At 44.1% G+C, this 72089-nt stretch overlaps 1 long non-coding RNA gene across 1 annotated transcript; it reads right to left on the bottom strand.

Moving 5' to 3' along the window:
* Nucleotides 1–45962: 45962 nt before the first annotated feature.
* On the bottom strand, nucleotides 45963–48654 carry LOC123385514. The gene is made up of 2 exons (XR_006598198.1): nucleotides 48596–48654; nucleotides 45963–47109 (listed from the first exon to the last, which is right to left on the bottom strand). It is a non-coding gene; the product is annotated as an uncharacterized LOC123385514 (long non-coding RNA).
* Nucleotides 48655–72089: the final 23435 nt, after the last annotated feature.

Genomic DNA, 72089 nt, shown 5'->3' on the forward strand with positions numbered 1-72089 from the left:
CCAAGCAGTTGACAAAACGTTCCTGGAATTTCTACACTCAAGTACAGGAAACAAGAGGCCAAGTATCACTCGGGTTATTATCTAAGCGATTCTCCTGTGCTTTTCACATGAACTCACTGCTTCCAGTGAAGCGACACCCACGTGCTTTGGGGGTGGACCCGGCTTCACTCGACTCTCTGAGGCTCTCCCACGAGGACTCTAAGGAAGAGTCTCCTGATTCTCAGGAAAGAACATTCTAGAGTTACGTGGTGGTGACGCTGGCACCGAATGGTACGCATTGGAAGGGCAACTTTGCGATACATGAACCACATCTCCGTTCTAAAAGGACGTTCAACTGAACTGCTCTCACGACGTGCAAAAAACGTCCTTTTGAAAAATTCTTAAATAAACTGAAATATATTTTTATATATTTTATACATTTTGAAATAAACTGAAACATGATGGGGGGAGGGGAGAAGAGAGGAAAATCCCTAGAAATATCAGACCCTTGACAGGTAGGAAATTAAGGGGGAAATAATAATTAAAGTTACTAAACAAGGAAGAGTGTAGTGAATATACATATATATATATAACGTCACCATGAGAAACATTAGTCCGCCAGCCACTTTCCAATCCCAGTCCGGCCAAACAGAGGGCTCCGATCTGTGAATTCATCCTTTATCCTGTGTTGTATTAAACATGATCTCTCTTGTGCCCTACTTCTCAGTGGAGACGTGATCCCCAGAGAAAAGCCCTCTAAAATCATCTCATTTCGTAGCAACGTGACGATTGTCAATGAACTACTGTCTCTTGCTCTTCATACATGGTTTCTTTTTGCCTTGAAATTCCCAGGGCATGACTGTGCAAGTACTAATATTCCTGGAGTGAAGAAGGTGTCAATGTGGCCCGGGGCTTTATAGTTTCAGACAAATTAGCAAAACAAACAAACAAACAAACAACCCTTAGAAGTGTGAATTATAATGCATCCAGTCCTGTTCTATGATTATTTCTCTTCTTACATAATCTTCAGAAAGACTTGAAAGCAGAAAATGGACATGATGTAGGGCCATGCTTCTCGGCCTTGAGCAGGTAGCCGCAACACCCAGGGGCTTATTAACACAGATGGCTGAGAGACTCTCCTGAGCTTCTCATTCAAATGGCCTGGGGCAGAGGCACAGAGTTTGCCTTTGGGACAAGTTCCCGCGTAGTGATGTTGATCTGGGGACTGCACACTGGAATCTCCGTGTGTGATTCAGGGAACGAGAGGTATAAAATTATACACGATTCCCTTGAAGAGATAAGGAGAAAGAGAGCACGCTATTCATTAAATAAGGACAGGACTATGCTTCGTTCTGTAGAGTTGTTTCATCAGTTCAGAGTTCACAGAGATTACGAAAGCATCCCTAACGATAAGGGTACCATTTGCTTGCTAATCTGGACAGCAGCTAGGAAGAATGTAGCATTTAGGGAGCCCTGTCTCACTGCTATTTTGGACTTTTTTCATCTTTATCTTTCAGTGTAACTGCTAAATCACCATTTGGAGGTCGCATTATTCTTATTCTGTTACAATTACCGAAGAGGGAGAAATCGAGTCTCATTTTTTCTTTGCTTTTTAGTTTTTTCTGCAACCATTGGTTGTGTGCTCGTCTCAACCTATCAGTAAGCAGTGTTGTGGTTGGACCAGCCCCCGTGGTTCCTGTTATGATTGCAAGATGCCCTCGGCAACGACCAGCAGGAAACTTTGCAAAAAATAAACGTTTATCACTTACGAGACCTGGAAATTATCTGGTATACTTGGGGCCACATAGTGAGGTCACAGGTAGAAAGGAGGGTGGGTCTGGGGTTCTGCTTAATATTGGGGTCTAGAGTTGGGGCCAAGGCTCTCATGGGCTCAATCTTTATTCGTGAATTGAGAGCATAAGAGCGGAGGGGAGCCTGGGGGGCTTAGTCAGTTAAGCGTCTGACTTCGGCTCGGGTCACGATCTCATGGTTGGTGAGTTGGAGCCCCGTGGGGCTCTGTGCTGACAGCTCGGAGCCTGGAGCCTGCTTCGGATTCTGTCTACATCTCTCTGCCCCTCCCCTGCTCGTCCTCTGTCTCTCTTTCTCTCAAATACAAAATAAAACATAAAATTTTTTTTTTAAAGAAAATATAAGGGCGGGGATGTAATGTGCAGGAAGAGAAAAAAGCAAGCAGTCCAAATGGTCAGTTATTAAAATCATCTAAAATCTCTAAAACCAAGTCACCCCATGGCAGAGGCAGCCTGGCTCTCTATCTAGTGTGTGGCTGGCGGTGTGTTTATTGGGGACAACCCTCTTTGAAATGGTTGCATTAGGCAACAAAGCTTAAGTCAGGCACTGGCATCCTAAAAAGAAAAGAAAAACCAAACCAAAAAAACCCAAAAACTGTGAGGGCTTAACCTACAGCATCTAAGTAGTGCTATTTTCTTAAGAGAATGGTTTAGTCTTCCTAAAATTCTTCCTCTATAATGCCCAGCAGGGCAGCATTCTGGGTTCCTTTTTAAGTGTTCAATTTGTTTATCTGTTCTCTCTACAGAGTAGTGCTTTTTCCCCCCAATTTTATTTGCTCTGAGCTGCTTTATCCAACTCACCAGGCCTTTTCCACAGGCAGACAGGAGTCTTTATTTAGTCCCAGAGCATAGCTTGGAACATGTTCAACTTCAGCTGTGGAAATGAATGCTTGCGGATTTATCTAGGCGTTTGGGGGAGGCTGCTCCTGGTGCTCGAGGAGATAATAGCACCTTATAAATGTGTGTACAGTATCCACTTCTGCATAAACCGCCGACTGCCTGCAAATACACAGTCATCCCCATTTATATCAGGCCAATAGTAGTTGGATGCCAATGAAAGATCTTGGACGGTTGTGATCATTAGGGTCTGAGAAGGCTCCGTGACCAAGACAAGGATGTGGAAATGAGACCGAAGTCTGCTCCCTGCTGGGTGGCCAGAGAAGAACACCCAGTGAAGGGCAAGCCTTCTGTCCACCTTAACTAGGTTGCATTCCTCTATCCACTCATCTGTCAATGGGCACTTGGGCTGCTTCCAAGATTTGGCTATTGTAAATAATGCTGCTATAACATAACGATGCATGTATCCCTTTGAATTCATGTTTTTGTATTTTGGGGGTAAGTACCCAGTAGTGCGATTACTGGATCATTTAGGTTCACAGCAAAATTGAGAGGAAGGCGCAGAAATTTCCCACATGCCCACTGCCCTCACACATGCACAGCCACCCCCATTACCAGCAGCCCACACCAGAGTGGGTACATTTGTTACAACTGATGAACCTACATCGACGCATCATAATCACCCAGAGTCCATGGTTTATTAGAATCCACTCTCGTACATTCCATGGGTTTGGACAAATGTATAATGGCGCGTCCCCATTATTATGATAGCAGATGGAGTGGCTTCACTGGCCTCAGAATCCTCTTGGGTATGACTATTCATCCCTAGTCCCCACCCCCAACCTCTGGCAAACCACTGGCATTTTTACTGTCTCCATGGTTTTGCCTTTTCCAGAATGCCATATAGCTGGAATCATGTGATATGTAGCCTTTTCATACCGGCTTCTTTGAGTTAGTGATATGCATTCCCTCCATGTTCCTCATGGCTTACTGGCTTATTTCTCTTTGGTGCTGGATAACATCCCCTTGTACAGATATACTAGCTTATTCATTCAACTGCTAAAAGACATCTTGGCTCTTGGGACAATAATGAACTAAGCTCTTGGTAACATCCTGGTGCAGGTTCTTGTGTGGTGAATCCTACTACTTATGAGTGCCATATGCAGTCCTTACGCTAGCAAAGATAACACACTTGCTTCTCAGATTTCCTGAAAACGTGCCCTGAACTTTAAAAATTGCAGTCATTCCCATGGGTTTCGAGTAGTTTTCAACTTCACTGTGTGCTTGAAATTCCTGGAAACCTGGTGAAAACATTCTTTTAAACTATAGATGCTGGGACTCTAAGCCCTGATAATTTGATTCTAAAGGTTTGGGGTGAGAAGTTCGCCTGTTTATCACGAACTTTAGGTATTTCCAATGCTGGTTTAAAGGCAACCTCTCTGTCTCATTAAATTGGTTTTAAAATCAAATAAAAGTAGCTCTCCTTTTTCTAAATAGACAGAAAAAAAAACCCTACCAAAACAGCAAAATTCATCATATCTATAAAACAATTTCTACATACAACAAATTTCCCATGGATTGTAGTAATAAGAAAACATGAAGATATCCCACTTCATTCTCTTTAAAAGACTGTATGGTCCAGGGGCACCTGGGTGGCTCAGTCGGTTGAGCACCTGACTTCGGCTTGGGTCATGATCTCATGGCTCATGGGTTCGAGCCCTGCATCGGGCTCTGTGCTGACAGCTTAGAGCCTGGAGCCTCCTTCCGATTCTGTCTCCCTTTCTCTCTGCCCCTCCCCCTCTTGTGTTCTCTGTCTCTGTCTCTGTCTCTCTCTCAAAAATAAATACATGTTCAAAAATAAACAAACAAAAGGCTGTACGGTCCAGAAGGAAGAAAGCTGGGACATCAGAAGAATCAGACAATATTTAATAATTCCATCAAATGCAATAAAGCTAATTGGAAATGGAAAATCCAAGGAAAACAAATATAAAAACCTAAAAGAAACAACTACTTTTACTCACCAGAATTTCATCCACATGCACCTTCTGGTTGCCTTTTCAAAATCATTTCCAGGCTCAATGTTGCCCTCAATGTCTGCTTGTGACCGACCCTTAGTCGCTTGGGGAATGGAATCTAATTTGATAATATAGGAACAATTTTCCAGTTATACAGATAGAAGAAAGAACACGTTCTTATTTGTACCTCTCTTTTTCTTCTGAGTATGCTTTGCAGTCAGACAACAGACTTGGAAGTTCTGTGGAAAAGTCAGCTTCACAGCCAAACCTTCCAGCCACCCCCACGCCAACATTTATTTCATTGAGTTGTGACGCTTGCCCTGCCCCTTTCTCCAAACTCTCAAACGCAGGAAACATACTCTACTTCCTTGCGAATGGGATCACAGTGAAGGAATGAATGACAGTTTACAAATCCTATGCCTGGAATAAGAATGCCCAGACAAGATGGCGGCCTGGCTGGCTCACCTCCTGTCCACCTTCTTCGTCTCAGTACACTGGTGGGTTCTGTCCTTTTACCCCCCGTGTCTTCAGCATTCCTTACTCCCCACCTTTGGATGCTCTCTGCTGTTGGAAGAACTTTGTCAAAAGTTCTCATCAAGGGAATATATCCTGTCCAGGCTGAGATGTTTGAAAGCAGCCTGTTCTCTCTGTATTCTCTTTCCCAACCCCTAGTTGGATGACAGTGTCCAGTGGGACCTTAGAAACCACATAATTAAGACTCAGAGCCTCGATCAGCCTGCATCCATAAACTCCCACCTCCAACTTCAAAGACTATTTATCATTTGATGGCTGAAGTGTGGGGACTACCTGTTACCACAGCTAGCACTACCTTATCTGACACGAATTTCAGCTCAAGTTCTTGGATGATCTGCCGAGTGACTTTAGGACTCACTGAGCAGATGAAAGAGGTGTTACAGGGGAGAGGATGGGAAAGGAGAGAGAAGGTCCATCCCACGTTTATTGACTTACCTCCACTCCTCTCACAGGAAACGTGGTGCTTGATGGATGGTTGTGCAGTTCCGTGTTTGGTCTTCATCCGGAAGTGGTGGGCAAGTTATCCAACTGACTCTTCCTTGTCTTTTCCTCCTATCCATGTGTATCCTGATGGATGGAAGGAAAGGGGCAGTTTGGCGGAGAAATTTGGAAACGTGGAAGCAGAAGTCTGGGACGTTTAAGTCTTACTGGGGAGTATATTCTGGCCCAAATGATACAGAGGCACACTTTGCCTTTCACACACGACATCCGCCTCGAAGAAATGTATTTCCATCGCAAAGGCTCATAAAGTGAATTGTGTGGATGTTACATGGTACGGAATCAAATTCTGAGTTGGAGTCAAGGCGATCCGGGAAGATGTAATATATCTCCCACACATCATATTTCTTTCTAACTTGCTACCCTCTCTTTACGGAGGCTTATGTCATCATTCATGGCAGCCTTGTAATAAAGTCATAGAAAATACAGTCTATCACCTACAGCATGTTCTGAGGATTCCCAAGGTCATATATCCAACTGGAATCTCTCCCCTTAGCCCCAGATTTGCAAGTCTACCCTGCTTGCTTGGCTCCTCTCCTGGATGGCTGAGGCATAAAACGTTCAAAATGGAAGTCTCAGTCTTCCTCAGAAAACCTGCCTCGCTCTAGCCCTCCCATACCTGTGAATGCCACTCTTCCAGGGGCTCGAGCATCCCGAACACTTGGTGTCATCCTAAACACTCAGATTTTTCTCAGCTGTAGCACCCAAACTGTTATCCACTCCCGCCAACCCTAGCTTCCAAATGGATTGAGAAACTGACCACCTACCACTGTCTCCAATGCTACCACCCTGGCCCAAGCCACCAGCATCTGTCATTGGATTATTGCCACACCTTTTCGGGCTGATTGGTGTCTCTTCTTCGGTTCCTCCTCCCTGTGGTCTATTCCCCAAAACTAAGACCCACCAATGGTCTCTACCTCTATCTGAATAAAAATAAGGCCTGACAATGGCATCTGAGGACCACTTCACCTTGGAGCCCTCAGTGACGTCACTTCACTGAGCTGGATGCACTTCCAATTCATGGTCCTGGCCCTGGCCGCTCCCTGCCTCTGGAAGAATCTTCCTCCTGACACTTACACATCATTCCCTTTCCTCCTTCAAGTCTTTGCTCCAGTGCTGACTTCTCAAGTCATACCTTCCTGGCCTGTTCTTTGGGTGTTATCCTCCTACCCAAACACACGCAATCCTATCCCCTTCCCAATTTCATTTTCCTCTTTATAGCTACCACCCCCAATGCAAGGTATTTCATGTTTATATCTCTCTTTGGTTTTAACTCCTGCACATAACCTGGCAAGGCAAGTGTCGTGCTGGCAGGAATTTTTATCTGCTTGGTTACTGCTCTATGTCTAGGGCCGGAAACAGTGCCTAGAACATAAAATATGCCCAGTTACTAATGAAATAAGTGTATATTTTACTCACGAAAGAGACGTTAGTGGTCTCAGTCTCAAGCTTAGGAACCTTTCAATTAATAGTAGTAATATGAGAGTGAGCTTTTTATACTTTCCATATAAAAATATGGACATGTATTTCCCTTAGACCAAACGATACGCTGTTTGCATTTTTTGATGAGGACAGTGAGTATGTGTAAGGTCGTGGTCGCTCCAAGGTTTCAGTGAAAACTGAGGACTGCTTTTACCAATCAGCACAGATTACTGCTCTGCTCTCTTTTCTGAAAAGTCAGAAATCTCAGAAAACATATATTCTGAACCCTTATATTTTTTTCTGTTTCTCATCTTGGATTTGTTCGGTTCCTGTTCACTCAGTCATTGGATTTGTTGGCCATCTTTCCGTATCAGCCGCTGGGCGGGACCCAGATGGAAACAAGACAGGACACTGATATGAAAACCCAAGGTAAGTGTTAGCTTTTATTTATTTACTTTGGAGGGGAAAAAAAAAAAGGGTGAAAATCCTGGAGGGCAAGGAAGTCCTAAAATGGAGATGGGGTCACCTACCCTCCAAGTTTCAGGAAGCAGCGAGGGGATGGCTTCAGTCAGAGAATAAGGTTACTTTAAAAGTAACTTACTCATGTGTCCCCACCCAGGCAATTTTCATGCCTATGTCTGAATGTAACTGTTATTTATTTTTTTAACGTTTATTTATTTATTTTGAGAGCGAGCGAGCAGGGAAGGGACAGAGAGAATCCCAAGCAGGCTCCACACTGTCAGGTCAGAGCTGGACACGGGGGCTGGATCTCATGAACCGTGAGATCATGACCTGAACCAAAATCAAGGGTCAGACACTTAACCAACTAAGCCACCCAGGTGCCCCTAAATGTAACTTTTAAAAAATAGAAAGCCTAAGGGCACCTGGGTGGCTCAGTTGGCCCAGTGTCCAACTTTGGCTCAGGTCATGATCTCATGATTTGTGAGTTCGAGCCCCGCGTCGGGCTCTGTGTTGACAGCTCAGAGCCTGGAGCCTGCTTTGTATTCTGTGTCTCCCTCGCTCTCTGCCCTTCCCCCACTTGCCCTTTGTCTGTTGGTCTGTCTCTCTCTCTCTCTCTCACTCCAAATAAAAATAAATAAATAAACAAACATTAAAAGAAAATAGAAAGCCTCACCCCTCCACCAGCATAGGGACTAATTTATAATTGCCCTCTGGTATAATTCCCATTTCTGGGTTTCTCTTTTTGACTTTATTGTGGCATAATTGGCAAATAAAATTGCAAGATATTTAAAGTGCACACATGATGATTATATACATGTATACGTCGTGCAAGAATCCCGCCCAAGTTCATTGACACCCTCGTCACCTCGCATATTTACCGTGCAGTGCGTGAGAACATTTACGTTCTTTAGGAAATTTCAGTTATATAATACAGCGGCATCAACTACAGCCCCCAAGTTTTGCCTTAGATTTTCTGATCTTATGCATCTGATAACTGAAAATACATGCTTTTTTGTCAACCTCTCCCTAATTCCCCCAGCCGCACCTTCTAGCGACCACTTTTATACTGTTTCTATGCATTAGACATTGCCTTAGATTCCACATACGAGTGACACCTTGCAGAATTTCTTTTTTAGTCTGGCTTACCTCACTCAGCACATTGTGCCAGACCTCCGGGTCTGTCCACGTTGTCACAAATGGCAGGATTTTCTTCGTTTTTGAGGCTGACTAGTATCTCATTACCTACATTCCACATTGTCTTGACCCATCCACCGTTTGAGACGCTTCAGTGGCTTCCGTATCTTGGCCATTGTGAGTAGAGCTGTTATGTTTGCCCTAAGACGGGAGAGATCACTTGGAAATAGTCAAGCCTAACTTGTCAACTGGCCGTTGCGTGGAGACAGAGGTCAAACACATAGCTTCGCCTCTGCTGCGACCGTTGCCCTCTACAGAAAGCAAACATTGAGGGTCCTCCCCACCGGGACAGCTCAGTGAGTACGACGTGCTCCCCGCTGAGGATGTGAAGCCTGAGAAAAACGTACACGGTATTTCCTGAATGTCTCATGCACGTGAGGTTCTGCTAATGCACACAGAGCAATCAAAGGAAAACAGTGTGGCTGTCTCGTGACTATAAAAAGTAAAGACCTGTGTCTCTATTTTTCCCAATTTCAAACGATGGAATACTTAAAACCATCTCAACAAAGAATAAAGTGAGATGAATCAATCTCCATGATTTGAAGACTTATTGCATAGATAGTGATCACCAGTAGTCCCTGGTGGGGGGGAAGACCCGTAGGTCAATGGAGCTGCACAGACAACACAGGAATAGACCCACGCAAGTATGCTAACTGACCATTTTCTTCTTTATTTTTTTTTTAAATCATGGTAAAAAAAAAATCCACATAACATAAACTTACCATGTTAACCATTTCTAAGTGTACTGTTGAGGACACTCAAGCTATTGTGCACCCAGCCTCCAGAACGTTTTCATCTTGCAAAACTGAAATTTTATACCCATTAAACAACGGCTGTGAATTTCCCATTCCTCAGCTTCTGGAAACCACCATTTTGTTTTCTGTTTCTGTGAACCTGACTACTGCAGAGACCTCACAGAAGTGGAATCAGACAGTATTTGTCTTTCTCTGACTGGCTTATTTCACTTAGCATGCTGCCCTCAAGGTTCGATTTTTGAACTGGCAAACTTCTAGAAGTAGAAAATAGATCAGTGATTGCCACAGGTGAGGGATGGCAGAGTGGGGGTTGCTAAGGACAACCTGAGAGGTCCTCAGGATGATGGAACCGTTCAGAATGAAGTACAAATGACACACGTGATTAAATTGTATAGAAATAAAATGAACACGCACACACACACACGAGTACATATAAAATTGAGGAGATCCAAATAAGAACAGTGATTTATATCAGTGTTGATGGGGCTCCTGGGTGGCTCAGTCGGTTAAGCGGCCAACGTCGGCTCAGGTCACGATCTCACAGTCCGTGAGTTCGGGTCCTGCATCAGGCTTGGAGCCAGCTTCAGACTCTATGTTGCTGTCTCTCTCTTCCTTTCCCCCATTCACACTCTGTCTCTCTCTCAAAACTAAATAAACCTAAAAAAATTATTTTTTTTAATATCTTGGTTGTGACAGTTTCCTCTGGTGGGAGGAACTAGGCCAAGGGTTCCCGGGATATTTATGTATTGCTTCTGTCAACCATATGCAAATCTACAATTATATACATAAAAATTCAATTAAAAAAGTAGCAATTCTCAAGACCCCTGGGCGTATGGCCTACATCACATACATTTCCACACCTCTTTCTCAGGCCTACCGGTTCACGCTATTACACTCCCCGATACTTTGTCTTTGTAAGACAATAAAGCTCTACTCATTTTTAACTCAGAAAGTACCGTTGTTACTGAACTTTTGATCATTTTTGGCCACTCTGCCTGGTAAATAGAAACACACAGGTTTCTACTGAAAATGAAAAGTGAACGGAGGGATTAAAAATTAGACACGACAGAACTCTAATCTTTTAAACTTCCCTGTGGTCTATTCACTGGGTTTCCAGATTGACTTTGTTCACGTGCGGCTCTAAAGATGGCCTCCGGGGCGTAAGCATGACAACGAATGTAGCCGACCCCACACGTGGGCCCTTCGCAGTTCCGCGTAGTTGTCTGGAAGCCGTCCGCTGCATTTGTTTTCCCCCTGGAAGGCAAGTCTTGCACTCATTAGTATTGATCTCTCTGTCTAGAAAGGGCAGCCACTAATTTTAATCACTGCTTGACATGGGGCTTTTGCGACTCAGAGCTGTGCCTTTCTCTTGGGTCCAGTGCTCTGAGCGTTTCATTGCCATCATGCACCAGCAAATCCTGACGTTTGTTATTCTACCTTATATAGAAACAGGTGCTCCTTACTCTGAAGTCCCTGTTGGCTTATCTGCCTCATCTGCTATCATTTGAGGTTCTGCTGGTCTAGAGGTCTTAAGTCCAAAGGGAATAATTGATTTCATCAGGGGACGTAAAATATAAGTCCATTGAGGGGCGCCTGGGTGACTCAGTTGGTTAAGGGCCCACTTCGACTCAGGTCATGATCTCATGGTTTGTTGATTCGAGCCCCGCATGGGACTCTGTGCTGACAGCTCAGAGCCTGGAACCTGCTTCGGATTCTGTGTCTCCCTCTTCCTCTGCCCCTCCCTTGTTCATGCTCGCTCTCTCTCTCTCTGTCAAAAAAATAAATAAATAAACGTTAAAAAGAAAAAGTCCATTGAGCTGGGGTTGAGTCTATCTCTTGGGCACTTTGAGACTCTCTTGCCTCTGAATCATGTGGCAGAGAGGGAGTCGCACCGTGCTCTCTGGGGCATGTCCTGGCTGTGAAGTAGAAGGTGGGTCCCTACCACATGAGGAGGGAGGGAGGAGGCTGTCTGGACTGCTGATCATCTCGGGCATTGATGAGTACTCTTACGTACTGTGACAAAGGTCCATGGAAGGACCAGGGGGCCCAGCCAGGGGGTACTGTGCACGGTCAGGGCCCTTCAGGAATCAGGTCTGGGTGACTCCGCCAGGCCAGGAATCAGGACGAGCAGAGGTGTTCAAGAAGGGAATATAGAATGTCCCCACATCACTCCCAAAGGGTTCCCAAAATCCTAGATGTATGTGTGTATATATGCGAGAGAGACGACAAGAGAGAGGGAAAGCAAATGGGGCAAAGGAAACGATTCCTGCGTGCTGAGTAGAGTTTACAGAAGTTCCCTGCACTAATCTTGAAATGTTTCCGTAAATGTGAAATGACGGCGGAGGAAAAAGTTACACAAATAAAATGATAAAAACAGTGGCTTGGAAGGGGTTTGAAGAGCATTTCAGGCCCATAGAAACAAAGTTGTTTTCTGTGGGAAATGACTCGATGATGTTTTCAGTGGCTAGAAATGCATAACCGTAAAGCCTGACGGTTACTGTGCGCACGCAGGTTTTTATTAAATCTAGGCTTCGCGGGACGGAATGGCTGTTACGGCCTTTCCCTCTTAATTACTGCAGAACTATTACTTCTGATAACATCGTTCACTTTATGCTCTGCACTTCAGCGATCTACCCAGATGCCGCTCACCAGAAGCAGCTGTTAGGCCCCGAACGAGCCTCATTCCCTCCCATCAGCCAAAGGCACATCCTTCTGCAGAGTCCTGCCGTCCTGCTGTATCACCGACAGCATGACACCCGCCTGCCATCCTGCTCCTTACCCGGCGGCTCTCGTCTTTGTTTTGTTTGGTGTTTTCCTTCACCTTGTGCCCGCACCGTCGGATTACACAGGGTCGGGTTCGCGGAAAAGAAAAATCTTACTGGTAACTCCAGGACGAGATTCTAGATTCTAGGACGAGAGGTGTGCTAGGCACGAACCGTGGATGGTGACCACGCGGGGAAAGGAGGGTTTCGCAGAGTAGCCAGGATCCCGGAGGAGGAGATCCGCGAACCGGGAACCGAGGGTGGGGCCTGGGGCTGACTCGGGAGGAAGTTTCCAGCGCAGGGAACTTCGCTGGAAGGTGGTGGGGCGGCCAGGCGGAGAAAGTGTGCATGCCCAGGGCATGAAGAGGGTTCCAGGCGACTGAGATCACGCAGGTCCTGTGTCTTCTGTTCCGGGTAGAAGGGAGCCCCTGCTGGATTGTAAGAAGGGACCGAGGCCGCGGTGATACACGAACCACATTCCTCAGTGCTCTGCGTTCTGTCTGCACAACTGGCCAGTGTCGCGGGGAAACTGTCGGTGCACCGTTGTGGAGGCTTTCTGATGGGTCTGGGCATGACATCAAGGTTTCCTGGTTCCTCCTATGTTCTTAGGATCACCACCACCGCTAACCCCCCACCCCATATCCTAACCTTCTTCCATTGAAGGAATCCAAGGGACACCCAGTCCCTGGCAACACTAAGAATCTTTGCTCGTTCTCTTTTTCTGTCCCTTAAGTGGCTTCAATGTAAAATAGCCATATTTTATTAAATTTTTTTAATGTTTTATTTTTGAGAGACAGAGAGAGACAGAGCATGAGCGGGGGAGGGGCAGAGAGAGGAGGAGACACAGAATCCGAAGCGGGCTCCGGGCTCTGAGCTGTCAGCACAGAGCGGGACGCAGGGCTTGAACCCATGAACCGTGAGATCATGGCCTGAGCGAAAGTCAGTTGCCAAACCGCATGAGCCACCCAGGTGCCCCAAATAGACATATTTTTAAATTACAGCTTTTTGCGGGGCGGGGGCCTGGGTGGCTCAGTCAGTTGAGTTCTGGATTCTTGATTTCTGCTCAGGTCATGATCCCAACGTGATGGGACTGAGCCCCACCTCACGCTCTGTGTTGGGCCTGCTCTCCTTTCTCTCTCTCTCTCTCTCTCTCTCTCTCTCTCTCTCTCTCTGTCTCTCCCTCTCTCTGCCCCTCCCCTGCTTATGTTCTCTCTCTCTCTGAAATTAAAAAAAAAATGACAGTCTTTTGATGCATAAAGTTTTATTATCTATAAAGTTCAATTGCAGGACTTTATCATTTGCATTTTCTCATGATTCATAGTAAGTTGGCTGTGACTATGCCCGTCTGGGGCCCCGGTTATTTTCACCATCTACATCACGGCCGTGTGGCCTTGACACATGGCCACGCCCAACAACACGTGCTCTCAGAGAGACCTGAGCTGAGGGTCCCTACTCTGGCATATGCATGCTGTGCGAGACACCCCCTCCTGCGTTCAGTCCACAGGGTCCGGGCAGTGATGGCCCCAAACTTCTGTCCCATTAGTGCTTCTGAGCCATGTCATTAGAGGAGACAGATGAGTTCTCTATTCCCACTCTGGGGATGCTACAATTAATTAGCATGCGGTAGTCCTGTCTGGGACGTCCACTGCACAGATGACCAACAGCGTAGCTACCAATGGAGAACAACCGATGAGCAGCTACCGATGGCGGTCAGCTTCTTTCGTGGGACCACTGCTGCTTTCATGGGACTTTCAGAATGATGGCTTTCTGCTTCCAGCATCCTCCTGTGCTCATGGAGCCCAGTCCCTTGGGTATCAGCCAGTGAAGTCTCCTGATAAGTGTCTCTTACTCCAACTGATAATCATTAGTTTCTCGGGGCGCCTGGGTGGCTCAGTCCCTTAAGCGTCCAACTCTTGATTTTGGCTCAGGTCATGATCTCGCGGGTTGGTGAGATCGAGCCTCTCATCAGGCTCTGCACTGACAGCGTGGAGCCTGCTTGAGGTTCTCTCTTTCTTTCTCCCTCTCTCTGCCCCTCCCCCCACTCACCCTTTCTCTCAAAATAACTAAGTAAACTTAAAAAAATCTATCATTAGTTTTTCAAGTTGAGTTCATGACCATCATCACATTCAACTGCCCTCTAAAGTGTCTAAATTCTATTCAGTGCAAACCACTGGAAAAGAAACATCTGGGGTGAGTGATCTACATTAAATTTCAATTTTTTTTTCATGATTGAAAACAAAACCTAATGGGGACACTTTCACTCCATAGGTTAAATCATTCTCTGTTATGTGTCATTTTGTTCTGAAAGCGAACATGAAAAAAAATTGCCCTGATCCTGTTAGAAATGCATGGCTGGAAAATCATTATGATCCAGGACCCCTGGGCCAATCAATAACTAGATTTAATTGGGCTCAAATTTTTAAAAATGAGTGCGCACATAATGTCAGACATCTGTCAGGGTTTCATTTCTCTACCTCCTTTGCTCCTCAGTGGAATTAGGTGAAAAGTCCGGGAGAAAAGCAAGTATCTTCGACATATCTTGGAAGGCTGATTCCAACTCCCTTGACATTGGAAGCTTAAAAAAAAAAATAGAGGTTACTGGAGACATGAAGTCAATGAGCTGGAGCTTTTATACCGTTGGCATTTGTTATCTGTATATGGATGCTGTCTTCAGAATACTCAGTAAACGTTTGGTTGATATGACTGCGATTTGATTATCAGAAATTTCCAGACTTAACTGCTTTGGCTGTATATAGGATTTCTTGAAACATTACCAGAGCCATTTATTTAACCCACTTCATCTTCTGTGAAGACTACTGTTATTATTGAGTACATTATGAGCTAGTGTCTCATTATTACCATTTAATATGATACTGAGAGCAGCATGTAGGACTCGATACACAAATGACATAATGTGACCTTCAGTGAAATCACTCTACGTGGCATTAAGATTTTCTTCTGTTTGCAACATCTGGCAGAGCTTTAGATATAGATAGACCTTTGTTGACCAAAAAAAACCAAACAAAAACAAAAAAACAAACAAAAAAAACTAAGTTAATTTGTATATTCTTCATCATTTAAAATCTTGAGAATTTTTTAAATGTAATTATTGTCAAATTGGTTTCCATACAACACCCAGTGCTCATCCCAACAAGTGCCCTCCTCAGTGCCCATCACCCACTTTCCCCTCTCCCCCACTCCCCATCAACCCTCAGTTTGTTCTCGGTCCTTAAGAGTCTCTTATGGTTTGCCTCCCTCTCTCTCTGTAACTTTTTTTCCCCCCTTCCCCTCCCCCATGGTCTTCCGTTGAGTAAAGACAGAAAATCTTGAGAATTTCTATTTTGAAAGCTGTACTTGTTGGTAAGTGTTAGTATTGGAAGTCCTGCGGGAACGTTCGGCGCCCGGGTGGCTCAGTCGGTTGAGCAACCGACTTCGGTTCAGGTCATGATCTCATGGTTTGTAAGTTCGAGCCCCACATCGTGCTCTATGCTGACAGGTTAGAGCCTGGAGCCTGCTTCGGATTCTGTGTCTCCCTCTCTTTCTGCCCCTCCCCTGCTTGCCCTCTGTCTCTCTCTCTCTCTCTCTCTCTTAAAAATAAACATTAAAAAAACTTAAAAAAAAGAAGTCCTACAGAAGCACAGAGGTACAATTCTGAAATCAGCTTCACTAAGTATCACAACGATTGTCTAGTTAAAGGCCAGGTTAATGTTTGACAATCGGAAATAGAAATAATACTTTTAAGCAGCTCGCACAAACATTATGGTAGTATGTAGTTCTATAAATGTATTTCCAGCTAGATAGGATGATATCACAGGGTTCTGGAAAATGGTAAATAAACAAGGAAGATGGTTGAAACTCCTGGGAATCTCCCTCAAAAGACAGCACATACAGACCAGGTTCTTTCTTATCAGTCTCTTTTCTTCTCCCTGCTTGTATGAAAGCCAACGTAACTACTCAAGTAACCAGCATATGGACTGTGCAATCGAGGACAACCCCTTAGGGCTAACAGAGCATAATAATGGAAGAAATCTTAGACTCTGATAGAATCATACAACTGTAAGAACATCCCTGCTCCCAGCAATCTGATAAATTCTTTCCTGTGTATTTAAGCCGGTATGAAATTTAGTTTTTAGATGCATACAGTTGAACCTAACCTCTGTTAATATGCGGGTAGGGAATTGTAAGTAAATATCTTTTCATCCTACCTTTTAATGTTGTAGCATAAGAATGTGATCCCAAGAGAGGTGGCAGCTGTTTTGTAGCCATGAGGAGTCAGACATGAGATGGAGATATCCTCACTGAAATAGGTAAACAGGACATAGAACCTGAAACACTTGCATAAGCATAAGCAGCAAAAGCCAGCTCTCAGAGGCGCTCCTGGGAAACATTTTTAAGGAATTTTTTAATGTTTTTATTTATTTTTGAGAGAGACAGAGCACTAGCAGGGGAGGGGCAGAGAGAGAGAGAGAGACACGGAATCCGAAGCAGGCTCCAGGCTCCGAGCTGTCAGTACAGAGCCCTATGTGGGGCTCGAACCCATAAACCATAAGATCATGACCTGAGCTGAAGTCAGATGCTTAACCGACTGAGCCACCCAGGCACCCCTCCTGGGAAACATTTTTATTCCATCTGTTGTAGTCTCAGAGACAATATCTGTGTATCTGACATAGCGATGTCTCTAAAGGTGGAGGTTATTTAAAGGGCATTTATAATTCTCAAGCCTCCTTGCATTGGGTAGGGTCTTGGAAGGAGCACTGGCCAATGAAAGTTGAGCAGGAGGGTCGTGCTTCCTCACTTCTTCCTGGCTACATAGCAAAGAGTCCGTCTTGATCCCAGTCTCTGCTTTCTCCTTCTGCCACCAGGCTGAGAGGGTCACATGGTCTGCATAGCGGGATTTCCGTGATGAGGGCCGAGACCGCTTGCCAACCCACAGGGAATATGTTTTGGGATTGAGAAGTATACTTCTGTGATATGAAGCCCTGGAAATGTCGGGGCTATATCAGCATAACCTTGACCTGGATGCATACATTAAGTAGCCATATTGATGTTAATAAAAATGTTACCTGTGCTGACAATTGCAAGTCCAAATAGCTCAAAAAACTATAATGAATAAAAACTCCAAGTTAAATCTCCTCATAAAACTAACCACCACTTGGGTTTCTAATGTCTCCATTCAGAACAATATTTCCTGCCACTACAAATCTATGTGACTTTTTTTCTTCTCAAAATTGTTACAAACATAAAATCAAACTCCACACACTTCTGCCTTGTTCTTTTCTAAAATAGTCCTGGGGGCGCCTGGGTGGCTCAGTCAGTTAAGCGTCCGACTTCAGGTCAAGTCACGATCTCACAGTTCATGAGTTCGAGCCCCGCGTCGGGCTCTGTGCTGACAGCTCAGAGCCCGGAGCTGCTTCAGATTCTGTGTCTCTGTCTCTCTCTGTCTCTCTAAAATAAATAAAAACATTAGAAAATAAAATAAAATAAAATAAAATAAAATAGTCCTGTATCTTGGCCATGTAGTTCTATCTCACTCTTCAAAAAAAAAAAAAAAATTACTCTGCACAGGTAAAACATAGTTAACCAGGTAACTGTGGAAATTTTAAGGTAAGACACCAGTGACCTCCGCAGCATCCGAATGTAACAGACTTCTGGGCGCAGGATTTTATTGCCCTTTGAAGCACGTCTCGCGGTGACGATCCACCCCACGTGTTCAGGACGGAGCCACACCTCAGATCAGTGGCTGAGGGTCTGCCTGATCTGGCTCTGATGTGTGTGTGTCTCTGCAGGCTTTTGGATCAATTATTTTAAATTATTTTTCTTAGCTCCTGGCAAGTGTTTAAACAGGTTCTTATATTAATCTTCAGCATTAAAAATCAATCACTATAAATGAAGGACCCATTACTGGAGCTGAAGTAGACTAGTGAAGTAGACAATGAGGGGCCCCTGGGTGGCTCAGTCGGTTGGGCATCCAACTTCAGCTCAGGTCATGATCTCACGGTTCATGAGTTCAGGCCCTGCATCGGGCTCTGTGCTAGCAGCTCAGAGCCTGGAGCCTGTTTCAGATTCTGCGTCTCCCTCTCTCTGCCCCTTCCCTGCTTGCACTCTGTCTCTCTCTGTCTCTCAAAAATGAACAAATGTAAAAAAAAAAATTTTTTTTGAGATTATTCTGAGTACAAACTTCCCAGCTCATGCCACCCAAAGGAAATGGAAAACCTGAGAAAGCAAGAAATGAGTTCCAGAGGGAAAGCCACTGAGAAACTTGAAGATTCGTACAAAGTCAGGGTGGAAGAAATGATTAGGACTCACTCTAAGGTTCGGGAGGTTGCCTAGATCTGGATTGCAGGCAGAGCCAGCTACAGAATCTGTGGGGCCCTGTGCACTGCTAAAGTCATGGCTCCTGAGGCCTGCCCTGACCCCAGGATGCCCCGGCAGGATTTAAGGGAGCTTGGGAGCTCACACAGGCATGGGCCAGATCTCCTTTGAAGAAACACAGAACCAAAACAAAGAAGTCCTCGCCAGTTGCTTTAATGCTCCCTCTAGATCTAGCAGAGGCACATCTCCGCCCTCAACCCTACATTTCCTGCCCTAATATGAAAGTCGACGGGGGGTATTAACCCCACGGAGGTGAGAGAACTTCTCCTTACAACCCAGGTAATCTGCAGGAGCAAAGTGCCTCATTAACCTGGTTGCTTAAGGACGCTAAACTGTAGGAGCACTTAAGAAAAGGGGCAGGGGAAATAAGGAATTAAAAAAAGGATGGCTAATAGCATTTGGACTGAACCAAGCCACAGGGACACAGCCCTTTGAGGCTACATGCACAGGAGGCAAAGGGCCTCTAAATGAGCTGGGCATTCCGAAGAACAAATGTGATCCCTGAAGTGTACTGAAAGGAAAAGCTGCACGACTGTGACAAATAACATAATTCACAAACGGGAAGAGATTCTACCCCTGCAAATGTTCTAGCTATGTGATTCAGTCATCAGGCTTCTCCAGGGTAACTGTGTGACCACCCCTCCACCCCCTGTGGGCTCCTCCAGCAAGTGGCTTCCACAATGATACAGTGTGTACATAATTCACCTGCTTGTATATAACAGAACTCAGGAAAATCCATCCCTCATTAGCACTTGGGTTGATTTCAGTCTTTTGTGTCTAAAAGGTAAGTTATTATCACCTCTTGGCATTATTTAGTCTCTTTAGCCTGACAACGTTCTGTATTTTCCAGTAACATTTGGCAAAGATGGTTGGTAGAAACACACCCTCTTCATCGGAAGATCAGTAAGTTGGCAGTAAGCAAGCTTAAAGCTGAATCTTGAACGGACACCACTCGATTTTAGTTTCTAAGGTTAGCATCGCTCCTTGTGACAGACACATGCTACTTTTTCAGGGGCTGCTGCTGCTGGTTTGTGTCCAAAAGGTCCATGGGGTAGGATCTGGAAGCGAAGGAAGTATAAGAAGACACTGCTTTGTCTACTGACAAGTCCTCATCTTGGGTGGGTGGGCCATCATGGGACTCTTGGGGAGAGGCTCTGTTTTGTTTTCTTTCGTTTCGCCATGGTGAGCTCTCTTGCACATAGAAAACATTTCTGTTTTACCACCAATGACCCTCTGGACACGGGCCCCAAATGGGTCATACCTGCTACTCTTACAAGCAAAAAGAGTTCAGTGGGGCCTGATGTGTGCCCCCTGGAAGGTCAGGGAGCATCCATGTCTGACTTCAAGAAATCACATCACACAAGGGAGACTGAGCTCTGAAGATTGCATGACCTGTGTCACAAAGATGGTGTTGGCCATCTTTCACAGAGGGTTGAGACTGGTCATGGAACAGATGCCCAAGATTCTGCAGACAACTTTCGGGCTTGAAAGCACACAGGGGACACCCTCTTTCCCAAATACTATCACAAGTGTTAAGTCAGGATGGGAAGGCAGGTGCCTTGGAATTAAGGAGACAGAGCAGCCAATTGTGGACAGGAGTCAAGAATACAAGAGTAAATCAGTGAAAGACAGAAGAGCAAAGAGATTTTGACTCATTGCATGGTAGAGGTTGCTGTATAAGGCAATCTTCTCAGGAGAGGTGTTAGGAGAATTGAAAATTCACACAATCATTCATCCTTAAATATGGCTTGACCTTCTCTGGGTCCCTTGAGCTCCTACCAGAGGTAAGTGCAGAGGGAAGTGGTAAATTGTCATTCAAAATGGGGCCCAAGTCTGGTAGAGAGAATATTAAATACATATTCACATATGATTCGATCGTGATGGCCCAATATCCAATAGCCACTTAATTCCCCACCACCCCATTCTCACTTAGATGCTGTGACATATGGGGGCGTGCATATTGACTTAGAATGTCCCTTTGCCAATTATGTCATCATGTCTCCATCTGTAAAATGGATCTACTCATACTCACTTGGCTGATGAAAATAAAGCACATGGAAAGTGCCCAGAATGCTGTCTGACACAGGGTCCGCACTGAAAACTTTATAGCTGATATTTTGCAGAACCCTTTGCTTTATTCCCCATTGTTTTATCCACCAATGTCTGGCAAGCTTACGACACTGGTTTTCACAGACAGACGTGAGGCTATAATGGGAAGAAAGGGACCAGATGTTGGGCGTCTTTGCCTAAGTCACTTACCACAAGACACCCTACAAGCAAGGTCTGGAGACGCGCTCTGCTACTCCAGGGAGAACTTGAGAGGTTGCCTATTTTCTGTTTGTCAGCATTATCATCAAGAGAATGGGTATTTCTTTGTGTTGCATTGCTATAAATGGAAACCTTAAGGGACTCAGGCCTGATAAGTCCCTCTAGATGTTTCTGGGATCAGGACACACATTCAGACCCTGCTCCTTCCTGGTGCTTCCTACCCAATAGTCAATGACACAGGAGAGAAGTGCCCGTCCCTGGACGTGCTAACTGTAACTCACCACTTGGAATGCATGCTTATTCACACTGTCCCCAACCACCTTGTTGGAAGAATGGTGTCTAAGGAAGCATGGCTTTACATCCTTTCATATGAACTCACGAAAGGAGCAAAGGATTGTTATGGAGTCTCCTCCCTAAGGAGAGGGAAAAAAAAAAGACAGGGGAAAAAAAAAGAACGAAAACCTCAAGATCAAGATCACTTGGCTATGCACATATGTGACAACATCCTTCATGACCTTGTAACATGAGACCACTTAATCGGACTACATTGCAGAGAACTTACAATACAGTCTTATACAGTTATGCGCACACAGCTTAAAAATTCATTTAAAAAATGAATTCGAAAAGCTCGCTTCGTCTAGACGGCAGTTTTGAGCAATGCCTCTTTCACTTGGGTTCCATCACAAGCGTTGTCGATTATTATTATTTTCCAGATACACAAAGACACACACAAAAGTATTTTATACTTGCTGGTCATCAAGCCTGTACAGACCCACAAGCTATGGGAATTTTTCCGGCAGGCCAAGCCCAAACCAAATGTGAACCAGCCCTGACCAAGGTTTTGGAAATCCTTGGGTTCCTGAACCAGGGACACTTGTCATGACCCGGGGGAAATCCTTGTGTCTCAGTGACCACTGAGCTATGCTGTCTGTCTTCATCTGTTGGTTTCCAAGTTCCTTGGGGGCTTCCCAGGTGTAATCTGAAGTTGGACCCTGTACTCAGAGGGCAGGGAGACACATAAGACAGAAACAGACCCTCCAGGATGGCAGGCAACAGTTTAATAAGCAAAGGGAACTGATATTTGAGGCTTATCTGGGGCAGCCCCAAGCCCCAAACATTTAGGAAGAGATCTTAACTGGATTCAGTCACGTATGCTGTGCAGGGAGGTGTTCTCAAGGCCACATCATTATCTCAGGGCTGTGAACTTGGAGCAGCCTCCGGGCGCAGGAAAGGCAAGCGGAACCCACATTCCGGAGCTAGGGGCGGGGGACGAAGAGCCTCCCAGTACCCGGATCCATCAGAGTTTGTGTCTTTTCAGTGACCTTCCCCAAACTGTCTCTGCAATGTCATCCAGTTCGGCCAATGGGACGATTGGGGTTTGACTGAGTTTCTCTAAAGGACACACTATGCCCCTGCATTCGTTAGTTGGGCCCCTTAATCTGCCTGGGCTGCTGTACCAAAATGCCATAGACTAGTGGCTCGTAAACAACAGAAATTTACTTGTTACAGTTCTGGAGCCTGGAAGTCCAAGGTCAAGGGGTCCGCAGATTCGGTGTCTGGTGAAGACTTGACTCCTGGTTCAGGGATGGCTTATCTTTTCACTGTGTCCTGCCATGGCAGACAGGCAAGGGTGCTCTCTGGGGTCTGTTTATAAGGGCATTAATCCTGTTCATGGTTTGATCACCTCCCAAAGGCCTCACCTCCAAATAACAGTACAGTGGATATTTGGTTTCAACATACGAATTCTGGGGAAGGACACAAACATTCAATGTGTAGCTCTAGGGCTGTCGAAACAGAGGATCGGAGACAGGGTGGCTCGAGCAACAGGCATTTAGATCCTCAACAGTCTGGTCGCAGGAAATCTGAGCGAGATCCCGGTGTGGGCAAGGCTGGCTTCTTCTGAAGCCTCTCTCCTCCGCCTGCAGTTAAATGAGTCCTCTCATGCTTGTCTTTCTTTGTGTGTCTGCCTCCTAATGTCCTCTTACGAGGACGCCAGACAAATTGAGTCTGGGTCTACTCTAGTGACCTCTTTTTACCTCAATGGCCTCTTGAAAGGTTCCATCTCCAAATCGAGTCACATTCTGAGGTATTCAACAGAAGGATTTGAGGGGACACGGTTCAGTCAAACAGCCCCCACAGAGAGAAAAAGAGCCTGCCCAACGCCCGTCACTCATCCCTACACTGCGGAACCCTAGGCGGCTCCTGACCACAGTGTGAACATCATCTTCACAGCTGACTGTCCTTTCTCCTTTACCTCTCTCAGTCCTGGGTTTCTACCTCAGAAATTACTGGGTTCTGGACCGTGTCCTCTCTCCACATGAACGCCGTGGGGGCCCCGGTCCTCGTGTCTCTCACTTGTGCTATGGCACCAGCACCTCAGTCCCGTGACCAATGTGACCACCCCTCTTCTAAAGTGGTCCCAAAGTCATCGTCCCTGAATCATCTCATCAAGCTCTGATTCTGAGCCCATCGTGAAAATATTATCGGTAGTCCATTAAAATAAGAACTCTCCCAGATGACGAAAAAATACCTCACAGCTTTGCTCCTATTTCCTTCAATCACCCACCCACCTCTTCTAACCTATTGTCCATTACAGTGAGGATAAGGCTCCTCCTCTGGGGAGACAGAACCCAAATTAAATGGCTTTAAAAAGACAGCAATTTCTCTCACATATAAATGCCCTACAACAGGTGATCCCGGGCTGGTAGAGCACTTTGCCATCATGTTCTTTCATGTTTGATGCCTTGTAGCCCAAGGGTTTGGTTCTAAGCCTCATGGTCCAAGATGGCGGCAATAACCCCAGCCTTAATATCTGACTTCTGCACCACGGGGTGGTTGGGAACCCATTGTTGGAGACAGAATGGGTGGTCTTCCTGCCAGTAACATGAAAACCGCTTCTTACAATATGAATGGGTACACGTGGGTTAGGCGACAGGATTACAAAATAAATAACAGGCTCTCTGCTCACAAGGGGCCTCACCTTGTTGACAGAGATTTGATAATTTGCAGAACAGCAAGACAAGTGCTGAAAACTCATCCGAGAGGAAGTCAGTCACATTGAAGCCATGTGGAGTGCTGGCTCCACGATCTCAGGCAACTTACACTCTTCGGGACTGAGTTTTGACATCTGTAAAATAATAATAATGACAGCACTCACTTTACGGGGATGCCATGACAATGGTACCAAGCTATTGTCAAAGGAGTGCAAGTGGAAGTGTGTGTGGCAGGCTCTAGGGGCCTGATTTTTGTTTCTGTCTGTGTTTCCCTGGATCCCAGACTCCCTCCCCTCCCCTGAATCCCTCTGGCCCTACTCCTCCACATGGGGTAGCTGAACGTTGGTCCCCAAAGATCACTAGGTCCTGTTCATCTCTGAACTTGTGAAGATGAACTTGCATGTTAAAAGGAGCCTGGCAGGTTGGATGAAGTGAAAGATCTTGAGATACGGAGATTAGTTTGGATTCTCCGGGTGGGTCCAACACAACCAAAAGGCTCCTTGTCAAAGAGAGACTGATAGGTCAGAATAGAAAGAAGGAGGCCTCATGACTGAGCAAGAGGTTGGAGTGAGGTGAAGAAGGGCTCGGGCAACAGAGAATACAGCCACGGAAGCTGAGGATTCAGGGAAAAGATTTTCCCCTCGAGCTTCTAGAAGACACCAGCCTTCCTGGCACATTCCTTTTAGCCCAGTGAGGCTGATTTCTGACTCGTGACTTCAGCGCTCTATTGTGAGTTGTTCTAAGCCACAAAGTTTGTGGTAATCCATCGCAGCAGCCATGGACGTACTGACATGTGTACTTCGTGAAGGCACCGTGCTTTCAGGAAATAAATGAGCTTGTGAGGAAATGTATCAAAGCACGAGTCTGGGCAAAAGCTGTCCGTGTTCATCCTTCTGCCGGGAGCTCCGGGGCAGCGATGGTGGTGACCAGCTGCTGTGGATCAGAAGTGACTGAGATGTGGCTTCCGTCTCTGACAGACGCACATCGGTCACATCCTTGCCAGAAAAAGAGAATAAAGTACACAAATGAGGGCCACAATGAGGAAGTGGAAGGAGCCACACACAAATCAGAGTAGGAAGGCATGTCTGTCCAGAATAGTAAGAAAAGTTCCCCGAGAACTCGCCTGGAGACAGGGGATCAGAGCCTTCGCTTACATGAAACGAAAAGCCACTCTGGCTAATAAATGTGACAAAGACAAGCTGCTGTACGGGTGGAGGGGGAGGCAGCTCACAGAATAAACCGCCAGCCCAGAAAGGTGGTGAGCCTGGAGGCGGCCAGGGGCTGGGCTCAGCCACAGTGAAAGGAAAATCAATAGTCACATCGGGGTACCTGCCACTGGGGCGATTCACCTCAGTGGGGGAGCACAGTTTGTTCCTGGTGTCACCTGCTGAACAGACCCTTGGGAGAGTCCCCAAGTCCGCCTTGGGCCCCACACTGCCTGTTGGCAGGGTAATGGCTTCGCCGCGATCAATCATGATCCAAATGGTAGAGGGATGGGGTTGAGCATTTCCCAAACCAGAATTAGGATTCTATTCTCTGAAAATGAAAACGCATGTTGGACCTAGAAAAAAGGGCAGTTTCCCACTTGCGATGCGACGGGAAGGATTTTTTCCATCCGGCCATGGTGGCTATCATTCCAGGAACCAGGACGGAGGAACAGATGGACAATGACAGGTGACAGGAAGGGGATGGTGAGACCAGCTGGCCTGGAGTGTGATGGGAGCTAAGGCTGAAATTGCATGTTGGAGCCAGAGAGTGGAAAAGCATATCGCCGCCAGAAAAGGAGGTTCGATTTAATCTTGTAGACATGGGAGGCCATTTAAGGTATCTGATAATCATCGGTCTTATGTTATTTCAGTAGATGTTTGCAATATCCTAGGAAGGCAGGAAGGATGGGTGAGACTGACTGGTGAAGAGTCTGTGACAATTATCTTGGAAAGAGGTAATGAAGTCCTAAAAAAGGGTTGTGGAGCACTGAAAATCAATTTCCTCAGTCAAGAGGAACTTATGCATTTTCTCCTCCCAAATGATGCATCTAATCTATTGTCCCAATTCAGGGCTGGTTAATCCTGCCACCTGGCCTTTGCACACCCAGAGCCACGCCTCTAGTGGCCTCCCCTGATCTGGGTAGGTGGGTGGAAATGCAGCCTCTATGACGGGAGACCTCATCCATGTAATAGCCAAGCTTCTGCAACAAGCATTAAAAGAAAGCAGGAAATATTGGAGACAAAAAAAATTCATCAAACATCCTTCAAAAGGATTGTATACTCTGAGGGTGATGGAGTAGGACCTACCAACAGGAGGCAGAGCAGAGAAGAAAGAGGGAATCATGAAACCTGTTTATTTTAACAGTCCTGGGGATCTACTTGCTGATTCCATTCACACTAAAGTGGCGTGCTCAATGTTTTCCAGAGCACGTTTCCTTCCAGAAGTCTCCATATGCACACATTGTAGGAACGGTGGACACCAGGTTTTCCCATGCCTTCCTGGCTGGCTGGCCACCAACCACAGAGGCCAGGGAGCCTCACGTTCCATCCTAGTCACCAGCAGAATCTCTTAGCACCCAACCATGCTGCTTCCTGCCACACATGTCCACATGAGAAATCATGCTTAGCTTCATGGCAGCCATCTTGGAATCATGACAGGGAGAGCCAAAGAATCATGGAGATGCTGACCACCAGTGACAGTCCTACCACTGTGGAAGAGTTAATACCATAGGGACCATATGTCTTTAGCTTTTGGAGAGATAAACAACGTATCCTTAGGATTCAGCCACCGTTTGTTGGGGTTCGTGTTGCCTGCCGTTGACTGCATCCTAATTGTCACAGTCCCAATCGAAGACTATTAAAAATGTATCGTTTACACACTTAAATCTGAACTGGCCCTCCTAAACAGCCTCTGGAGGTTGTAAAGGATTACTGAAACTGTAAAGGATTGTCATTGACTGTGTCCTTCTTCACCATTACTTCAAAGAGAAAGGGAGATCATTTATAGAAATAATAAATGAGTATTATGCTTTAATTTCCAATATCTCCATCAAAATCCTCTTCTTACCTTTGATTTCAAATAGTTACTCAAATAAAATCGAATTTTTAACAAAACAACACGAAATGTATCAGTGGCTGATTATTTATTAGTCCGGTGTTCTTCCATCTTTAAAAAGCGTGATAAGCAATCTGCTCAGTAGCAGTGATACTGTCTTCCAGATTTTTTTTTTGTTCTTTTTAAAAAATTTTTGTTAATGTTTATTTATTTTTGAAGGAGAGAGAGACAGAGCACGAGTGGGGGAGGGGCAGAGAGAGAGGGAGACACAGGGTCGGAAGCAGGCTCCAGGCTCCGAACTGTCAGCACAGAGCCTGACGCGGGGCTCGAACTCATGGACCGCGAGGTCATGACCTGAGCCAAAGTCGGACGCTCAACCGACTGAGCTACCCAGGCGCTCCTAGACTTTTTTTTATTCTTGAAATGAATTAATGAATTTACTCAGAGTTAGCATGACTAAGATGATCTATTTTAAACAATCAGAAATAAGTAAGTAGTTATAATAAAGCTTTGGAAAGAGCTAGGTTTTTTTATTTTTTTATTTTTTAATTATTTACAATCTCTATGCCTCCAAGTCATTTCAGGCTATTCATTAAAGGTCAGCTGAATGATGAGAGATGAAAAAAATACTTTTGGAGAGAGAGAGAGGCCACGAGCTGGGGAGAGGGGGAGAGAGAGAGAGAATCCCAAGCATGCTTCACCATGCTCCACACTGAGCCCAACACAGGGCTTGATCCCATGAGCCAGGGACCTGAGTCAGAATCAAGAACTGAACACTTAACCACCTGAGCCACCCAGGTGCCACCCCAAGAGATGAAACATTTTATTTTTTTATTTAAAATTTGTTTTTAAGTTTATTTATTTGAGAGAGAGACAGAGACAGTATGAGTGGGGGAGGGACCGAGAGAGGGAGACAGAGAGAGAATCCCAAGCAGGATCTGCACTGTCTGCAAAGAGCCCTATGTAGGGTTTGAACTCATGAAATCGGGAGACCAGGACCTGAGCTGAAACCAAGAGTCAGACGTTTAACCAATTGAGCCGCCCAGGAGCCCTGAGATGAAAAATTTTAAAACAAGACATTGAGATGGATGAATCTTGTTTAGCACAATGTGCTTTTGCAAGCTCAGTGTGAATTTGCTGTGAATTCCATTGATCCAGTACCCTATAGGTCAATACGTGAGCTATTAGCTTCCATGCCTTTAAAAATTTCTTTTAGGTCTTAGCTTAAGTAAATCATAATTCAAGAACTCCATCTGCCAGCTTTCTAACAAAGACTTGATTCTACAGGTCAGAAATGATCAATGGTAGAGCTTGAGGTTACATTTGCTAACTGGTCTTCCCAAATTGCTGTATTTCTGTTCCCAGAACATCATTCTCAAAAGAAGGAAAAAAAAAATTTACTTTTTCTCTCTTGCTTTCGATGCGATATTAAAAGTCCCCCAGATGGTTCAAATGGTCAGGACGGGACATCACTGTCCGGTGGGGTTGACCATCAGATATTGCCTAGGAAGGGCCCTGGGGTTGCCAGGGGAGCGCAAATCAGGCTCAGAGACCTACTTGTCATCGTTTCGCTCAAGTCTGGTTCGCTGCACCATCAAAGGGCAGTGGTTCCGAAAGTGGACTTAAGACGAATCAGAAGCCCTCAGGTGAAATGAGTGGTGTTTCCCAATTAGGATTCAGCCATAGAACATGCTTTTCAAAAAAGGCAAAAGAAAAAAAAAAAGAGTGTTGTGTTCCCAGATTTACAAACAGCAAGTGTCTTACGTCTAGTTTAAACAGAAAGGAAAAGGAAAAGAAATTCGTGTGGATTTAGTGTTTGTAATATCTCTATGCACAATGTAAGGGCGTATATACGTATACAGTGATTCTGCGTTAATATTAGCTGTGAGGGGTCAACTGTATGCACGTATAGTAAACACACATAGTGTCTTAAGGACTACAGATATTTTAAAAGATTGGTGTTATCACTATTCATTATCACCTATGAACAGGGCATATTGCTACAGTTAATACACGTACACTCTTATTTGCCAAACATCTAGAAACAAATCATCATCTGGACATAGGGGTTTGAATGTCACATAATGCCCTTCTGGTCTGGCCTTTGCCTATTTCTGACTATTTAAAACATGTTTTAATGTTTATTTATTTTTGAGAGAGAGAGACAAAGCTGAGTGGGGGAGGGGCAGAGAGAGAGGGAGACACAGAATCCGAAGCAGGCTCCGGGCTCCGAGCTGTCAGCGCAGAGCCCGACGTGGGGCTCAAACTCACGAACTGTGAGATCGTGACCCAAGCCTACGTTGGACTCCTAACTGACTGAGCTACCCAGGCCCCCTAAGACTATTAACCCTTATGCAGCCTCTCTTCCTTCCTTCTTGCTGTCTGCTGAATGTGGCAAGTTCCTTCTCTATGGAATCCGTTGCTCCCGCCTGTCCCCGGTGCTCCCCTCTACTTGACCAGTGCCCTGTAGCTTTATTGCCTGTTTTTCTTCCCTGACCCTGTGCACCATCTCCCACGTACCCTTTCCTGGGCCCACACACTGCTCTGCTTCTCTGGACTTCAAGGTCCCTAGACTATTAAGGTCAACAATGCATATACCATCGCTGTATCCTCACCCCCTGCACTAGTATAGACCTGGGACCCCCATCCCTAGCTGACTTGTGGAATGGACGAGTGAATTCACAACTGTTGATGAAGGGCCACGATGCGCTTCAAACAGAACGGGATTGCCATCACACCAGCTCTGGCCCCTGGAAGAAAAAGTGACAGGTGTACCAGCACTTTATTCTCCCACCTTTTCATCAGAGCAGAAGACAACCAAGAGCCTGGCAACAAAACCAATTTTAAGCCTCTTACTGCAGATCTAAATTAAACCTCATCTCTTTATCAGAAATGATCTCTGATAAATGTGTTCCAAAGCGAAATCGCAACACTAAAGCAGGGCTTCCGGAAGGACAGATTTGTATATCACGTTCCTGAGAGGTAGTTTGGAGCTGAAATGGGTTTGTAGCCATTTTTCTATTATTTTTAAGGGGCCAAAGCCCTCGATAACATCTCTCAGAAGTTCGAGTGCAGAGTGGCTCAGAGTTGATACAGCATTCAGATTTCTTTTTCTGTTGAGATTCTATGGGAAAATCAGAACCAGATGGTTCTATGAAGGTAAGAGAGTTCCAAACAGCCATATTCTTCTAAGAGTATATTCACTAGGATTTATTAGGACCCAGGTATTTTGAAAGCCAAATGACAGATAATTGAATTCTCTGGATAAAGTATTTCTTCCTAAACGTTCCTAGCTGACTACGCATTTCAGAACAACCTCCTCTTTGAATCGATGATATGTGAAATTCAAACCTAAGAGAAACAGATGATTTTTATTTAGTATTTTAATAGTGCACATTAGGGGCTAGTGCCAGACATATTTCCAGAAATTTCCATCTCTGGAGGACTTAGGCTCACCATGGGGTGAGTAGTTTTTCCTTAAGTAGTTTCCATCTGACAGCCTCTGAGTGGTCAGCATCTGCTTTAATGATTGAGCCTGCCTTAAGATGTTGAAAAGCGGACGCAGTTCTTTAAAATTGAATCCAGAGAAGGAGCTATCAAGCTATTCACTTCGGCGGAAAGAAACAGAAAGAAAACAAATCTGGTACAGAATCAAGGAAGATAGTCTCTCACTGTGCTCAATGACTGTGCTCGCTTTGCTAAGACTTCCTAAAATAATGACTTGTAAGATTTCTCTCCCTTCCATTCTGGGAGAGACGAACTCCCTGGCTAACACATCCTAACACGTCCAGGTTGCCTGTCAGGGAACATTGTCATTTCTGGTTCCAGATTAGGAATCGCCCTTATCCTGAAGGTGCACACAGACGACTTTCGTTGGGATTTCACGCGAAACAGAGAAGGGGGATATATTTGCCAAAACAAAACAAAACAAAACAAAACAAAACATTTGGGCTTCTTTGTTTTGTCTTTTTTTTTTTAGTATTATTATTACCGCCACTGAGAACAAGTGGGGACATTGTGTTACATGGAAGGAAAAAGTTAACAAATTAAAAAAATAAGTACATAAAATCGTTCATATTTAACTCATTCCATGTGAGCGTCTCAGAAACAGAGAGAAGGAACACATCTTGCCACCCGTGGCCACTAGGTATCGGGACAAGTCATGGCCACACGTGCACAGTCTCAGGGTGGGATACACATGTTTACTGATCGTCACTCTCTTCGGCCCTGTCACATGAGCGTGAGGGATAACGAAGGTCACCACTCCAGGAGTCAGGGACCCAGTACTCGAACTCCCGCCTCCCTCATTACCCAGGTTTGTGGCAGGCGATTTCTGTGGGGATTGTGTAATTGTATGTGGTGGTGGTGGTGGGGGGGGGGAATCATTATTGTTAATGTCGGGAAACCGTAATTAAAAACAAAATCTCTCGGACACCTGGGTGTCTCAGTTGGTTGAGCGCTTGACTTTGGCTCAGGTCATGATCTCACAGTTTGTGAGTTTGAGCCCTGCATCAGGCTCTGTGCTGACAGCTTGGAGCCTGGAGCCTGCTTCAGATTCTGTGTCTTCCTCTCTCTCTGCTCCTCCCCTGCTCACGCTCTGTCTCTGTCTCTCTCTCTCAAAATAAATAAACATTAAAAAATAAATCTTCCAACCTATACAAAAACCGTCTTCTTAAAGGTCGTAGAAGGAAAAGTTTTATTACTGAATTACTGTTAAACCACAATACGATGTACATCACAGGTAATCTGCTAAGAGGTTGCAAAGAAAGAATGTCACCCTTTCATATAACCAAGCAGACACAGGCAACGACATACTTGTTCTCAAGATAAACAACTAGTCCTCAAGTGCACAGTACTATTTGTCACACATAACTCATCCTAAATATACTCGGTACTGGGGGTGACCACAGCTGTTACTTAATTGGCTTTATCCAGAGGAAAAAATCAAGTTTTCATTTCCTTATGACAGGAGCCGGTTTTGCAACTTGGGGTGAGGTGCTCATCAATTTGGTTCCTACCCCAGCTCTGAATCTGGGAGGTAGACACGTCTCTTCCTAGACAATTGCATCCAAGAGGTGGTTCCCAGGTCCTTGAGAAAGTCCAGGGTCAGAAAGCTGGTAAGAAACTTACTTAGATTCTCAAAAGATTTACGTGCCTTTCCAAGAGACAAAGATAGGACTTGCAGTTATATGATTTCTTAAGTAATTGATCTAAGAAAATAAGGGGAGACGTCTCCTTGTTTCCAAGAAGGAGAATTAAACTTCTTAATTTTCATTTGGATCACCCTTACATTAAGGAAGGAGTAGGGACAATTTGACAAACATATTTCAAGGATGTTTCAAAGTTAGAATGGAATCAAAATTTTTTAATGTTTTTTTTTTTAATTTTTTTAACGTTTATTTATTTTTGAAACAGAGAGAGACAGAGCATGAACGGGGGAGGGTCAGAGAGAGGGAGACACAGAATTTGAAACAGGCTCCAGGCTCTGAGCTGTCAGCACAGAGCCCGACGCGGGGCTTGAACTCACAGACTGTGAGATCATGACCTGAGCTGAAGTCAGACGCCCAACCGACTGAGCACCCAGGCACCCCTTTAATGTTTATTTTTGAGAGAGAGAGAGAGAGAGGGAGAGAAAGCATGAGCTGGGGAGGGGCAGAGAGAGAGGGAGACACAGAATCTGAAGCAGGCTCCAGGCTCCGAGCTGTCAGCACAGAGCCTGACACAGGGGCACGGACTTGTGAACCTCGACATCATAACCTGAGCTCAAGTCAGACACTTAACCAACTGAACCACTCAGGTGCCCCAGAATGAAATTTTTTATATATGTAATATGTGTAAGATACACTGTTTTCTCTTGTAGAAGTTTCAAAAATAAATACTGTATAATTTATTTGTTTCCAGAATCTAAAAATAACTATAATGGTTCATCCCAAAGTAGAGTAGGAATCTAAATGGTCTCATGCCATATTTGTTGGGGCCATTCTTTGAAACAGCCATTTGTATATGACCAATAGAATATTATACTATAAAAAGAACACTTAAACCGTTCTTCTGTGAAGCAGATACAAAGCTAGCTATAATTCAAGCTTGAAACCATGCAGCAGAATTTAGGCTCAGGATAAGGGTTTGGGTTCGGATTAGGGGTTAGGCGTTAGGGGTTAAGTGTTAGGGTAAGGGTTTGGGCTTGGGTTAGGGTTACATAAACTCCCAAGTTTAGGTGATCCATGAAAGTGTCTGAATAACAGAGAACTCGGTACATTTCATGCCTACTCTTCCATTTTTGTCGTGAATACGTATTCCCTCCTGGCCTTTTGAGATGAACCACTGGAAGGTTTGATTAATTATTCAGAAAGCCAGACATGCCCTTTGCCTGTTATCTTTATGAAATGCAAATTACAGATTCAGAAAAAATAAATGGTGACTGGACACAAAGTTTGGAACAATGGAGGGGCCTTAAAAGTCAGGACATCCAGGAAGAATGGAGATGGGGAGGAATTTTTCCTTTAAAATTAAACTTTCTCAATGCTAAGCCCCTTATGGAACTTTTTTTTTTTGGTCTTCATTTGAAAGAGTAATTTCTTAATCAATAGCACTTGCATGAAAGCAGCTTTGAGCTTTCAGAAGAGAACAGAACTGTTTCAAAGCAGGGCCCTGCTGCTCAGAAATACAATATTGCCTCATTAAAATGAGAATCTCCAGCTGGGCAGGGGTGATAGCCAAGGTCATAAAGAAGAGACAGCATTCATTAAGATTTTCTCACTAAATACTCATCTTCAAATCATACTTTAAAAATCTTATCCAAATTGTGAACCTAGGATCATCTACTCTTTAAAACCTAAAGGTTCACTTTATCTTGTCTGGGTCTGAACTAGATGCCCATACTTTGTTCCTCTCCCAAAGGTGGGGTGGATTTGTGACTTTCAGAAAATAGTGGGAGGTATTGAGATTGCAGAGGGTCTGGGTGTAAACCTATGGAGTTCAATTCTTATGTCATAACAAAGCTTTTTGTTTTTTGAAGTTTAAATCTCAGTATACACGTAATTAAGAAAATTTCATGTAAGCGATGAATCATGGGAATCTACCCCCAAAACCAAGAGCACACTGTATACGCAGTATGTTAGCCAACTTGACAATAAATTACATGAAACATAATCATAATAACAAAATAAAGTAAGAACGTCAATGAAAACACTGGTAAAAGACAAATATTAATATTCAGGAATATTTTTACAATAGATATTCCTGTTATAAAATAAATAAGTCATGAGGATGAAAAGTACAGCAGAGGGAATACGGTGAATAATGTTGTACTAACTTTGTACGGTGAGAGACAATAACTACACGGTATTTTGTAATATATACAAATGTCAAGCCGCCACGTTATGAATTGGAAACTATTATAATATTGTACGTCACCTAAAAATTTCAAAGAAATACAAAAGGACAAAGCAAGAAAAAATTCATGGGGTAGAATTCATGTATTATAACTTTTGTACTCTTTATATTTACATAAACATATGTTTAACCGTCCATAGCAAAAGATATTTTTTCCAGAATTAAAGTGCATTTTAAAATATGATTCTTCTATATTCACTTCTGTGAGTATCAGTACAGATTAATTAGCCTTAACAAAACAAAACATTTCCATGCCTCTGTGACAGAGTAAGTAATGACCAGAGCAGATACTGTGCACTCAATACCACCATCTGTCAATTCCACAAAAGAGTGCGCAAACACCACTTCCCTCCAAAATACTTTGAAAAAAACAAACAAACATGATCACTTGTTGAAAACACACACAATGCCTACAAATGTGTCTATTTCCTCAAAGCACTAAATATGTTAGTGTTGCATTGGATTTTGCTTCCCGGGACCTGAAGACAAATTGCGTCATTTTATGCCTTAAATCTTTGTAAAAATAAATAAATGTTTTCAAGTGTCTTTACCAACGGAAGGTAGAACAGTGCCTGGCATGAAGTGACTGTCCAGTTAAAGCACAGTGACACCCGAGGAAGCGAAGGTTTTATGGAACGTTCTTCGCGAGGTGTGTGCGAAATGTCAGCATCTCAAGTGTTAGCTGTAGAGTTGCCAGTTTTCTCAGCTGAAATACAAAATACAGATCAAGTAAATATTGAAGAGAGGCAAGTCTCCAATGTTGAGAGGCTTAATATGTACTATTCAACTTTTCTAGTCTTCCTTCTGGTTGTTGTGTTACTCATTAGCCTTTCTCCCTACTGCAGAGTAGTAAAGGGGAAAAAAATGAAAAATCTAATGATTTTTTTCTTCCCTCAGGGCTTTGGTAAAGTGTTTTTCCAGTCACTGCAACCATAGAATAGAGCACCACGGAAGATTTTTTTTTCCCCCTCTCAGGTCACTTTCCTTATTTATAATTTTGCTTTTTATTTATTTGCCATAGCAGGTAGTAAATTTAGGTGGACAAAATTGATAAGGTTTACGGGATGCGGTGAAAAACTGCCCGTCCACTCTTACCTCCCAGTCTTGACATTCCTCTCCCTGAAGACAACCTATGGTATTGGTTTCTCACCTACCTTTCAAAGGTGTCCTCGAATGATTTTTGGCAGGATGTGGGTATGACTGTAACAGGGCTGCCGAGGCACTGAGTGAGGCTTTCTTAGTGGTGCCAGAAAAAAGGCTGAGGATTTATTTCACAAACGAGAATGCTGAAACCTACAGACTTGGAAAAATATTCCCGCCCGATGCCCCAGAAGGGGTGAGCATTTATCAGCCAGGATGTGAAAACAGGTCATGTGATTCCACGTGTGAGGCTCTCTCTTACCACTACCTGAAACTGAATTAAGTTATTTCAAACTGATCCATATCTTAAACTTAATCACTACCGATACCTCTATCATTTGCTATTACCGTGAGTTATCAAGGTCAATTAGTAAAAGGGCGTGGAATTAAGTCTTTAATTTAAGTGTCGCAATTTACTGGGTAAGAAGGTTCTGTGACAGCGCATATATCTACCTATCCATGCTAAATGAATTTACTGTTTGCTCAAACATCTCTAGGAAGTCAGCAAAGAGAATAAAATTCAAACCTGCAACATTGCATTAAGGAAGACACTGTTATTTATGGGGTTTGCCAGTTATGTCTACGTGGCCACTTCATAATGGTCATGATGATAAAAAACAAAGTATCCTCCCCAAATGCAAACATGGATGAGAAAGAAATATTTAAAAAAAAAAAACACTTTTTCTTTAGGATAAAAACAACCAGTGCTGTCACAAAACTAAATGAGACTATAACTGAAAGAAATAAAAGAAATTTGAAGAAAATTTTATGGCCTTAAGAAAATTTAGAAGAAAAATCTTAGCTCAGACGGTAATCCACAAGAAAACAAAATGCTGGTATTTTATCCCTGGATGTGATCTTCTGGAACACACCGACACCAGAAGGCTGACTTCCCGGGAAGGATGCTCTTTTCCCATGCCTCGTGTTCCGTAGAAAGACCTGGAAGGCTGTGTTTGCCCAGGCTTCCTTCCTGCTACCACCCTGCTCTTTGTACATTTGGCATTCTCAATACACGAATTCTTCTGGGCGGTTGCCATCCATCTACCCTGAGACTGGTGGAGGTAAGTACTAATTTCGCCGAAACACTGTCCTCCCAAACCCAAATCTTTCCTAAGCATGTCTGCTTCGCATCATTCTAAAAGACATCCGTAATAAATGTGCCAGCCATCCCTAAAACCCATGGAGCAGTATGAACACCGCAAGAAAAAAAGCCAAAGCCAGGAGATGCCTTTTAGTCACTGCTGTATGGCTGGAGTCCTGTCTAATGGTGAGAGAAAAGAGCCAAATCTCAGAGTTTTCATACTAGATGCATCATAGGGTGTTTGTGAGGAACAAGGGAGAGAATTCACAAAAACTGTTTAACAGAGGGCCTAGAATTTTAAGCAAAAATGTGTGTGAGTGTGCATCTTCTTTCTGGCATTAGTTTCGGACTTGGAATAAAAAGGACCGGAGAGTGTTCAAATCGTGCCTCAGACAGGAAGACAATCTTCTCCAAGAAGTCACGGTGGCTCACAAAACCTCAACCTGCAGTCACAGATGTACAGGAATCGGCAACGCGCTTAAAGAGAACTGTGTGCAATCACCAGCCGCATCAAAAAGTGATAGAGAAACAGAATATACAGTAGTAGTATATGCAGGGTTCAAAGTCTCCATAATTATGAATATCATCCGATGCTAGGAAGCAAACAGCACAGCGTATCTCTCTAATGTTTCACCTTAAAGTCTTGACAAGGCTCACTCTCTTACTCTAACCTTCGCTCAAATGGCATCGACTCAGAGAACTCAGAAATCTCTCTTGACAATCCTATTGAAGACAAGCTCCAACTCATCACCCCCAGTTTCTCTCTCTCTCTCTCACCCATCTTTATATTATACACACAACTTGTTTACTCATTAACATGCTTTTCTCTCTAAGATGTAAATTTCAGGAAGTTGGGGACTTTGTGTTGTACTCTCCCCTCTATTTCCGTCGCACGTACGTTGGCAGGAAGCATCTTTATGGGTGTGTCTGCTGCCTGAGTGGATGAAGGAATGGATAGAGCAAAAAAAGTTCACGATCACCGGGGCAGACCCTGAAAGTAACCCAGGTTTATTTCCTATCTCTGCCATTTACTGCTAAATAACCCAGGACAATGGTATACGATTAGTGCCAATCTCAAAGAGTTGCTTTGGGAGGGAGGATGCTCCATGAAACATCTTTAGCACAGTGTCTGGTACATGAGGATGTTCAGCAAATGTTCAGTTACTACGTCATAGGCAAGAACTAGGACAAATGTCCATTTCCAAACCAGTCTCTGGCAGCGATAGTTGGATTGCTAAAACTGACCCATACTGAGCAGAATGCACCCTGTCGTGAGAATCCTGGTCTTTTGCAGCACCTAGGGTGATTATTGTCACGACCAAAGACAGCATCTAACACCTGGTCAGGCTGCGCTTAGTTGGTGGTCAATACCAGAAGCATACTGCACCCGTGTTCTGTGCTATTTACAATTTTCTAGATATGTAACAATGCAAATTATTAATAAGCAGTTTATTACATAATTTGATGTGTCGGCGATGGCCTTTCCAGCCAACCCTGTTGTTATATTAATGAAGGAGCATACATCATTGCAGGAAAGCAGGATCAGGTAACAGAAAGTCTCCTTCCTTGCTAAAAGATCTGTGCCCGAGATAAAATACAGTTTTAATGATTTGCTGGGTATATTAGCCAGGTACGTGCACAATGGCACTGTTGAACAAAGCACCCCAATTTCGGTGGCTTAAGAGACTTCTTTATTTTCACGTTCATGGATCCATGAGTTGTTCTCACCTTGGCCATGGAAGACTGGACTCCAGGTTCTTGGTCCTAAGATCTAGGCTGAGGTAAGTAAGGTTCAACTTCACTGCCCACATCTCTGGTCTTCCTTGGACCAGATTCTGCTCCTAGCCACTGGTCTGGGACATGACTCTCATTCTGGGGTCCAGGCTGAAGGGGCAATGGCTACCTAGGGTGTGTGTATTTTTCTCATGACGGATCACTGGAACTCGAGAGGGCGAGGTTGACCACACAAGTATAATTGACCTCCATTGCATCAGCACTACTCCCAAAGCGCGTCACGTGGCCGAGCCCAAAGTCAAGGAGTGTGGAAGTGCACTTGACCTACTGTGAGGCCATTCTCCAGAGTAAAGAACTGGGACCAAAAGTTCAATCTATCCCACTAAACTTGCCATAAGTAAAAGAGAAGTTCCCTGTCATGACCATTCCCATTTTTTGGGGGGAAAGGAAAAAAGTGAGCCTAAACTTTAGAAGAGTGAGTATGTGGGCGAGTGAACAAATGTAAAATGCAGTGTTTCCCTGACGGCCAATCCAGTATCACTGATGTTCTCAGAGGATAAAGTTCTGGACTCAAACTACATCTGTGTATACACACACACACACACACACACACACACACACACACACGCATACACACACCCCATTACAGAAGGAAATGGAATATTTATTTTAATACTTACAGGTTAAGTAGTCCAAAAACTAGACAAACTACAGATTTCAAAAACACACTTGATCTTTGAGTTAATAGGTATATACAGAACCATCCCTTGACTAATAGTGAATGAATATTCATAAACACACTTAAAACTTAAAAAAAGTTGACAGCTAGATTACATAAAATTTCAGAGAAGTGGTATTGTATATATACTATATTGTATATAGTAGACACTAAAATATGCACTTCTAAATATTTACTGCATCCAGGAAAAAAATACTAATGCAAATTTAATTAACTCAACAGTAATAAAAATATCACAAATCAAAACTGGTGGAAAACACTACAAGGAATACTTAGAGGCAAATGTATAGTTGAAAATATTCCTGCTAGAAAAGAAAACGCTGATAATGAGTTAAGTGTAAGTCTCTAAGCTAGATAAAAAACAAAAACAAGAACAAAAACAAAAACAAACAAACAAAAAAAACCCCAGAAGAATAAATCCAAAGAAAAGGAAAGATAATGAGGATTTGAGCAAATAGCAATATAACAGGAAACAAAGACACCATAGAGAGGCTCAACAAAGCCCAAAGAAGTTTCTTTAAAAAGACTAAGGAAATGAACAGACTGTTGTAGACTAATTAGGAACAAATTTTTTAAAGGCCCAAATAAATAACATTAACTATGAAACATTTAATACAAAAGGAACACCATTTATATATAAAAGAGGAATTAGAAAGATAGTATATGAGTGCCATGAATAGTCGTATAACAGTAAACAAGAAACTGGATTGAATGGAAAAGTTTCTTGGAAGCTATTACTGTTCTGGGGGCCCCAAGACCCCCTCAGGTCTGACAATTTGCTACAAGGACTCATAGGACTCAGCGCCTAGCCATATTCCTGGCGAGGGTTTATTTCGGCAAACTCAGCAGAGGGCGGGGCACAAGCTTCTAAGAGACCTCTCCCAGTGGAGCCACACAAGACACAGTTCATTACTCTAGGAATGGGCTGTGACATGAGTCAAGTGCTGTCCACCAGACAGGCTCAGGAGAGACCCCGTGCCCAGGGTTTGCAAAGGCCGCTTGTCACATAAGCACTCTGCCCAGCGTGACCCAAATTCCAGCCTCCCAGAAGGAAAGCAGGTGTGCAACTGGAACCACACTGTTTCTACAAACAGCTGGGGCACAATGAGCCACTCCAAACAGTTTGGGGAATGAGGGAAACTCTCCCCAAATCCATGTTCCCAGATGCAGGCCAAGGATCAGTCGGGCAAGCTAGCCTTTGTCAGGAAAGCAATCTCAAGACTGCGATGGCAACTTTTCTGCACAATTACATACCACAGTTAACTTAAAAGACAAAACAAAACAGAGAGCCTGAATGGCTACATAATCATTAAAAAAAATAACATAAAAACTAGGTCAGTTGTTCCAAGTATTTCCATAAATAAAATAATACCAGGCAGAGATAATTTTATGGTGAGTTCTACCAAAATTTCAGAGAATAGATCATTCAAATAGCATACAAACCCTTCCACAAATTTAAATAACAGGTTGCACTCCCCAAATCAGGTCATATACTAGGCAATAAACTTGATAATTGGCAAGAATAGCATGATAAAAAAAAATCAGGTCCTTCTGGAATAAAGATACAAACATTCAATACAAAATTTATCAAAGTAAGTCCTAGAATCTGTTACAAAAAAAAAAAAAAACCATAAGAAATAAACTGAATTTTTTAGTTAGAATGCAAATTTATAAGTAGGAATATCTATAAACGTCATTCCCACGTGAACTGATTCAAAGGAGAAAAAACTTGTTTATTTCAAAAGATTAGTAAGATAGTATTCTATACCTATGCGTAACGTGTTAAAATGTACAATTTGAGAAATCGAGGAACTGATTGCAATCTACTTACCTCATAAAATGTATCAAGTATTTATTGAAAACATCATTCTTCATGGTATAACATTAGAAACATTTCAAATCAGAAATAAGATCTGTAGGGGCACCTGGGTGGCTCAGTTGGTTAAGCGTCCCACTTCAGCTCAGGTCACGATCTCACGGCCCATCGGTTCGAGCCCCATGCTGGGCTCTGTTCTGACAGCGAGGAGCCTGCTTGGGATTGTCTCTCTTTGCCCTCGCAGACTCATGCTCTCTCTCTCAAAATAAATAAATAAACTTTAGAAAACAAAGCAAAACAATGCAAAATAAGACACGCATACCTACTACTACTATTTCACATTCATTATCATCCTGGAGCTATACACAATGCTCTAAGATTACAAACAATTCAAGAAATATAATGTATATCCATATTGGTAAGAAAGAAATATAATGCATATTTACATACAATGTTTTTCTATGGTCTAAGCCTAAATAATCTATAGATGAGGTACTAGAATTGATGAGCAAGTTTGCTAGATATACAAGATTAATTCAGAAAAGTCAATCATATTTATATACACCAGTAATTACGTTTTAGAAAATGTAACTTTTCAAAAGACACAATTTTAAAAAGTGACGGGAGAGATTTAAATCTAAACATAAATTAACAAAAGATGTGCAAAACCTATATGAAGAAAATATACAACTTTACTGGGAGACCATAAGGCCCTGGATAAGTGGTGAGCTATAACCTGTTCAAGGACAGAAAGCTATAAAACGAGAAAGATTCAGTTCTCCGAAAATTGATTCATTGATTCGTATACTAACAATCAAGATCCCGAAAGCGTTTTTGGAGAAACCTGACAAGATAATTCAAAACTGTGTATTGAATTCAAAGACCCAAGAAGAGCTGATACTCTTAAAAAAAAAAAAAAAAAAAAAAAAAAAAAAAAAAAAGTAAAGTTTTCCTATGATAATATTGAAAACATACTTAGATTTGGATGCATTACCACCTTGGAATACATACAGCAGTAAAAATGAATTAAATAACTGTAACAGGCAAGAGCACAGAAGAGCCTTGCGACGAGGAACATGAACTTGCAGGGAAGCCTGTGTGAGGGATCCTTTCCCGCAAAGCATCCAAGGCTGCTGCAGAATGATGGAGCCCTAGTCGGGTGAGGAGAGTGCCCTTGACAGTAGCTTGGCTTGGTGTATCAAAACCCTAGGCGAGCAGAGACAGCCACACAAGGAAGGGGTCAGCCTAACGAGAAGTGTGAAAGGTTGAGGAGAGAGGAGAAAGTTCATGTGCACAATCAGCTGGCTTGAGACACCAGGACCCAAGGCGGAAGTGGGCATAGATGGGTTTGGTATATCAGAGGCTGAACATCAGAAGAAGGGATACGAACCTGGGAACAGTGACAGGCCAATAGCAGGTTCTGGTTTAGAATATCATTATGCTTCGCTAAAAGAGACTGGGGCTCCCTGGAGAAATGGCTAGCACCTAGGCAGGGGTGGGGAACCAGTACGAGATGAGTTTGGAACATCCCGGGCCAAAAAGGAAAGAAGGGCGGAAAGAATGATGGTGACATATGCATAGTTTCAGAGAACCTCACCACAAAGTGCTTATTGCAAGGGGGGAAATATAGTAACTTTGCAGTGGAAGCCTGATTATTTGATCTCCACCTTAATCAAGCCATCAAAGCGAAGATCATCATTACTGGAACAAACTGAAATTGCTCGTGACCTGATAGAATGCAGTGAGAATACGGTAATCATTTCGTGACATTTCTGTCGAGGATACGTAACTTGAATTTAACCTCGAGGAAACATCCACCTGAAATTGAGGAAGGATCTACAAAATAACTGGTCTGCAGTCTTCCAAACTGTCATCATGAAAGTCATGGAAAGACTCTGGAAATATATCAGACCAAGACAGACTAAAGAGTCATGACAATCGAGGGCAGTGTAACATTCTGAACTGATCCCTTTCACTAGAAAGGTCATTACCCGAACAATTTATAAAGATTGAATGGAGATTGAGCATTAGAAGGTAGCAATGCATCAACATTAAGTTCATGATTTTGATGGCTGCATTGCAGTGAGGCAGGAGAATGTTCTTGTTTGTAGGCAATACACAGGAATGGGGAGTCAGGTTGGTAACATTCCCAAGTGATTCAGAAGCACCTTCTTTGAACTGTACCTGCAATTTTTCTGCAAATTTTAAATGCTTTCAAAATTAAGAAAGAGACAAATGAGGGGAAATCATGATAAATATAATTCTCAGATTACTGGTTTCCTCTGGGGATGACAAAAAGGCATGAGATAAGAGCCTCAAAACAGTGACAGACCTAACAGTTCTCCCTGTTTGTAAGTTGGATAGTGACTTCATGGGTGCTTTCTTTATTTTGTATTATAATTTACATATATATTGTATTCCATAGTTTGCAGGTATAAAATACCATGCATTGTAACGATTTTGAAATCTTACGTCTGAAAGACGATAGTATTAGGAGCACAGCAGACCTAACTGAAGCCTGACTGTGCCATTTACTCTCCCCATGAACTTGCTCAAGATTCTTAAGCATTCTGAGCTTAAGATTCTTCATCTGGAGAATAATAACCATTCACAGAACTGCTGTAAAGAGTTAGTAGACAATATACATCGCCAATGTCCTTTAGCCAAAACTCACTAGAAATACACCTGTATATAAACTGGTTCAATTCATTACTCCTTGTAATGAGGCAGAATGTACATCATAGGGAGCTATGGGGATCTTTCAGTGAGAGGATATAAGCAATAACTACTTACAGGATTGAGGCTTTGGTTGGGGCATTTGGTGGAACATCCAAGGAAGCAAGGTTTGCCCTCAACTGGATGGTGTCACAGAGCTGGGGTGATTCTCCAGTTGGGTGTCCCCACAAATCTTATCAATAGGGATGATAAAAATAAATAAATTAAATTAAATTAAATTAAATCAAATTAAATAAAAGCTATAAATAGCAGAGTCATCAGCACCCCTTGAGTAAGTGAGAGCAGTGTTTGGTGTTTTGTGTCGCACAGTGACCTTGTTGATACTCTGTGATAGTTCACATCCAGGGGAGAACACAACAATCTAGACTTGGACGTCAGACTAGCTTGTGACAACACTGGGGTCTAACTGCGAACTTCAGATCAGTTCCCAACATCGGGGGCTGTTTTTGTTTGTTTCCAACATAAACTGTTGGCACAGTATTTTAACTCCTTTGATCAGAGGCATTGGTGAACTGGGTAGAGCAGACTAACATCAGCAGCTGCACCCCCTTCTAGAATCCGGGCTGGGCCTTTTCTTCTTTGGCTTTGCCGCTGATCACACTGATGCGATCACACTGATGGAATGCTAAGGATAGACTGCTCAGACAGAAACGCGTCTACTTCGATGTTGTCTTGCTCTGGTAAATTCTTTGAAGATATTTCCTACCCTAAGAAAACCCATCAAATCCTCTAGCCATGAAAATCTACGGACGTCAAAGACAGCATTTGGATAATGCTAGCATTAAGTAAATGTCAGATGAAAATCAGATTGATTTAACATCAGTATATATTCGTAACAGGACTTGTGTAAGTGTTTGTGTTAAATTTCCTATTCGAGTGGGGACCTTCCCATATTAGTTGAAGTAATTCAAACACATTTGTGTTATTTGCTTTTATGGTTCTGAGGGAAGGAGCCAGTCTGAGGTGTATGTCCACACACTGTGCTCCAGAGCCTACGCTTTTTACCGCCATGACTTGCTGCCTCTCCAAGGCGGGGCTCCTAAGTTTTCTGATCCAGACATCAAGATTTTCCCTGTAGATCGCGAACCTGTAGAAATGGGACCAAATGATCATATCTAACAATGTATATTCTTTCAGATTTAAAAAAGTTCCTGAATCGGGGCGCCTGGGTGGCTCAGGTGGTTAAGCACCTGACTCTTGGTTTCCGCTCTGGTCATGTGCATGAGATCAAGCCCCACATCCAGCTGGGTGCTGACAGCATGGAGCCTGCCTGTCTCTCTCTCTCTCTCTCTCTCTCTCTCTCTCTCTCTCTCTCTCTCTCAAAATAAATCAATAAACCTAAAAATGTTAAAATTCTTGTATCTATACCTCTGTGTCCCTTTTCAAACATGCTTCCTGCTCATTTGTTTCATGTCTTCATCAATCATTTCAAAGAACATAGACTTGGGTGTTTGGATTAACCTCATTTTTTTTCTACTCTCCTCGTGTAATTTTTCCTCTTATTTCTTTCCTTCTACTTTGTGTATTTTGTTATTCTTTTATCAAGCTCTGTTTATTGACTTGCAGTGTTCTGCACTTGACTTCCTGTACTTGAGCCTACTGTAGGTCAGGAACAGGGGACCCCCCGTTCTTCCACTGCATCCCTTTTAGAACCACTCTAGCTGAGCTCTGTACCCGCGAACCCACGGAAACTGCTTGTCAGCCCCTGTGGCCTGCAGGTTGTTAACCCCCACAAACACTTCCCCGCATGCCTCCTACTTCAGCTACAGACAGTGATGGACCCACAGACCCTACATCCCCAGCAACACTCCATTGTTCTCCAGTGTATCAGTCCTTCAATCTAACTCGCCATTCTCCTCAGGCTCACTCGCTTCCTCCTCCCCCAAACTTCTCAACCAACAATCTAGCATATCTGCTCCCTAGAGCATGTCACTTAACACCCCTTTCACTACACAAGACTATAACCATGTAATAATGGGTAATAATCATGTAATAAGCATTATTTTCTTGATTCATTCATTAGTGTTTAAAACAACAAAAAGGAAAGACAGTGTCAATTTAAAGTTTGTATTCCAATTCAGAAAAATAGGTCATGTTTGAACTAAAATTTGTATTTTCCAGGGGCGCCTGGGTGGCTCTGTCAGTTAAGCCTCCAATTTCAGTTCAGGTCATGATCTCACTGCTCATAGGTTCGAGACCAGCGTTGGGCTCTGTGCTGACAGCTCAGAGCTTGGGGCCTGCTTCAGATTCTGTGTCTCCCTCTATCTCTGCCCCTCCTCCACTTGCACTCTGTCTCTCTCTAAAAAAAAGAAAAGAAAAGAAAAGAAAAGAAAAGAAAAGAAAAGAAAAGAAAAGAAAAGAAAAGAAAAGAAAAGAAACATTAAAAAAATATTTAAATCTGTATTTTCCAAACAAAAATATGCAACTTACAATTCATACCGTTTTAAAACATAATAAAAAAAAATTAAGTTGTCACATAGAAGGGGAGAATCAAAGTCCTTGCTGGCTGTTTTCTTGATCCACAAATGCTGTGTTCCGACCACATTCACGGTTCAGTCAGTCACTTCCAATGAACCTTAGACCAGTGTCATCTGCAGAATCTTCAAATAGGATGCTGTTGGGACGGCCGCAGGGAGCTACAGAAATCTAAGTGCCCAATTATCATTTAATATTGTTTACTTGGACATTTTCAACTTAAAATGACTGTGAGTTTTGTCTTCGGTTCCTTCCCACGCATCCAGGTTTACAAAAATCTCTTACGCTGAAAGTCCTTGTAGAAGGGAATAAAGGTAATTTCCGGGGTTAGGGGCAGGCACAAGGTAGGAGGCGGAGTCAGTAACGCCTGGAACAGCTCTTAAGCAGAAAGAGGAATCCCATGTTTCACATCTCTGCATGAATCTCCCTTAAGGTCCTCAGTTCAGTTTGAGGAAGATTACATCTGGCCAGATGACTCTCCTGTACTACTCTTCATATGTGTTGCTACATCCTTTCCACAAAGTCGGGATTCTAATAAAGACATTTCTGCCAAATAATACTTTATGTTCATCATCTTAAAAAATACAAAGCTCTCAATACAAAACAAAAAAAGTTTTCAACAGTATAAGCTATGTTGTGGTAACAAATACCATGTTGTAGTTACAAATAGCATAAACTATGTTGTGGTAACAAATTGACCCCTGAAACTCAGTAGCTTAGCATGACAGTTTATTTCTTATTCACAATATCTGTCTACGACAAGTTAGCAATGGGCTCTACTCTACCAAGTATTCAGGGACACAGATAAATCGAGGCTGTACCGTCTGGGACGGGACATCTCCACAGTCCCCCGCAGCTGCTGCAGGGGTGAACACCCACGGGAGGGTCATGCGTGGCCCTTAAGTGTCCATATCCAATTGGCCAGGCCAGCATCACGGTCCCTCCTACTGTAAGAGGGCTGAGAAATAGAGGGGAGCTCACGGGTGTCCCACGAACAACCAACGTCTCCATCAGTGGTGTTCAAGAGTCTTCTCTGACACTGTGAAATCTGACTAGAAATTTAATAAAGCAAAGAAAGAAGCCATATTGATATTTGGAGACAATGTTGATGACTCTGACATATGATGCCCTGCCTGCTCTGAGTTTCTAGGGAACAGCTACACCAATTTTATAAGTATTCTCATGGGAATAACTATCTCAATCATCTGTCCCCTTTCTCCCTGTGTCCCTCCCCTCCCCTCTCCCGCATCGCTGCTTGGTTCAAACAGCAACACCTTTCCCTGGTTACTTTAGCAGCCCTACATATCATATAACATCATTGCTGTTACTTTACATCCTTCAGTAACTTATCACCATCAAGATTAGAATTTAGGGGGTGTCTTGGTGGCTCAGTCAGGGAAGCATCAGCCTCTTGATCTCAGCTCAGGTCTTGATCTCATGGTCATGAGTTCAAGCCCCATGCTGGGCTCTGCACTGGGCAAGATTAGAATTTAGAATTAGAATAAAATCGTAGTTCAAAAGGCTGATAAGCACATTCCTGATTGACACTAACCCACATCCCCACTCACTACTTTTCCACATAGACCCTAACTGCTCTCTAATTGCCTATTTAAAATTTAGCATTCAGGAAAAACGCACAGTGCTCTGAACATCACTCCAAGGACTCCTAGAATAAAGTTAACAAATAGAGTGAAATGATGGGGAAAAAAGAGTTCATTTAAAAAAAAAAAGTGTTGGGGCGCCTGCGTGGCTCAGGTGGTTAAGCATCTGACTCTTGATTTCGGCTCAGGCCATGACCTCATGGTCGTGAGTTCAAGCTCCCAGTCATGCTTGAATGCAGAGCCTGCTTGGGATTCTCTCTCTCCCTCTCCTTCAGTCTCTCCCTCACTCATTTTCTCACTCTCTCTCTCAAAATAAATAAACTTAAAAAAATTAATGCTTACAAATTTGCTCTTTGGAATATATCTTATAAACATTTTCTAAACACTATTATTTGTTACACTTATTGGTAAACTAGATACTATGTGTAACTGCTTTCATTTCAGGAAGAAATCAAGTGGAACTGTTTTGAATACCAACAGGCTTGGACACCGTTCGTAACCCCGAGTATTTAAGTAGCAGAAATTCGCAGGTAAGTCTCTTCCCACAGGCAGCAGGGCACAGTAGGGTTTAGACCCTAAATTTGTGTTTCCCCTTCTTCCAGAAACAGCGCTGTGCACCCAGACAAGTGCCTTCATTTTGTCATGCATTAGTTTCTTTGCTGGAATACAGGCATGAGGCCCATCTCACCCACCATAAAGGTTGTTTTAAGTAATCAGTATGAGAAAATCCATTTATTATCAAGTACATATGTATTAGTTCACATCTGCCCTAAAACAGTATAAAGTGTGAATTTTGACAATGTCCGTTTCATCAACCGAAATCAATGTTGAGTGAATATTAAAAAAAGTCGCAATGAAATTTCAGACTACACTTTATATTTCCAGCCTCATAAAACACGAACTTGATAAACGCTTTAAAATATTATCAGAAACATACCTTTGAAGGACACCTGGGTGGCTCAGTAGGTTGCGCGTCTGACTTCAGCTCAGGTCATGATCTTCACGAGTTCCAGGCCCGTGTCGGGCTCTGTGCTCACAGCTCGGAGCCTGGAGCCTGCTTTGGATTCTGTGTCTCCCTCTCTCTCTCTGCCCCTCCCCTGTTCATGCTGTCTCTCTCACTCTCAAAAATGAATAAATGTTAAAAAAAAAAATTAAAAAAAAGAAACATAGCTTTGAAAATAACTGTTTGAAAAAGTTATATTAATATATAATCTGCTGTGCTGTACATGTGCCTTTAAATGCAGTAATCCCAAAATTCAATATATTATGAAGGGGACTCCTCATAAGAATTCTAACTTATTTTTAATTTAGAACTCAAGTTCCTATGAGTTAAATACCTACCGAGTCACCGTTAGTATCTATGCCTATCAGGAAGTCTTTACACATATAGATACGGATTCCCTGTGAATTGGTCAAGAACCCTGCAAGGTCCTCCAGGAGGTACAGGCAGCCTGAGGAGGTGCTGACCGAGTGGTGAGAGCTGTCTCTCAGCTCAGGGGCCTACAGGCAGCAGGGCAGTTCAGAGAAGGTCAGAGGCACAGGAAGGGACATGGCAGACAGAGACCAGGTCATATCAAATCACGAGGTTTTCTTTTCTGTGGTTCAGTGTTTACCCACCCTTGTTTCCAGACAAGCACATAAAAGACCAAGTCTTAGCTTCAGAAAAATGGCTTTCTGGGGGCCCGGGTGGCTCAGTCAGTTAAGTGTCTGACTCTTGATTTCAGCTCAGGTCATGATCCCAAGGTTTGAGCCTCACGTCCACACTGTCAGTGCAGACTCAGCTTGGACTCTCTCTCTCCCTCTTTCCCTCTTCCCCTCACCCCCCAAAATAAATGGGTGAACATTAAAAAAAGAAGAAGAAAAGAAAGGAAAAGAAAAAAGAAGAAAAGAAAAGAAAAGAAAAGAAAAGAAAAGAAAAGAAAAGAAAAGAAAAGAAAAAAGAAGAAAAGAAAAGAAAAGAAAAAAGAAAAAAGAAATGGGGTTTCAGAGTTCTCAGCCTACAAGGCCTCTTCCTGGTTCTATGACCTAATATCCTTGATGCTACTGACTCCCTTTGCTTTCAATGAGTCTAGTTTTCCAGCTTCAACTATCCCTCATTTAAATCCTTGGCTATGTATCATCTCTAGAGAATTAAAGAAAAAAAAAGGCGGGGCGCCTGGGTGGCGCAGTCGCTTAAGGGTCCAACTTCAGCCAGGTCACGATCTCACGGTCCATGAATTCGAGCCCCACGTCCGGCTCTGGGCTGATGGCTCAGAGCCTGGAGCCTGTTTCCGATTCTGTGTCTCCCTCTCTCTCTGCCCCTCCCCCGTTCATGCTCTGTCTCTCTCTGTCCCAAAAATAAATAAACGTTGAAAGAAAAAAAAAGGCATATGTGATGATGCAAGGATGTTTATAACCATTCTTTTACCAGATCCTCCTTAATTCACTAAACTCTCTCCCTTGCTCCGACACCAAGGTCACCACTGGAGTTCCTTCCAGAGCCTTCTTTGGAAAAAGGTCAGTTTCCTATCTGGAATCTCCACTCCTCCTCCCCACACACCCTTAGCCCTTCAGCCACAGAGAAGATTCTAAAATGCAAATCCGGTCTGGTCCTTCCACTACTTAAAGTCTTTCAAAGACTCCCCACCCACTGGCCCCAGGGTAAAACCTCATTTCTCTCCACGGAGACTTGCAGCTCCTCTCTGCCTCTTGTTTCCTTCTCATCTCTCAAGACACATTCCGGACTCATCCTCCAAGTGCCAAGCTTTTTTTTTACACTTTCAATGCTTTTTTCACTCTTGCCCCCCAGCTTGGAATATTTGCCAACTTTAGCTCTCGGCTCTGTACACGGAAACGCCGCTCCTGGTGACATTTGCACACGCTCTCTCCCAGGAAACAGGGAGGCCGAACTGTTTGGCGGTTCCGTCACACAGAGCGAAACCGGGCTGCGCAGATATCAGTAGGGGCTTGGCCACTTAAGAGCGGTGAGGCCTTTGGCACAATACTCTCTGTGCCTCGGTTTCTTCATCTGGAGATGTGAAGGATACGCATCACTAGTGTAAAGATTAAATGAGTTAGATTACGCTTAATGCATTAGACATGCTGTGCAAACGTTGCTATTGCTATTAATAGGCAATTGAGGACTTACTACGTGCCTGGCCCTTTTCTTTGTGGTTTTATACGTCTTGACTCCTTTAATTCACAAGACGGGATGACCGTGCCCCTCCTGTGTGCTCTGGGTTACTCCCGCAACCCCTTAAAAAAACGCTGTCCTGAGTGTTTTTGACTTTCCCAACAGGTGGTTAAGCTCCCCGAGGTCAGGACACATGTCACGTGTATCCTTGTCTCCCACAGCGTCCTGATAGTGCCTGCTATTTTGTATGCAGTGACGAAATGGATTTGATTTTAACCTGGCTCCTCTTCGCAAAATACTTTGAAAAGCTTTTTGTGCTATTCACCTTCTCCTCAACCCGAGTTCTAACCTCCTCCACTAAAACCAGCCTTCCCAAGGTCACCAGGGCCTTGAAGTTTACCATGATCACTGTGCTGGCAGCATTCAATCCAGCTGACCACTGTCCTCCTTTCTGAGACATTGTTCTGGCATCCATGTCGCAGGGGTTTTGACAAGTTCTGAAGTACCAGGGGTGATAACTTACTGGCTGACAGATCACTGTGGTATACGAGCTTCTGCGACCTACTGTAGCCTGAAATGTCCGAAACAGTACAATGCAAATTCCAAAGACAAACAGCTCAATTTAGAACATGAACCCGATACAGGTCCTATGTGATCTTGGGGAGTAACTTTTGCTGAGGCTTGACTGAGAGGGAGGGGAGTAGTGACAGAGGGGGACCATCAGGACATCACAGGAGCACATGTACAACCACTTTTAAGACTGAAGGTACTGCCACTCCCTCCTTCAGGGCGTTTTCCCACTAACTTCTCTGGTAACAACCTTGTACATTCATAAGCAATTTTAGGTCCCACTCCAAGGATCCCTCACGGGCCAAGTCTCTTGTTGATAATTACTTTACATGACTTGCAAAATTAAGCATGGATTCTAAGTCACATGATTAGCAAGTAAGAGCAGGAGGCAAATTCTTGCACCGACTTCCACCACTGATCCTCAGCCCCGAATCCTTATCAAAATAAAGGAAGGGGTTTGGTCCCCCAGTAAGGAACCGAGTCAGACTCTCCAGGAAGGTAGGATTTAGACATGTATAAGCCGTAAAGGCTCCCATGGAGGTTTTGATGAGTTGCCCTGTTTAAGAACCAGGCATCAGACGAAGGTGCCTGTAGGAACACCAATCAAGATTTTACACTGAGCTAGGCGAGGCTTTCCAAAGACTGGAGAAAACTCCTCCCCAGCAGAGACATGAACCCAGGGATACAAATGGCCTTTCCTTAACATAAGGTTTAAAAATCGTCATAGTGTGTCAGGATCCTTTGATTGCTATAAGCTACACAGCCCTGAAAAAATTTTTTAAAGTTTTTTAAAAAGGTTATCACACAAAAACAGACTTGCAAGACATTAAGTCCCTCAAATTTTTAAGACTGCAACAGCCACATAAAAATACAAATAAAAATGTTTTAATAAAAATATACTACATTTTTCTATTTTTTTTTTCCCCTGCGATGCTTCTGGCCCTTCAAAGATTATACAATGCTCCCATCTGTTACATAGGAAAATGTCTCTTCATTTACAAAATCAGACAAGTAAGACATACTATAGCACAAAAATTATCAAGGATAAATCTGTACCTACTCTACTGGAGATACGCTAAACAATAATCACTCTGACCAGTGTGACGGCCTTAACTCTGAATGTACTTAAAATATAGAAAGAATATTTATCACTACAGAGGGTTAATAGAGAAATGAATCCCTAATTTGTAAACAGAGTGATTCAAAGTCGGAATCTAGAGTCAGATTATATGGGCTTGAATCCCAGAATGTGCCATTTATGACAGGTGTAACTTTGAGCAAACTACTAAACTGACCTGGTCTCAGATTCCTCACCTTTAAAGGGGGCATAATAACATCTACCTGATTAATGCAGTAAGAGAATGGAACACAGCACTTACAAAACAAGCTTTTGTTGTTGCTGTTGCTTTTTTTGAAAAAGAAAAAAAAATAATTCAATTAAAATGTGTAGGTTTGTTGATGGATCTCCCATTCTACTGCTGAACCAAGCAATCATAATACGCTCCTTTACTCTCCAAGAATGAGTCTACCATCACTGAAAAACATTTCAATATGCTCTGATAATTTTGCTTTTCCACAGCAGTTCATCAAGAGCAAAATAAAACTCATTCATAGAATTTCCACAGTGTCTACATCTAGAGGAACTGTCAGCAAAAAGCTGTAAAGAAAGATTTCAGTTGGGGGCGCCTAGGTGGCTCAGTTGGTTAAGCTCCGGACTTTGGCTCAGGCCATGATCTTGCAGTTGGTGAGTTCGACCTCCACACCGTGGAGCCTGCTTGGGATTCTCTTTCTCTCCTCTCTCTCCCCCTCCCGGGCTTGTGTGTGCGTGCGCTCTTTCTCAGATAAATAAATAAACTTTAAAAAAATTAAAAAGACTTAAACTGAAACTCGTAACATAATTCGGGTTTTTGGACTGAGACTAAGAGTTAATACTAAGTTTACCGTCCTCTGGACAATTACACCTGACTAAAAGCAAATTAAGCCTTGAAGAAAGTAATTGGCAAAAAAATTAAAAACAAAAAAATCACTAAATGCATCTAATTCAGTTTTGTTCTTCGGCATCAGAAAAGAATCTACCAAACAGCAGACACATACTTGTTAAACGAATGAACGACACTTAAACTCTCAAAACATAATATAGAAAGGGCAGTAAACAGTTAGTGATTACTCACTACTACTGTGAAAATTGGATGGTGGAAACATTCTTTCTTACATGGCTAATAATTTATATCACCTCCCGGGCGCCAGGCACAGCCCCAGGCACTTCAGAGGACAAACCCCTCCAGCGCACCACCACCTTACAAAGCAGGTGCCAAGGCCCCTGTTTCTCGGAGGCGGTGCCCGGGCAACCGCAGGCACTGGCAGGTGCAGAAGCCTGTGGTCAGGATTCCCCGTGCCACCTGGGGCCGCGTTCCGAACATTCCCGAGTTCCCTCGCGCCACCCCCCTCCCCCACCCCGCGTCTAGGGAAGTGCTCAGAACAGATCCACCCGCGGAGGGGACCACAGCGCCCTGCGGGACCAGCGCCGCTCGTGCCAACGCCGCCGCGCGGCCGGGACCCGCTCCCGGGAGGCGGCGGGAGGCCCCCGGGCACCGCGCTCTCGGATCTCCGCCCTGCGGGGCCGCGCTCTAGACCGACCCGCGAGCGCCCAGCCCGGCCGGGGGAGGGACGTGGGGGCCGGCGCCCTCGCCCACCCTGGTCCTCAGCTGGACGCGCCCGAGGAAGCGACGGCTGGCCCCCACTTAGAGCCGGACCCCGAGACCCGGGAGAGCAGCTTGGGGACCGCGGTCTCTGCTTCCGGGCCTGCGCACACTCTCCAGGCGCACCTGCTCCGCGCCCCAGACCAATCAGAATCCGGGCCCGTGACCCGAAGCCAATCGCAGCGCGCTCCGCGTGTGGGCGGAGCTTGGGCGCAGCCAGGAGCGAACCGCGTCTGTCTGCGCCGGGCCCCGGGGGCTGGCGGCCGCTTCTCCTCCGGCCTGGCGTCCGCTCGACCCGGGGCGCGAGCTCGGGTGCCCCTGGGTGCCGAGCCTTGGGTGGGAGGTCCTCCGCTCCCCGGGGAACTCCCGCCTCCTGCTCCGCGGCCCCCCAGCGGGGAGCTTCGGGCGGGACGGGCTGCAGCCTCTTCCCCAAGCGCTGCCCTTCTCTTCCTTCTCTTTTCCCTGTACTCTGAGGGGGGCCTGTTCTTCTGAAGGCGCGACCCCTAATTTCTGGAATGCCTCCGGGCACCGCCCCTGCCTTGACCTATCCGAAATGTCACCATTCTGCCCGAAAAATCATTGAAGATCTGCGGCTACCTCTTTCCTTAAGTTTGATCTTGACCGACACCGCTGATGTGTTGAACACATAGAAAAGGCACGGGCTGTGGAGACACACATCCAGAGCCTGACCCCATCTGATACCCCCTGCGTTGAGTGGCCAGACGTCTGCCCCTCTTGGTTCAGTTCTCATGGAGAAAATGAGGACGGCAGTATGTGCTAGAGGGATTGTTAACACACGGACCGCATTACAGCTGTGCCTGGCACCTTGTAAATGCTCAAGTTAGTATCATTATTAGGTAGCAGGCAACTTTCTTGCTTTAGGCTGGGGGGAATCGAGGTCCATGGTGTTCTGCCCTGGCGCTTAGAATTTAACGGGGATTCTGCTAATTTTTTAGATACAGACTTTCATTTCATCAACACTGATGAATTTTGTTGAGTGAGGCATGTTCTCAAATTAGAATCTTTTCCAGTATTTAACCATACTGTGTGTGTGTGTGTATGTATATGTATATGTGTATATATATATATATATATATGTGTGTGTGTGTGTGTGTGTGTGTGTGTGTGTGTGTGTACACACACACACACACACACATATATATATATATATATATATATATATATATATATATATATATATATATGATACTGTTCAAGGGAAAAGGAGAACCGCATGATTTTGGTAACACTGAGAGGAATCTCTTAAATTTATCTGGTCTTGCCACACGTAGATCTCTTGCTGCTCTGAAAAAGTAATCTATGAATCACGTTTGCGGAAAACACCTATGTCCTTGATTCTTTTCTCCACACCCAGCAGCTTTCAGGCTCAAATTTTTCACACCTGCTGTTGTAAATTCCAGGGCAGAACCCGGAAATGGGCTCCTCCGGTTGGTGTCTATTGTTTTTGCAAGCACACTACTGGGATAGAGCAAACGAGAATGAACACGGGGCTGAATAGATGTTTTACAGTCGATTTTCAATAAATCATTTCATCACAAAAAGTGCCTGACATTGGGCACCAGACGTTTTGCTACACATTTTGGAAATGGAAGAAAAAGGAATCCTAGAGAATAACATCTGAAGTGTTTATAATCTCGTTTTGAATCCTAAAACCTGTCAAATTCTGGTTTGGCGACTGCTTTGTAAGCCCTGATGGTTGCCTGTGGGTCCCTACAGTAACTTGTTAGTAAGCCTGATGTCGGAATGCCAAAATTGGATGAAGAAAATTGATGGACACTCACACTATTTGTATTGGAGAAAGTATGATTAAACTCCCAAAGTCCAGCTAGGGCAGCCCTGGGAAAATTAGAAGAATTTACCACAAAGGGTGTTGTGTCATTCTTTAGCATACGCTGGGCTGAAAAAAAGTGGATATACAGTCAACTGTTTATTTATTTATTTTTTAACGTTTATTTATTTTTGAGACAGAGAGAGACAGAGCATGAACGGGGGAGGGGCAGAGAGAGAGGGAGACACAGAATCGGAAACAGGCTCCAGGCTCTGAGCCATCAGCCCAGAGCCGGACGCGGGGCTCGAATTCATGGACCGTGAGATCGTGACCTGGCTGAAGTCGGACCCTTAAGCGACTGCGCCACCCAGGCGCCCCTACAGTCAACTGTTTAAAGTGAGATGAGAAATAAGTAAGTAAGTAAGTAAATAAATAAATAAATAAATAAATAAATATAAATAAAATGAGGTGAGCAACATCTCTCAGTTGGTAGTTTCTAACCTGTAGTCCCATATTAATAAGCCCAAGCACACCATGCTGGTGCTTCCTGATCAGACATTACCTCTGATTATAAAAATGTGGAAAGGTGCTATAAAACACACCCCTTCTTTTTCTTTCATTTTTGAAAAGTTTGTTTATTTTGAGAGTGAGAGAGGGCATGAGCAGGGGCAGAGAGAGAGGGAGACAGAGAATCCCAAGCAGGCTCCACGCTGTCAGTGCAGAGCCCAAGGTGGGGCTCGATCTTACAAACCTCAAGATCATGACCTGAGTCGAAATCAAGAGTCAGAGGCTTGGCCAACTGAGCCACCCAGGCACCCTGCTATCGCTTAATTTTCTAATGAGAAGCTAGATAAAGTCTCAGACGCATTCAGATACTTGGGGCACAATAATCATTTTCCCACAGAGTCCCAGCGTAACATGTTGCTGTACCTTGTGAGTGATCCTGTGATATTTCAGTGGCAAATGGATTCCTTCAAAACCCATTTTGGATGCAACAGCAGAAAGTTGTTTCTCCCATTTGCCAAAGAGAAACTGCCACCCAGTCAGGTTTCTGAGTTAATCAGTCCACTTAGAGAAGTAACTTACTTGCTGTTAAGAGCCATACTTTATTGAGAAAACTAGAAAATATACTATTCCCTCATTTTGATGGGGTTTTATTTACCATAATGCTATTGACATTCCTTAATTCAGTTTTTTAAAAAAATGTAACGTTTATTTATTTTTGAGAGACAGAGAAAGAACATGAGCAGGGGATGGGTATAGAGAGAGAGGGAGACACAGAATCTGAAGCAGGCTCCAGGCTCTGAGCTGTCAGAACAGAGCCTGATGCAGGGCTCGAACTCACGAACCGTGAGATCATGACCTGAGCTGAAGTTGGACGCTTAACCAACTGAGCCACCCAGGGGCTCCCCGCCTTGATTCATTTTATAACTATTTATTTATTTATTTATTTATTTATTTATTTATTTATTTAGAGAACATGAGTGGAGGAGGGGCAAAGAGAGAGAGAGGAAGAGAGAGAGAATTCCAAGCAGGCTCAGTGCTGTTAGCATGATGCTTGAACCCATGAACAGTGAGATCATGACCTGAGCTGAAATCAAGAGTCAGACGCTTAATTGACTGAGCCACCCGGGCACCCCCAAATTCCTTAATTTATATTTGCTGATTAAATGTCGTCTATTAGACTTTATGCTAAACATAGTATTTTCTTCATTAGTTTCAAGGTAAGCTGGTTATAACTTCTAAGGGTAGAAAAACACTTGGAATTTTGATGTTTCAGAGTCTAGGAAGTTCTTAGGCTGAGCAGTGTTTTGCCCCTTTTCCACAATGATCTACAGAAGAGGTCAAGAGGCAGAGTATTTGAATTATAAGAAAGTGGTTAAGAAAACGAAACCCTTTCATGGAAAGGGAAGCTGGAAGTTTCTGAAGGGGCAGGTTCCTTACTGATCTTGCTGAAATAGTGCAGTGTTCTTTTAGGGATGATGGTGGTGGTGATAGTAACCACAATCACAGATGTCAGACTCGCTGATGAAAGAGCCAATGTTGCTTTTTTGTCATTGTCTTTGAGATTCATTTTTTAAATTTTTTTCTCACATCATTTCAAGTCCACCTTGATATGTCAGGTGGCCGGATCTCAGTTAAAGGGAGTGTATAGTGAGAAATAAAATTTTAAAAAAAGACGATAATAATTTTGAGAATTTATATAAATAGATATACATTTATGAAAATATATACATTAACATAATCATTGAAATGTGCAGAAAATTATTTTAACTGGTACCAAGATTTTATTAGTGTGAAACTGGGGCAGGGATAACAATACAAAGAAGTAACAGGGAACTGAATTCGGGTAAGCTGTTCTTACAGGGACGGATTCAAGGCAAGTGCGTGATTTTTAAGTCACAAAACGGAGTGAATTGCATTTAGTCAAATATAAGCGATTCATTGTCTAATGAAAGTAAGTTGAGGGACAAGGGAGGAGAAGGCAGGAAGGCGAAGGTGAGGGCTTGTGGGTAGGAAAGCCTCAAGGTAGGAAGATTGAGTTCTAGTCTCTCTGAAGTCAAATAGTTCCATTGAGAAAGAACAAGAAAAGGAAAAAATAAACCCTGTTATTAATTATGCACTTAACTTCTATTTATGTCAGATCCTGTATCAAGAACTTCGATCACACACCAGCCATGTGATTTGTGACAAGTTAATTTCCTTCCCAAGCCTTAGTTTCCTTGAAGGCGGTAATAGGGTCGTGTGAGAATTAAATGATTTAATACATATAAAATACTTACGAAAGTGTCTGCCACAAAGAAAGTTAAGTACAGTGTAAATACTAATGAAATTTTTATTTTTATGTCTGATTTTCTAACATGATTCACCTTGTCTTTTGGGTTTGCTTCTTCATCAATAAAACATAGGACAAGGGAAGTTATGTTAGTTCATCTCTAAGATCATTTAAAACACTTGATGGTTTTTAGTGACAGAGAGTGAACAATACAGAGAGACTAAAATAGATTGGGTGGGAAACAGACAGAATAGATTCTGATATGTTTAGTACCCTGCTAACCACACTGCTTACTTGGGGGCTAGGATCCGAAGGATTTTAACTTCCCCTTGAAATCTTGTAATTAGTTGATTTCCAGCTGTTCACAGATCTATATTATTTAAACAACAGATTTTCTTGACCTTCAGTCAAAGAAGTGTGTAGATTCAGTTAAATAGAAGGTTCATGAACCTCTAGAAATCACTATGTGCAGTGTATGATTTTTTTGAGAAAAACCGTATATAACATTGAGTTTTTAAAAGTATCTGTGACTGCCTCCCAAAACCTAAAAAGATTTAAACTTTTAAAAAAATTTTTAAAGTTATTTTTTTTATTTTAGAGAGAGAGAGGGAGAGACAGAGCACACATGAGGGGGGGCAGAGATAGACAGAGACACAGAACCTGAAGCTGGCTTTAGGCTCTGAGCTGTCGCCACAGAGCCCGACGCGCAGCGCGAACTCTTCAACCACCTTGATCATGACCTGAGCCGGAGTCAGACGCTTCACCGACGGAGCCACCCAGAAGCCCCAAGATTTAAACTTTTTAAAAGGCTCCATCATGTCCTCCTGCATTTCTTTCTAGCATTTACAAGAGGATGACAATGTCTCCCTGCTGTGACTGTTGAGAGAAGCCTGGCCACACACCTCCTCCCCAGACCTCTTTGTCACCCATCTTCCAGTTCTGGTCCCTTGAAGTTCATGATCACCCAGGCAATCTGTTAGCCACTGCTTATGAGTCAGTATGGAGATGTCCCTCTGAAATCTCTCTCCCCTCCCCCCCCCCGGAGGAAATAAACACCTGGGGCACTGCTTGAAGATCTGTCCATTGACAGAGTTTCCCTTTGTCATGTACTTAATGCTCCTGAAAAGTGGGGCTGCCAGAGGGTCCCCCAGAGAGGGGATGGAGTGCTGTCTCCATCCACGCTCAGGTGATGCCAGCATATTATGCACAATTATCTATAAACCTCACTTGAGTTTTTCCTTCCTTCATCAACACCTCACACGGAAATCCCCCCGTGGCCATGTTTGGGCTGAGAGAGGAGCCACGCAGGTCTTTGTCCCTCATCTCACTTTACCTTTAAGTCCTGTGGTGCCGAATCTCCTACGTAAAACTTCAACCCGATGATAGAGAGCTGCTAAGACATTCAGCTTTATTACTCAGGGCCTCAGGCATCTCCCAGTGCTTGAGGGGCAGAGCAGGTGGAACTGTAACTTAATGGCTCAGAATCCGATACTGGGTCTCTACTGGGGTGCAAGCCAGAGCTGTTAGAAGAAAACACCTCCGTCGCCGACGAAAGAGCGTTGCTGCACAATCCTGAAATTCCGCAACGTGACTCTGTAGAGACTCTGACTAGCATTTCCATCTGCAATAACTTGAAGCACTTTTGGATCTACTGGGACCTCAGGGCCCCGTGGCAGGTCCACTTGGAGGGCAGCCCAGACCTACTGCAGAGCAATATGTTGATCTGGTCCTCATTCCAAACTGATGGCCCTTGAGGTTTTTCAAATAAGTCAGAGTAGCACACGGCAAATCCAAAAAGGCCTTTGCCTTGGAAGAGATATCGCAACATACCCGCAGAACATTGAGGCTCTAGATATTTTAGCAAAGTAATAGAGCCTTACGTTTTGTGGTGTCCATTTCTCGTCTCTGGCACGAACACATCTAGACAAGGTATCTAGGGCATTGGCTGCTTTTTGCTCACTGGATCAGATCAGCAGGATATCACCAACGTAGAGGGCCAGCATAAATGTATTGTAGGATATGGAGGCCACCAAGATCCCTGTGAACTAGATTATTAGATAGGGCTAGAGAGCAAATACCGTTTTGCTGATCTCACCAGGTGAAAGCAAACTGCTTCTGATGCCCTTTATTTCAAGGTGTATCATAAAAGCTACTCAAGTAACAGGCCTCTGGGAAATGTGGTTCAAAACTTCAGCCAAGTTGAAACAGCACAACCCAGCAAAACGCAGACAAATGGTTATAGTTGGTTATAGTCTAACGTGACTTGCACACCCATACTGAGATTTGTGCAAAGCATTATGGCAGTACAGAAGAATTTAAGACTCCAGGGGAACCAGAAGCTAGCTAATGGGTGATTTATGATCTGAATTTTGGAAGGAGGAGAGGGAATGGGTGTGGGACGATATGTCAGGCCGCATTCCAGCTGGACTCATTTGGCAGCCGAGACTGGTTTGCCACCGTGGAGCACGGGATTCAACGCTCGCGGAGTAGTTACAGGAAATGAGACTAGATGTGACTTCTTCCTTCACGGTGTATAAAACAGCTTTTAGCCTAGAAATTGTGCGTGCATTTCATAAAGATAATTTAAGCTTATAAATAAATTAGACTGATACATATTAACCTGCATTCATCGAAACAGGAGACAAACATTGAGAATTTAACTGAACTTACGTATCGCATCCATATTGTCTGTTGACCACATTTATTGGAAGCACTTGACTGGAGACACTGTGACAGTTAAAGTAACAGTTGTTCTTTTCCTCAAACCACAATATAACATTATTTAATGGTCGAATACTATTTATTGTACTATTTATTTGCATAAATTTATTAACCATTTCCCTTTGTTTCCTGATTAGACGCTGTTATATATTGTCAATATATATTTTGGGGGGTAGGATATAAAAACTAGATGTGGGTGGTGATCACTTATTAACCTGTGAAGCCAGCACTGTCACTCCTGTCTGTATGAACCACAGAGTATGGCCTTATCTTGAATCACAATAGAACTTAATAAAACAGTATTATGATGGTTGATTTTATGCATTTACATGGCTAGACAACGTAACCAGTTTGTGGTCGAATGCCCCGGTCAAATATGGAAGTATTTTTTAGGTGGCATTAACATTTAAGTCAAAAGATTTTAAATAAAACATTACCATTCATAACCGGTGGGCCTCGTTCAATCAGTTTGAAGGTGTTAAAAGAAAAAGATTAAAGTTCCCAAGGAAAAGGGAATTCTGCCTTTGGACTTAAGACTCTAACATCAGCGCTTCTGTGAGTCTCCAGAATATTAGTCTGCCATGTAGATTTCATGTTTGCCCAGCCCCTACGATTGTGTGAGTAAATTCTTTGAAAATATATCTCTACATGTACACATCCTGTTTCTTTGGAGAACACTGACAAATTCAAGGATAAACCAAACAGTGGTTTAAAACATCCAATTTAAAAATGTATCTGTGCACAAAGGAGTTGCTGCTTAATTTAAAAAAGAACTTGTCAACTTGAATAAATATTGGATAATTTATAATCAAGGCTGGATTACAAATAATCTTCAGAACAACATTGGCATGAATAATTGTGTTTAAACATGATTTTCAAACTCTATTTTTGCTAGTAATTTTCGATCTATTTACTAAAGAATCAAGTGGGCCTAAAGTGGGTTGATTTTCTCCTATTTTACTTAGTTGGTGAGGAAATAATTAGTATTAATATAGCAAACAGTCAAATTCAAAAGAAGAAAATGTTTTCAAGTTGGATTAGCAGCCTATGAATGACAAATAAGTTGATATGGGGTGCACTTATTGGAAAAATAAGGTTGTACAAATTCATGGTTGTCACAGGTTACACTGTGTCTTGTAAAAATGTATATGTTGAAGCCCTAACGGAGATTACCTCAGAATCTAAACTTATTTGGAGATTATTCCCCCATAAAGTTGGGGGGGGGGACTTGGAGACAGACAGGCATCCAGGGAGAACTCCATGCTGAGATGAAGGCAGGGGTCAGGATGATGCTTCTGTAAGCCCAGGAGTACCAGGGATGGTCAACAAACTGCACTGCCAGAAGCTAGGAGAAAATCATGGAACAGACTCTTCCTCCTCACAGCCCTCAGAAGAAAGCAACACTGGAAACAACTCGATCTTGGAATCCCAGCTTCCGGAAATAGGAGGCAATGCATTGTGGTTGTTTAAGCCACTCAGTTTGTGGCACTTTGTTACAGCAGGGCCAACCTCAACGATGATTTGTGAGCTAGTATTTCCTGTTCATTATTTTCAAGTTAGTATTTAGTGATTAGAAATAAATAATTATAATAGGATAAGAGCTAAGTGTTTTGGGACATTTATTATTTTCCAAACACGGTGTTAAATGCTTTAAGTGTACTGCCTCATAGATCATTCTAGTAGCCCCGTTTTACAAAAGAAACACAGAAGCGCAGGAAAGTAAGTTGCTTCAGTGTAAGTGGTAGGTCGAGGCACAAACTCAGAGAGTTTGGTTCTGACGTTTTCAATTCTGACCTCAATGCCATGCTATCTATTGGTGACACGACTAGTAAACATTTCCCTGCCTCTCAAAAAGTGTTTTCCAAACTCAGTGACTGGTTGCATTTGGGATGCTGAATTCACAACAGATACCTACGTGATATCAGGCTGTCCGCCTGAAATGTTTAGGTCCCAACGGTGCTAAATCCCCTCATCCACTTTCACATAGCACACATTATGGGAAGCTATCTACTATGTTTGAGATTTATTTTAAGAGAATAGACACCAATCCTTTATCTGGGTCTTTATTTCTGTGAATTTAAGTCAGCTGCTTAAAGAAAAACCTACATGATTACTTAGGTGTATTTAAAAAATATACAGTAATCTTATTTCCATGAATGGTATTAACGTCATATTTTGTGAATGTTGTGCACTTTAGTGGCATGGGTTCCAGTGACTGCAAAAGACGTGTATGTACACACACACACACACACACACACACACACACACACACACAGAGGCTTGTTGTCTATCCAATACTACACACAGTTATGTCTGTCAAGGTCAGAGTATGCAATGTCTTTCCTTTATTTCATGATCTCTGGAGAGCTTGTTGTAAATACTTCGGTTAAGAGGCTGGTAGATGTAGGGGCGCCTGGGGGGCTCAGTCGGTTAAGAGTCTGGCTTTCGATTCGGGCGCAGGTCACGATCTCACAGTTCATGAGATCGAGCCCCATGTTGGGCTCTGCGCTGAAAGCAGATTCTGTGTCTCCCTCTCTCTCTGCCCCTCCCGTGAGCTCTCTCTCTCTCTCTCTCTCTTTCTCAAAAATAAAGAAAGAAACATTTTTTTTTTAAATGCTGGTAGATGTAAATGATCGGCATCGTTAAAGGGGTTTCCATGGAGGAATAATTTTTGGTCTCTCCTTCTATTCTGCGGTTGGATACGTTGACCGAGATGCCTTCTCCAAGCCCATGTCTCCCCTCACGTTGGGCAGGGAGTTCCATGCTTCGCAGGCCCTGGATTTCCTGGGACGCGCTCCTACTGTTTCCTGAAACCTGGATGCCTTATCTCCTTTCCGCGCCGTGTGGTACAATTTCCAGCGGCTCAGTAGGAAGACACTTCCAGCCACCCATCTTATTTTTCTACCATGCCTGTTCTTTAGCGCCTAGAAGCATATGTTCACGGTTCTAAAGAACAAAAAATCTAGAGAGGTTGGAATGTTACATATTTACCACTGAGAAGTTACATACAGAAGGGCACCACACGGCTCCTTTGTATAAGGAATACTAACTGTACGTCACAGAACGGAAGACACTAGAAACTACAACGGGTTAAACTTTAAATGTGAATTAATAATAGATTTCAGTACTCTTTTTTGCTATATCTGTTTCATCCTTTAAACCCTTGTATACATATTGCTTTGAAGTGTGTAGTTTAATGTTGTGTCGAGGGTTCCTATCACCTGTTCCTGTCCCTCTCTTTTTTCTTCTTCATTAGATCTCAGGGAAGGAAGCTGAGCAATGTTTCTAATGAAATTTGCAGCTACTGTCATATCAGTTAAAATGCTTTGGGCTGTAGGGGACTCGAAGCTGCTTAAGCAGTAAGAACATGATGCTTACCTCACGTATCTGGACGTTTACAACACTACTTATCTTACTGGCTCGAGAGGACAGAACCCCACGTCCTTCCCACTTCCCACTCTGCTGTCCTCAGCGTGGTCCTCGGGCTGGCTGCCCGGGTGGATGCGATCTCAGGGATCACATCTGTAGAATCAGGAAGAACGCTGAGTTCTGCGGGTCTCTTTTTTTTCACGAACGAAACTTCCCCAGCACCCCCGCCCGGCAGACCAAGCTGTGTATCTCCTTGGCCAGAAGCATCACAAGCCCATCTGTAAAAGAGTCACTGGCAAAGCAGGGGGGTCCTCATAATTACTTAAACCTGAATTTACCCCAAAGCCATGTGATGGGGAGGGGGGGGATAGATGTCTGAGAAATCGGGGATCGCTCTGCCGCACCGGAAAGACGGGAGAGGCATTTTGGATCGCCTATGTTGGTCTCATCCTTCTAGGCTCTGCTATATAAGGACTTGCTACCTACATGGGGGAGAGGGGGGTAGTTCAGGAAGTTGGGGCGGGGATTCGACTCCCCTCATCCGTCCTCAGTCCTCAGCCTCTTTGATTTTCAGCAGGCCTCTTGCCTCATATTTCCGTAGAGACGGTTGCGGTCTCCCGGGTTCCCTCCAGCCGATACAAACACCTGCCTTCATCTGCGGCCTGGGTGTTTCTCCTCCCAGGGCAGATGAACGACGTCATCGGCCCACGGCTGACCTCTTCTCCCTTGTCTCCTACTCAAGCATCGTGTGTCGCTTTGCCCAGCTCTTCAGCTGCACCTGCTTCCTCTCTGATGGCTACTTCCCATCCATGCGCTGCAAACCACGCTCAGACCCCTTTTATCCTGAAGCAGCTCAGCCCACAGAGATAAACAAGCTGGGCGCAACTCACCCAGTTCTTGCTTTTGCGAGGCCAGTAAATAAAAACGCATTCTCTTCTTCACGCATTTTCAGCCAGTTCCGACCACAATTTGGTCCGATCTCAACCAAGACATGGAAGTCTGACAGATGAAGGGAAAAAGTTTGGGTCGCGGGCACCCGGCGGGGGGGCTCAGTCGGTTGAGAGTCCGACTTCGGCTCGGGTCATGATCTCCCAGTTTGTGAGTTCAGGTCCCGCGTGGGATTTTGTGCTGACAGCTCAGAACCTGGAGCCTGCTTCCGATTCTGTGTCTCCCTCTCTCTGTCCTTCCTCCATTTGCACCCTCTCTCCTTCTCTCAAAAAAAAAAAAAAATTAGATAAAAACGTTTTGCTCGCTGTGGAGCTGGCTTGGAGAAAGATGGTTCCTGGGGTGGATGAGAAACGGTAGGTTATTTTCATGCTCCCACTTGGTGACAGAATATATATTTTCTCTCTTCTAAATTTTTTTAATGTTTATTCATTTTTGAGAGACAGAGTGTGAGCAGGGAAGGGGCAGAGAGAGAGAGAGAAAGACACAGAATCCGAAGCAGGCTCCAGGCTCTGAGCTGTTAGCACAGAGCCAGACGCGGGGCCCGAACCCACAAACTGTGAGATCATGACCTGAGCCGAAGTCGGATGCTTAACTGGCTGAGCCCCCCAGGCGCCCCACATTTTCTCTCTTCTACAAAACCCTCAGGAGAGGGGAATGAGTACTCCCCCTTCACTTGTCTTCTGTTCGCAGCCAAGCTTCTTGAGCGCGATTAATCTTAATTGACGATCTTTCGCAACTTCTGAACATCCCAGTTGCTGTCCATTTTGCTCATTCGGCTTCTGACCACCATCCCTCAAGTGAAGCAATCCCTAACCCTCTACCAGTGATGTCCAATCGCTACACCCAGGGAATGATTTTTCAGCCCCTTGGTGTAATTGGCTGCTTGGAAGGATTTGACATCGTTGACTGCTCTTTTCGCCTCTTCGTTTATGCCCCTGGCTTGGCCTCCGCTCCTAGCCTTCATCTCCCAGGTGTAGCTCTGGGTCTACATGTTTACTTCCAACTAAATTAATTCAGTTCCTAGTGGCACCTCAAGCTCAGTAGGTTCAATCCGCGCACCTCCCTCTGCGTGTTCTTATCTAAAACAGAGGCTCCGAGACTCTCCCATTCGTCAGAACCAGAACTGGAGGCAGCTTCTCACATCACTCCTGCTCAGGAGTGACTCGCCATAATCATTCCACAACCACCTGCTGGCAAGCATGCCTTTAACATGCCTCTCGGGTGTGTGTGTGTGTGTGTGTGTGTGTGTGTGTGTGTGTGTTTTCCATTCTCACTACTGGTGTCTTTGCCCAGGCTTTCCTCCATCTGTTGCCTGAATCTATGCCCTAGCTTCCCTCTAACCCACCCTCTGCAAAGTGGCCAGGATGAGCTTTCAAAAAGTTAAACCCTTTTGGAAATGGATAGTGGAGATGCTTGTGCAATGCTGTGGATGTAGTTAATGCTGCTGCATTTTACAATTAAACATAGTTAAGTGGAAAATTGTATGTTCTTATTTTTTTGCTACAATAAAAAAACACTTTACAAAAAAAAATATCAGAAAGTATTGAACAGCTACAAATGTTAAAGGCAAATCACGTTAATGGGATATTAAGGTCTCCTGACCTAACTTATAAAGAGCAAACACACAAACAACCAAATTAGGGTTCTGATTGCTGAAAAAAAATAAGAAAAAAAAATAAACCAGATCATGTTAGTGCCAGGCTTGAACACACTTTAATGCTTTTTCTGAGAGAAACATATGCCCACTCCCTTCCATGGCCCTTGGAGGCTCTGTGTGGCTTGTTCTGGGACCATATTTCCCTCCGCCCGGCCCCCCTCCCCATTTCTCACTCAACCAAGCAGCCCCCCATCTCCCTCTCATGACCCACATCGTCTCCTGTTGTCCAGGCTGTTGGCTCCACCTGAGACATCCTTCCCAGGGAGCTGCCCCCTCTGCCCCCTGACACCTGCCCCAGGTTGTCCATGGAGAATCCTTCCCTGGTCACCCTGCCCAAGGAGCCTCCCGGGTTACTCCATCCCGTCAACCTTCCATTCTCCTCCTGGAGGAAATCCCTACTTGTGATCATGGCAATCATTACTTGTTTGGTGATCAATTGGCTGTCTCTCTTGCTGGAAATTAAGTTCTATGAGGAGTCTTTACTCTCTTGCTCAAGATTTCATCCAAAGTGCCTGTAGATATCTAGTAAACAGCCAGAGAATGAGCGAATAAATAAATATGTGGATAAGATGAATGAATGAATGAATGAATGAATGCAAGTGAATGAACGGGATCTCTATTGTAAGTATCTTCTTTCTCTCTGTGTACAACCACCTTGTTTGTTTGTTTGTTTGTTTGTTTGTTTGTTTGTTTTTAAGTGCAAATTTGATCATACTTCCCTTCTTAAAATCTTCCAAAAAACCTTTCCTTATCTGCACAGGAATGAGAAACTCAGCAATGTCCAGGAGCCAGTTCGGGAAGCCGAATGAGTGGAAGAGGCCAAGGAGTGGTGAGGACCGTGGCAAACCAGATGGCCAGGAAAGCACAGTCTTGGATGCTGTGTGGAGCCCGGGACCAGCCTTGCCTGATTATCCGGATTTCTCTAAACGGGTTGAGACCTTGATTTTCTGTGTGTGTGAACTCCTTCTGAAATATTGGAAAATATTTTTTCGAACATTTTGGGGCCGATCCTGTAGGGATGAAATCAAATGTTTCCGCAGGCTGAATTCAGTTGCAGGCTGCCAGTCTCCAACCTCTGGGGTTTGGGATAAAGTCTAAACTTTCTGCCCATGTCTTTGTTTTGCGGCCTTTTCCACTCTGCAGCTGTCCATAATCCCCCTCTGTCCTTGTAATCCTTCACAGCCTGCAAAATGCACATGGCATCCTTCGAGAAACCTTCCTAAATCTCTTCCGGGTGGCCTTTGCTTCTAAGGGATTCCAGTGTTCATGCTACCTCTCTATCCCTTGAATGTCATGGACCGACTCTATGTCAGGGATTGAGCTCTCTTGGGGCACGCAGCTTGGAGGAGAGAAAAGAGCCTGGAGTTTAGTCACTCAAACTCAGCCACTTGGGTGAGCTGATTTCCTCCTGAGGCTCAGTGTCCTCCTGCTTTCTTTGGTGATAAAGACTCAAAGAATGGATATGCTGAGCCTGGCCCACACTAAGCACCCAGTAAATAAAAGATATTATTAACTGCCTGATGCCTGATGTAATTTCCAACATGTAGTGGGCATTACTAAGCATTTGTTGAATGGCTGAGACATGACACTTAGAGTCTCCTTTCTATCTTGCCCCACTCTCTCGTCTGCGTGATCGGTTGCCTCGCTGGCGAACCAGCTATGGGGGCTGAGCTCTGTCGGCTCTCCTGGCCTGTCGTTACCTGCACCCAGCCCCCCCACAAAAGCACATTTCACACAATGCCCGTTACTGTTCACCCTTGTCTGGGCTTCAGCAGGATTCAGAGCCTCTGGGAGGCTATCACTCATCGTCATAACAGCTGTTCATAAATTGTGAGGAACAGAATCCTGATACTGGGCATTGTCCAGTGCCCGGGGCTAACTTTGTTCCCCTAAATTCATACGTGGAAGTCCCATTCCCAAGCACCTCAGGATGTGACTGTATTTGGAGACAGAGCATTTAAAGAGATAATTAAGGTACAGATGAAGTCATTAGCGTGAGCCCTAATCTAATATGGTGTCCTTAATAAGAGGAAGAAATTAGCACACAAATATACACAGAAGGGGGACTATGTGAAGACACAGGGAAACTGTGGCCATCGAGAGGCCAGAGAGAGAGAGAGAGAGACCCCTCAGAAGAAACCAGCCATGCTCACACTTTGGTCTCAGGCTTCTAACCTCCAAAATTGTGAGCAAACAACTTTCTGTTGCTGAAGGCGCCCAGTCTATCTACTCTCTTAGGGTGGCCATGGTGTACTCATACAACAAATTCATCCCGCCCTTTCAGGTTGTACAAAGAAAAGGGTCTCAAGCCCCAGAAGATCTAGATCGAGCCTATTAACTATGGGGGAAAATAAAGAAACAAAACCAAACCAAAACCTTCTTTTTACGTACACTGCTTATGATTAAGTTATCCGGGGGCAATTTGTCAAACGATGAGGTGGCTCATAGTTCTTAGTTTGTCAGTTACTAACATTTAGTGAGTTTGCCTGTGCCAGAAACACACCTGGCATTTTTCCTGCCCCGTCATTCACTCTTCCATCATCCATTATCCATCCAATCACCCAGCCGTCCATCCAGGTCCATGCCACTCCCTTCTCATTTCTTGGGATGATGCCATCCAACATCTTAAACCACAGTGTCGTGCTTTCTGACCAAGACTTGAAGTTTTCTTCAGTTGCAGGTGTGAAGTTCTTCAACTTTCTGTCTTAGCCTTATGATTCTTGTATCCGTTACATATAGTTTCATTTTCCCAACAAGAAACGAAGAGTCTTAGGTAAATTCAAGATAACTGTATCTCCTCCTTTGTCAGAAAACAGTCTTGTTTACGTGTAATTATTCATATCATCCCTCTCATTCTCCGAAGCATCCTGGTTTGAACAACAAATTGTATGTTACCTTGAATACAGACACATTCAAATCGTTCTCAATTGGAAATATCAATTCCCTAGTATCACACAATGCTGTATATCAGACGACCACAAGCTTCAGTGGTCTTTACCAACAATCAATCGTTACCACGGGTGTGCGGTGTTCATTGAGGCCGGAGGTGAGGCGGAACGCCTGTGGCCATCACAGGGGGCTGAATGGCGATGAACTTGGTTGGGGTGACAGGGGAGACTCTTCTCTGTTCCATGCAGTGGTGTGGGTACATCCTTTGATGAAGACGGAGACATTAGGGAGGAAGTAAAAATAGGCACCTTTTCAAGCCTTTACTCGTGTTGTCTGCTGACGTCCCGTTCGTCAGATCCAATTCCACAGCCAAACCCGGGGTATGAGGGCACGGAAGACTGACAGGACAAAGGGTGTGGATATAGGGACAAAGGGAGACTTAGGCCATTAGTGTAATCGGTCCACCACCCAATCTACTGACAACATTGCTTACGTTCACGGGCTCCTCTCTTCTTGCCCCAGAGCCTTAGAGGAAGGGGCCGCCCCTCACTCTACCTGAGGGCTGGTCTTGAATCCCTTCTTCTTGCTCCTTAGATCCCTTGTTTCTCCAGGAAAATGTACTGCTGGGGATGGCATTCTGAAGGACCCCCTCAACATACTGAGTCGAAAGAGTGGCAAAAAGGGCTCCCTGAGGCCACAGTCTCGGAGAAGTTACAGTGCCAGCTAGGGGTGCAGAGACCGCGTCTTCGGGAGACGTTAGCCATCGCTTCAGTGTGGGGGACATTCCAGGCCCCCTGGTTCCTCCGGGCAGATGCCCCAGGTTGGCAGGGGTATGATTTCGCCCGGCCAGTGCGAGGCTCTGCAGGTCGCAGGAAGCCCTGAGTAGGGGTTTACTAAGCTCCTTGTAACCCCAGTCACATCGTTCTCAAACTCCAGCATGAGCGTATCTCATGGGTGCAGAAATCTCCCTTTTGGAAGCTGGTCCTTTGGATCTAGTTGAGCTTCATATCCCCTGTTGCATTGTAACACAAGTGTCCCCCTGTGGCCTGGGCCACTGGGAGACATCGCTACGCTGCACAGCACACGGGCATCGTTGCTCCCATTCGCGTTTGGGAGACCCGTCTGCCATCCTCACGGACCAGGGCGTGAGCGCATCAGGCCCAGCCAGCGCCCACCTTACTTCTTCACTTCTTTTTTCTTCTTCCTCTTCCCTGGGGGTCAGCCTGCTTTCTCGGCTCCAGCTCCTACAAGCCCTCCAACACGTAGCCGCGTTTTCCTTTGAGGAGCACCCCTCAGTCTCCTGAAGGCGACACACCCTCCCTGACTCCAGCTCCCTTACAAACGGTGTGGGTTTTCACTTTCGTCCCTTCCTTTTCCCCCTCTTGGCCCCTTCCTGCTCCTCCTTCACTGCCCTGTGGAGTGCTCGGTCTTTCTGAGGCCATCAGTTCTCCCTCACTTTTATCAGCTCCCTGAGTTGTGGTGCTTACTTCCACGGTCCAGGAGCTCTCGCTCCGTCCTCTGTCGACACCTGCAACAGGCAGGCCCCTCTTTCTGGTCTGGAGAACTCTGACGCCCTGCTCTTTGGCCCCCCACGTTCCCCCTGTCATTGTCCCCTCTCGCTCTCTATCTTGTTCACACAGCGCTGGCCACACTGGCCTCCTTAGTCTTTCTCTAAAATACCAGACGTTTGTCCTTGCTTTTCCGCCATATGAAATTCCAGTGGGCCAATTCCTTCAAATCTTTGCTCAAATATCAGTCTCTGGGTCTTATCATGACCCCCTTCTCTGACGTTCTAACCCCTCCACTTAGAGCCCTGGCCCCTCTCGTCTTCCTCCATTTACTTCCATAGCTCTGGCCACCTTCTAACATACCACAAAAGAACGGCTTTTTACGATTATTTG

The sequence above is a fragment of the Felis catus genome, chromosome A1, assembly GCF_018350175.1.
Source record: "Felis catus isolate Fca126 chromosome A1, F.catus_Fca126_mat1.0, whole genome shotgun sequence".
Lineage (NCBI taxonomy): Eukaryota > Metazoa > Chordata > Mammalia > Carnivora > Felidae > Felis > Felis catus.